At 34.7% G+C, this 70,726-nt stretch overlaps 5 protein-coding genes, 1 long non-coding RNA gene and 1 pseudogene across 16 annotated transcripts; 3 read left to right on the plus strand and 4 right to left on the minus strand.

Moving 5' to 3' along the window:
- Nucleotides 1-6,669: 6,669 nt before the first annotated feature.
- LOC148764002 (G-type lectin S-receptor-like serine/threonine-protein kinase At4g03230) lies at nucleotides 6,670-19,823 on the minus strand (annotated as a pseudogene). The gene is made up of 8 exons (XR_016024506.1): nucleotides 18,593-19,823; nucleotides 8,970-9,485; nucleotides 8,692-8,832; nucleotides 8,337-8,536; nucleotides 8,045-8,255; nucleotides 7,651-7,888; nucleotides 7,366-7,516; nucleotides 6,670-7,278 (listed from the first exon to the last, which is right to left on the minus strand). The product of XR_016024506.1 is annotated as a G-type lectin S-receptor-like serine/threonine-protein kinase At4g03230 (transcript).
- LOC18608572 (G-type lectin S-receptor-like serine/threonine-protein kinase At4g03230) lies at nucleotides 19,373-28,422 on the minus strand. Of its 6 annotated transcripts, none has more exons than XR_016024504.1 (14): nucleotides 26,865-28,399; nucleotides 25,877-26,395; nucleotides 25,306-25,443; nucleotides 25,029-25,219; nucleotides 24,712-24,922; nucleotides 24,364-24,601; nucleotides 24,123-24,273; nucleotides 23,639-24,037; nucleotides 23,468-23,535; nucleotides 23,010-23,316; nucleotides 21,378-21,449; nucleotides 21,052-21,118; nucleotides 19,804-20,021; nucleotides 19,373-19,510 (listed from the first exon to the last, which is right to left on the minus strand). XR_016024504.1 is itself a non-coding variant. In XM_018114883.2 (8 exons), exons 1-8 carry the CDS (start codon nucleotides 28,294-28,296, stop codon nucleotides 23,735-23,737), a joined length of 3,183 nt encoding a protein of 1,060 aa, XP_017970372.2. In that variant the 5' UTR covers nucleotides 28,297-28,381; the 3' UTR covers nucleotides 23,386-23,734. The 6 variants fall into 6 exon arrangements, 1 of the variants encoding a protein (XP_017970372.2); XR_016024503.1 differs by having other exon boundaries at nucleotides 23,010-23,331; XR_016024502.1 differs by having other exon boundaries at nucleotides 23,468-23,538; nucleotides 26,865-28,381.
- A 3,314-nt stretch (nucleotides 28,423-31,736) lies between these two features.
- Nucleotides 31,737-32,876, plus strand: LOC18608573 (uncharacterized). The gene is made up of 2 exons (XM_007043346.3): nucleotides 31,737-32,406; nucleotides 32,548-32,876. The coding sequence occupies exons 1-2, from the start codon at nucleotides 31,891-31,893 to the stop codon at nucleotides 32,770-32,772; spliced, it is 741 nt and encodes a 246-aa protein (XP_007043408.1). The 5' UTR covers nucleotides 31,737-31,890; the 3' UTR covers nucleotides 32,773-32,876.
- Nucleotides 32,877-35,616: 2,740 nt separating this feature from the next.
- On the minus strand, nucleotides 35,617-38,369 carry FH (frataxin-like protein). 2 transcript variants are annotated; one of them, XM_018116599.2, is made up of 6 exons: nucleotides 38,069-38,369; nucleotides 37,908-37,980; nucleotides 37,784-37,831; nucleotides 37,610-37,704; nucleotides 36,462-36,621; nucleotides 35,913-36,147 (listed from the first exon to the last, which is right to left on the minus strand). In XM_018116599.2, the coding sequence occupies exons 1-5, from the start codon at nucleotides 38,275-38,277 to the stop codon at nucleotides 36,462-36,464; spliced, it is 585 nt and encodes a 194-aa protein (XP_017972088.2). In that variant the 5' UTR covers nucleotides 38,278-38,369; the 3' UTR covers nucleotides 35,913-36,147. The 2 variants fall into 2 exon arrangements, with proteins under 2 accessions (XP_007043410.2, XP_017972088.2); XM_007043348.3 differs by lacking the exon at nucleotides 36,462-36,621 and having other exon boundaries at nucleotides 35,617-36,147; nucleotides 38,069-38,349.
- Nucleotides 38,370-40,331: 1,962 nt separating this feature from the next.
- LOC18608576 (Outer arm dynein light chain 1 protein) lies at nucleotides 40,332-44,780 on the plus strand. 3 transcript variants are annotated; one of them, XM_007043349.3, is made up of 6 exons: nucleotides 40,332-40,746; nucleotides 41,037-41,120; nucleotides 41,629-42,080; nucleotides 42,181-43,444; nucleotides 43,589-43,735; nucleotides 43,847-44,780. In XM_007043349.3, the coding sequence occupies exons 3-6, from the start codon at nucleotides 42,036-42,038 to the stop codon at nucleotides 44,470-44,472; spliced, it is 2,082 nt and encodes a 693-aa protein (XP_007043411.2). In that variant the 5' UTR covers nucleotides 40,332-40,746; nucleotides 41,037-41,120; nucleotides 41,629-42,035; the 3' UTR covers nucleotides 44,473-44,780. The 3 variants fall into 3 exon arrangements, with proteins under 3 accessions (XP_007043411.2, XP_007043413.2, XP_007043414.2); XM_007043351.3 differs by lacking the exon at nucleotides 41,037-41,120; XM_007043352.3 differs by lacking the exon at nucleotides 41,037-41,120 and having other exon boundaries at nucleotides 41,633-42,080.
- Nucleotides 44,781-45,603: 823 nt separating this feature from the next.
- Nucleotides 45,604-47,847, minus strand: LOC18608577 (universal stress protein PHOS34-like). Of its 2 annotated transcripts, XM_007043355.3 has the most exons (3): nucleotides 46,937-47,845; nucleotides 46,121-46,165; nucleotides 45,604-45,839 (listed from the first exon to the last, which is right to left on the minus strand). In XM_007043355.3, the coding sequence occupies exons 1-2, from the start codon at nucleotides 47,703-47,705 to the stop codon at nucleotides 46,158-46,160; spliced, it is 777 nt and encodes a 258-aa protein (XP_007043417.3). In that variant the 5' UTR covers nucleotides 47,706-47,845; the 3' UTR covers nucleotides 45,604-45,839; nucleotides 46,121-46,157. The 2 variants fall into 2 exon arrangements, with proteins under 2 accessions (XP_007043417.3, XP_007043419.3); XM_007043357.3 differs by lacking the exon at nucleotides 46,121-46,165 and having other exon boundaries at nucleotides 46,937-47,847.
- Nucleotides 47,848-65,611: 17,764 nt separating this feature from the next.
- On the plus strand, nucleotides 65,612-67,647 carry LOC148764003 (uncharacterized). Its single transcript, XR_016024825.1, has 3 exons — nucleotides 65,612-65,786; nucleotides 66,438-66,517; nucleotides 67,384-67,647. It is a non-coding gene; the product is annotated as an uncharacterized LOC148764003 (long non-coding RNA).
- Nucleotides 67,648-70,726: the final 3,079 nt, after the last annotated feature.

Raw genomic sequence — 70,726 nt, forward strand, 5'->3', positions numbered from 1 at the left:
ATAGAATTAAGTTGAAGGATGATAAATGGTAGGGATTGTCGGAATGTTTAGTGCAATTAAGGAATGGCATCCTAGATTCATTGTTAAGCACTAAAAATGTTGGATTATGTGCAGAGGTATCTCTGTTCATTCTTGGAACAAGTTGACGTTCCAAAATGTAGCTAGCTTCATTGGCACTCTAATTTGGGTTGGAGAAGAAATGAAAAAGCTTAAATCTTTTGAAAGAGTAATCCTCCAAGTGATGATCGAATCTCTCGTAATGAAACTGAAGAAAAGATGAAAGTAGCAAAGCAAAATATGTACTGCTTGTAAAAACAAACAGAGAAAGGAGAGAAAAACAATGTTTGTGTGAAAGATGGATATATTCATTATAAACCAAAAGCATTTATACAAGTTATACAAGGATAACACCTGTTAACATGAAGGACAAGTGTTATTAACTGAAACATGCATAAAGGCATCTCATAAACACTGGTATAACACTCTTAATAACCAGTACAATGAAACAAAATACATAGTAAAACAAAATGTTAAAGTCAATGCATGCTGAGTCAATGCATGCTTTAACTCTAACATCTGTCACACCCATCCAGACAACAGTGAATTAGAAGTTGGAGATGAGACTTTTGAAGTATGGATTGAGGATTTTCCTTCATGCAATATATTGGAATGTTCTGAATACTCCACATCACAAGAGTGGGGTCACAGACAAGTTCCATTGTTGAGTCCCCTATAGAAGGTGAAGCCGAAGAAAATGAATTTAAAGAGGAGGAAATTCGTTCAAGTATGCCACATAATGGAGTTGGTAATCAAATGGAGGACTGTCCGAATCTTATGACACACCAAGAAGGACTGGAGAAAGGATGGAAACAAGGCCGGTGGACAGCTTCAAGATAAGAGAAAAACTGGCATGAAGGAAAGAAGAAGAGAATGAACAGTAGACGAGTTACGGGTCAGAGTCAAGCGAGGAGCAGTTGGTCTCAAAACCGACCCATAAGCCACAGAGGAGCTGATAGTAGTTAGTGAGTATTGTTTTTTTAACACTTGACCTACACGTAAGTAGGTTTTGACCAATCTTATGAACCAAAAGCACATCTAAGACATACTTGATGCCTACTAGTATGTTCACTGCCATTATGCCTTTCCCTATTGCTTGCAGGTAGTTTCCATTCCTTATTTCAACTCTAGTATGTTGATAGTGATCTAAAATGGTGAATAAGGATGCATTGGATGTCACTGGTTTGTACAACAATGTCAATGAGCCATATCTTTGTCTTTCTAGCTTATGCACCTTCACCTAGAATACTACTATGAATAACTGTCCTTTTGATGAATCTGCCTTGTCTTACACTTGTGCATGTTGAGTTTACTGATTTTAAAAGACCCCATCCTCAATGACATTTGGGTTAAAGTGTAACAAATAGACCCATCATGTTATTTATTAATATTTTGGGCCTAAACCATTTTCTTATACTAGGGTTTAATAAAAAAATAACTAGGATTAGTATAAATAATTGATATAAATATATCAACCACTTTCTTGGTGGAGAAAATCGAAATCTAAGAGGGGAATTTTAGAAGCATACTTTTGTATAGGATTTACGGATTTTTAAGAGCAACTTAAAGAATAAGAATCAAAGGTTATTATTGGATTTATCATTACAAGGTGAGTAAAAACCCTCTTTTAAATTGAAGAAAAATATTTTATTGAGTTGGAAGAATTTGGATTCAATTTTAAGAGAAAAACCTAGATGTTTTGTAGTTTTCACATATTTTCATGATGTAGCATAGGTTGGATCATTTGATTTTGTTGATTTTCAATTATTTAAAATTTAAACATGATTATATGCTTGGTTTAGAGGTTGAATGGGGAGGAATCAAATTTTTATGAATTAAAATGCAAAATCTGCTTGCAAGAACCAAGTTTCATTTACAGTTTCAAACAAACCAAATGAAAATGGATTCCAAGTTTTCTACGTAAAGGTATGAATTTTTTTGTAAAAATTGTACAAATTGCCTAGCAGCAACGCCAAGACCAATTTTAGAAAATTTTGGCACTTTTCCTTGAGTGAGTTAGATACTGTTGAGCTTTATATGGATGGAAATCCTATTAACTATAGTTTTCTGCGCATTAAACAAATTTCGATTTTGAGTTTTATAGTTTAAGATATAGTCATTTTAGTGAATAATGTGCAAGTTGTCCAGAATTTTTATTTAGAAGAGTCTGGATTATTTTGTATAGTTTCAAGTGATAAATAGAGTTTAAAGAGTGAAATTTTTTCTAATATCTTTAAAGGGTTGTTATTAGGCATTTGATTATATTTAGGAGAAGGCAAGTTGTTAGAGCGAAAGAAGGTAAGTATATCCCGACACAACCTTACTTGTTTTGAATATAATTTTTGAACAAATTTAACATTTTATATCATTATTTTTAGTTGATAAAACTAAAAGAAATTCCACTCTAAAAGTAAGAATTTGTAAGAAAGTGTTCAGCGTTACATTATTCCCAATTTTGTAAACTGACTTCAATATATATACTATAAGTTTACAAGAACAACTAATTGGGGGCCAAATAAATCATATCAGTACAAGTAAATGGTAAAACTAAGTAACTAACTTCATATCAAATTAAAATCTAACATTAGTATATGAAAATTGGGTCAAGTATATAATTATTTTCTGTTTTAGTTTATTCATATGGAAAAGAATAATTTAAGAATGTTTTGGTTTTTTGTGACAAATAAGTAGTGCCTTTTTTTTTGTTGAAAAGCAAATTTTATTGAGATTTTACAAACTAGTATGCCATCGTAAGTCTTCAACCATTGAAAATTTCTAATGGCATAAAAAGATTAGCTTCGGAGTATTAGAGTCCTCCACAATTACAAAAATTGTCCGCAGCTCAATAAGCAGTAGGCACATCTACTCTCGACTATGTCCTCTGTACACATAAAGCCTAAACTTTCGTACTGCAAAAAAGCATACAGCAAATTCGTTGAAGAAACCAAGTAGATTTAAAAAACAGCATGCAGGCTTAAAAACTGAGTAGCCCAAGTAGGCTTTCCTAGTGCTTTGTTATGTCTAACAAAAAGCCAAAAGTGTTTGGAAATGGTGAAGTAAACGAGTGGCAAACAAAAATCATATTTGGATTATTCATAGAAACCATAACTAGGGAACTTGAAGTCAATTCACTAGCTACATTCAGTTAACAAACAGGTAAATCACTTCCACTTCTTGAATTTGCCTCCAGATGATCCATGCTTTCTACGCTTATGCTTCCCATGCTTAAATTTGCCATGCTTCCCATGCTTGAATTTGCCACCATGATGCTTAAAGTTTCCATAGTGTGCATAATGATCACCATGAACACCATAGCCCACGTGGTAAGCCCCAGTAGCACTCGCAACAGCTGTGCCACCACTACCAATAATTTCCCCAATGCCTCCGTGCCAAAAATGAGATGCACCCTGGTTTATTCATATGGTGATGATTGATTTATGAATGTTTTGATTTATTTATCTGACAAATATTGCTTTATGAATGAGATGAATCTTTCATTATCTTTTAACAAGTGTTTTGAAGCTACAAAATGATTCTTGTGAGATGGGATAATCAACACCAAAACTAATTTTTGGTTCTGCTAACGGGTTATAGTAGTTAGCATATGATTTTACTAACGGGTTACAATAATTAGCACATGAACTCGTTAATGAGTTAACACATGGTCCCATTAACAAGTTACAGTAATTAGCATACGACTCAACTAATGAGTTATAGTAGTTAGTATATGATCCTACTAACAAGTTATAATAGATAGTAATGATCATGAGAATAATTTGTCGATAAAGTCCTTGTCACGGATTAGAGTAGTGATCGTAGCTAAAAATGATGAAACTTTATGATTTCTAAAGATTGAATTTATGATTTGCTCAAACAATATTTGATGGTCAATGATTTATGAACTTATGAAATTAATTATTCATTTTGAATATAACGCATATTTGACTATTATGAAAGCATGATTTAATGAAATATGCTTAAATGATCTATATGATATATTGAAAATGATACTTGATCTAGTAAGGTATCCATGATTCTACTTGCTAAGCTATGGTATGACTAAAGATGAGAGCTTTAGAATTATGAAAATTAAGAGAACAATTTGAGAAGTCTACTTTAGTGTTAAGACATTATTAGCTTTATTGAAACTCTTATTAACACCAGGGCGTTGTGAAAACACCAATTATGACGAGATTAAAAACTCCATTAAGGTGAACATCAATCTCAACGAAGTTAGAAAACCCCATTAAGATGAAAAATAGTCAAATTCTCACTTTAGTTGGTCAAACCAAAGATACTATAATCTCTTGCTCTTTTGAAAAGAGTCTAGAGAAAATAAGCACTGTTGTTTATTAAAAAAAATATTTTTTATTAATTCTTAACTTTAATGTGTTTAATAATTAACCCAATAAGGCTTTATATAATTATTCCTAAGGAAGAAAGTATTCTTATTTTTTTTGTTTGAGATTATTACAATTTCTAAATAAACTGAAATAACCTTTGAATACAAATAAAGTAAAAGATAACTTAACCTAACCTAACTTAATGCACAAGTAACCCAAATAATCTTCTTTAACTTAATATGCAAGTAACCTAATAATATACTCTTGTATCATTCTTCCTAGATTGGAGAAGAATCGCCTTCATAGGTTCTCTCGTCTAAATCGAACCTCTTTCACATCTAATACATTTTTAATAACTTTAGCTTTAGCAATTAAACGATGTTGAACTTGAGCTTATGTAGGAAATCTTTCTTGTCACAAATACACAACTACTTAATCACCTTCCTCAAATTCTTGCTTATGACGATATTGATTAGCAACAAAAAAGTATGTTGCATTGCTAGCTTTTAAGGCAGCTTTTACCTTTACATAAATCTTTCGAATGTGTTAAGAAAATAACATCACCAACCATTCGAATAACCTATCCAGTGTTCTAAAGGTTGTTTCCATTCAACTCCACTCCTCATTATAATTTGATGATGTCCGTTCTTCAAATCGATCTTTAAAAACACCTTGGAAACAGCTAGTTGATCAAGCATCTCATCTAATTGAGGAATAGACAAACAATGTTTGACTATAATCTTATTTATGGTATGGCTGTCCACACACATCCTCCATGAACCATCTTTCTTTAACAAATTTGGGTAAACACAAAGACTTTTACTTTCACATACTAAACCTTTCTCCAACAACTCTTTGACTTGTTTTTGTACCACCAAGGACTCACCTTGTACATGATGAACATCAATTTCCTCTATCTATTCATCATAAACTGGTTTTAACTCTTCCCAATTCAAATAATCCTCCACATGTAACTTTTCTTAAAAATCAACTACTTCAATCTATACTCCATTAAAATCGAGGATGTGTAGTAACCGATCTTTCAATCTAACTTTTTTTGCTTGATTTGTGGGTTCATCTTCATTATTGGAGCAACTGTTGTTAATTTAAGCAACATCACGTCTTGCAAGTTACTTTTGTAATTCTTGAATTTGGCAACGTGATTCCTCAATCTCGATCTCATGATCAATTCTTTGGCCATTTTGGCATCTTGGTGGCATTTATTAGCTTAAATAAAGACGTCAATTATGGCAGTGGTGATATCGCAATGACATGGTGATGATGGTGTGGTAATGTAGGAAAAAAAATGATAATACAACTATAAAATAAAAGAGACAAAATTACCCCAACAAGGAGAGTCAAAACCTAACAACGAACTTGAACTACACAGTGAATAATGATTCTCTTGCTCTAATACCAAATTGACACCAGGGCGGTGTGAAAACATCGAGTATTGTGAAAACACCAATTTTGACGAGGTTAAAAACTCTATTAAGATAAACACCAACTTGACAAGATTAGAAAATCCATTAAGGTGAAAAATAATCAAACTCCCACTTCGGTTACACAAACTAAATATATTAAAATCTCTTACTCTTTTAAAAAGAGCCTAAAGACAATAAGTACTCCCGCTTACTAAAAATATATTATTTATTAATTTTCAACTTCAAGCGTTTAACAATTAACTTAATAAGGCTTTATATAACTATTCCTAAGAAAGAGAGCCTTTTTACTTTTCTTATGTGGGACTATTACATTTCCTAAATAAAAAAAAAATAACCTTGGAATACAAAAGATAATTTAACCTAACCTAAATTAATGCATAAGTAACTTAAATAATCTTCTTCAACTTAATGTGCAAATAACCTAATAACATACTCTATATCACTTATTATGTGTAATTGATATTTAAGTTTTAATTGTTTAATTTATTACCTTGGAGACTTTAGTTGGATTATAGTAGTTATATATCTGAATATGTTTGAACAAAATTGTTAATATGATTCAATTGTGAAATTTTATAAGAATAATAGATATAAAGGTTTCATATTACTTTAGAGCTTAGTCTCGAAGTAATATAACCATATCATATCTCAAGTTCGGGATGTATATCTTACTTCTAGACCCTTAAAACTAAAAAGGCTCAGATACCACGAAGAAACGCAATGAGAATAACAGCATTCAAGCTAAGCTTAATGTTTAATCAATGAGCTCAAAAAAAAAATTACAGTAAAACATTGAATATCAAAGCTGAAAAAACAAGAAGAACTGAGAAAAGGGCATAACTTCATTGATTGATATTTGCATGAATAGAAAAGCTTAAAACCATCTTACAACGTCGCTTTTGTTGCTGCATTAAACCGACCCAATGCAAGAGGTAAATATCAACTCTAAACATGCATTGTAGTATGTATGACATTAACAAAAACAGCAAAAAAACTGTCAAAATACTAAGCAACAAAAACATAACCACTTAACCATGTGATTGAAACTTGCCAGGGTCTTCAATGCAAGTCTCAATTCAAAAATCTCTAAAAACACAGATAATATACAAAACTCATATGATACTTCACAATTATGGACCTTCTTCGACAGTAGAAGTGATTTCAAAACCGGATTCAGCTTTACTAGAGGTAGAAGCTGTGGTAGGAAGGGTTCTCCTTGTCACAAACGCTGGCTGCTTAGGAATTGGAAGACTCACAGTTTCGCTACCAAGCAAGACGACAACATTCGACATGGTGGGGCGATCACTGGGATCTTCTTGCACGCATAACAGCCCAACATGTACCCACCTCAAAAACTCACTTGCATTGCAACTTGCCCGCATTGTCTCGTCCATTAAATCCAATGCCTTGCCTTCTTCCCACAATCTCCATGCCTGGAACAAAATTAAAAAAATTGCAGTTGGCATGGAAAACGGAAAGTTGAAATGGACTAAAGAGCAGAAAATTTTATCTCTACTTACATAACCGATTAGGCTTGGGGCATGTTCCACTTGGTAAAATCTCATGTTTTTTTTTCCGCTAACAATTTCAAGCATGACTACCCCAAAGCTGAAAACATCGGATTTTACTGAGAAAAGTCCATCTAACGCATATTCTGGTGCCATATATCCACTGCATTTTACAACAATCTCTATGATTAGAAGTGCATTACTTTCATTTTTCCTTTCATAAATTTCTTCGTTGAAAGCAGCTGGAAAATAGAAACTAATTTTGGGTTGCTCTAAAAAAGAATATTAGCAGCTCACTATGTTCCAACTACTCTAAGTGTGTTTGCTTCAGCTTGTTTGCCTTGGATCATCCTTGCAAGGCCAAAGTCTGATATTTTCGGATTCATCTCTGCATCTAGTAGTATGTTGCTAGTTTTCAGATCTCTGTGAATGATTCTCAGTCTAGAATCTTGGTGAAGATAAAGCAATCCTCTAGCAATTCCCAAAATGATATTGAAGCGTGTCTCCCAATCCAATTGCTGGCTAAATGATTCATCTTTAAAATTCGTCATCAAAACCATAACAAATATCAGTGACCCTATAACAAGCCTTCCTATGTTTCTTTTTTCTTTTCGGTTTCTCTATAGTAGTAAAATAAAAGAAAGTCAATCAGGATCACAAAAGATAACAGCTAAGGTTTCAAACGGCTAACCAAATATCCAGCTGTCCAAGCTTTTGTTGGGCATATATTCATAGAGTAGAATCTTCTCCTCTCTTCTTATGCAGTAGCCCAATAGTCTCACAAGATTCCGATGTTGAAGTTTAGCAATCAACACAACCTCATTTTTAAATTCCTCCAAGCCCTGTCCTGAAACACTTGAGAGCCTCTTTACAGCAATTTCTTGACCTCCTGGAAACTTACCCTGGGGTCATAGCCTGTGTAAGGATAATGGCACCATTAAGAATAAATGACTTAAAAGTTCTGAAAGTCCCGAAAAGAATACCTTGTAAACCGGTCCAAACCCTCCTTTTCCAAGTTTGTTTTCTTCTGAGAAATTGTCTGTTGCAGCTATTATGCTTTCAAAATCAAAGAAGGGTACGTCTATCCCCGTCTCATCTTGTTCTTTGAATTTGTTCGAGTCTATTAGCTCTTTAACACCTCTCTCAGTGTCATACCGATGAAGAGCTGCTTTTCTTTGTTTTGCTGAATTTAAAAGAAACAAAAAATTTTGTGGATACAACAACTGTCCTTTGTTAAAACTAACTGTATATAAATCTGATAAGTAATATTTTAACATTAATGCAGTCGTTGGAGGAAGAAACTCAATATAGACAGAGTAAAAGATGCACCATACTTACCTCGCCTTTTTACCACCTTTCTTCTCCATACGCAAATAGAAACAACGGCGCAGAAAAGGGCCATTGCAGTTGCCAGAGAAAGTCCAAGGATCAGAAGGAGTAGCTTGTTGCTATGAAAAGACTCTGCTGATTGTCCACCTTCTGCAACAAAAGATGCATAAAATAGATCAGAGAATATCATGTCAATGGTGCTTCTGGCGCAACACCCCAAAACTGACTTGCCATTTGCGAGAGGCAAGTGCTATCCCTTAATTTTATGCATCAAATTTAATCCTAACCTGGAGTACAGTTTAAAGCTAAGCCATCCCAACGGAAGTTAGCATTGCAAAGGCACCGTTTTGGTCCATTTCCTGTTTTATTGCAAGTTGAATGAGGCCAATCCTTGCATTCAGCAGATGATGTACAGGTTGGCTCTAGCGGCGGCTTCCAACTAATTCCTACTGCAACTGTATCATTTAGTGAAGAATCAGTAGTAAAGTTCCCTAGATCACCGCTGCACCAGCTGGTCACATTGAACTGCGATGATTCATTGAGCTGCAGAATTCTGCTTCCTGATGATTTCATAAAAAAACAATTATCTGGTTTTTCGGATTGCATTTGAATAACAAATATACGTGCCTCTGGATCGACACTGATGACATTATAGCTGCCACTAGGTGCATTGAAGCTTAGATGGTCTGTATCGTTATTGCAGTAGAATCTGGCGTACATGGGATCACCGCATTTTGGTCCAGTGCTTAGGGGATAAGGGACCAAGTTCGTGCCACACGTCTCACAATTTCTACCTGTTGCTCCTGTAAAGTAGTATAGATATAGTTAAATCAAGCTTTTACTTGAGAGTTGCTTTGCTAATTGTTCTTGAAAGAGGTAAAAACTAAAAAATTCTGAAGACTTGCTGTACGATACACTCTCTCTCGTGTGCCTTTTTTCTTTTTCCTTTTTTTGCTATGTACACCTTAGGGTACTCTTCAAATGCTTCTATTTGCAGCACAAGGTTGAAGACAAAGAGCAAAAGGCCATTTCGCTGCATTTGCTAGAACAGAAAAATTATTGAAGTGATTCTTTTTTGTCTTTTTCCTGTTGGAATTAGACTGACATTTTGATAAAATGTTGCTAGCCATAGTGTTAACAGGCAGATTTGTTCTGGTTGGGGTGTCATACATCAAGGTAGTATCTTGAGTAGTTTTTATGCTTATTTTTTCTGTTTTACTAGCTGGGTGCAGTTGCAGCCTTGGTAATTTGTTTATTGAATAATAAGTTGCTTAATCATTCAAAGAAGTTAAGAGCAGCACTATGCTGTTTCAAAAAAAGAGTACAGTATGCATTCCAAAGTTAGTTTTATGTGAGCATTTTTTAGGCTGATTTCAACCTCAGAGGAACATTGCTATAACATTCTTATTAATTTTCTAGAATATCCTTACTAAATTGGCCAAACATAACTATTGGTCTGTGCTATGTGAAGAGTAAAGTACCTGTAGATACTAGATTTTGGTTAATACTGTTACTCTAAAGAATTACGTTACAATATAATGTTGTATAGAGAACAACCAAAATAAGTGAAGTGCTACTTCACGCAAAATAAGTAAAACAAGTAGAACACTACTCCATATGGAACAATTAATGCAAGTAAAACAACTACTTCGAATAGAATAACCATTTCACTTGGATGACAGTGAAAGCAACTCGGAATAAATGGCAGGATTCATGGGTTACTTTCATCTTGGGATGTTCCAGAGAGTTTGGCTTGGTGGTTCAGATATGGAGGTAGTTAAGAGGTTTTCCTCTTAACCCTTTCTTGAAGTACAAGTGTTTCACCCTCTTACCTTGTTCTCGTATACTTATTCATGTACAGCTTATTCTCTTATACCTATTCTCGTACAGCTTATTCTCTTGTACCTATTCTTGTACACCTCTTTTCTATTACCTTTACTTGAGAACAAGTCTTATTACATCCAATTACAGTAACGGTTACTTACATTAATATTCTTCATAATAATGTCATTCATTAGGCGCATTAAAGCCTATTCTTATGTAACCGTCACTTTTAGCACTATATATAGAGCCTCACAATTCATTTGGGAGGACTCTTCTTGGCCCCTCCTAACACATTCTCAACTTGAGAGCTTCTCTCTCTAAATTCTCTCTCTAATTATCTTGTACTTTCTAAGTCTCTTTAAGTCTTTTCTTATTGTCTTCCACCTGCCACAGCACTTAGTACTTCAGGAACTGCTTCAATCTTCCTCTCTGCCTCCTCTGGCACATCCTTTTACTTGTTTGCAACACTTCCTCTCCCTATCACAAGAACCCCCTTTACATTTTGGCGACTCCACTGGGGAGGAGTGATTGCATTAAGTAAAAGCTTACTAGAAAAAAAACTTTACGTTATTGGAAGTAATAGACAGTTCCTTTAGTAACCAAGATACATCTATTCCAAACCTACATCCAAAAGCTGATGAAAATGATTGAGGCTTCTTAAGAGAGAATGCAAATGTTGGAAGACAACAATAAGCGGATGTTGGAGACCATATCTCAACTTGCATCCTTCACTTCCACCATTTTTCAAGCTCAATATGTACACTTTAATGAGAGTGCCCCTGACGAAGTAATTCCTCTAGTTACAAACACTAAGGGGAATGAAGGAAATGGAGAAACTGCAATTGATGTGGATGTTCAAAGAATAGTTCTTCTTCTCTACTCAAGAGAAGGTTAATCTCCTTGATTTGGGAACAAAATATCAAAAGTCCAGAGAAGACTTCATGGAATACATCTAACACTTTAGAGAAAGTGTGTTGGATATACAAGAGTCTTATGATGAGAAGGAGTTAGTGACGATTTGCATTCAAAAAAAAAATGTTTGATGAGTATAGGCTACATCAGCAGAATTTACCTCTTCTAACTTTTGCTACCTTAATGGAAATGGCATGAAAAACCAATAATACGGTTCTCAAACAAAAGGGAGCTACTCACTTCAATAGAAAGAATACTCCAACAATGAATGCAATTTCAGGAAGAGGTAGAGAAAGAAAAGATCCTTTTCAGAACGAAATATTCCATAAGAAAATGCATGCAGAAGAGTTGTTGATTGAGAACAACAGGGTCCAGAACAACCCGCTCCCTACTCATGTATGATATTTCTATGACTTTAACTCTTCATCGCTTTATGAATTGCAATTTGACATTAAAAAAAAAAATTCATATTCAGCCGCTAGCTTTATCGCTTATATTTTGGCTGTAATTATATTATACTATTGGTCGTAAGCTTTATCGCTTATTCTTTGACCATAGTTCATCATTCTTACTTCAGCCGCAAGCTTTACCGCTCATATTTTGGCTGCAATGATATTCTTCTTTTGGTCGCAAGCTTTATCACTTATTCTTTGACCATAATTTATTATTCACATTCCAGCCGCTAGCTTTATCGCTCATAATTTGGCTGTAATGATGTTATGCTATTGGCCGCTAGCTTTATCGCTCATTTCTTGGCCTTAGCTTATTACTCACAAATTGACCGCAGCTCTTACGCTTACTTATTTTAAGGGTTGAATTAATCTCCTTCATATCAAGTTAGAGTTAATCTCCTTGATGTAAAGTTGAGAGTTCCCTTTTGGCCACGTACAATAATATGAAATGTCAACACAAACACAACAAGCATATAGCATTATTATTATTGCAAAAGAAAAAAAAAAGTATGATATATCAATAGCGAAGTACTAACTCAAATGAGCTTTCAAAAAGAGTAAAGGAAAAGCAAAAGACTAGTCAATTACATACTCCATAGAGAAGAGTTATTATTGATAAATACAGCTAATTGTTCTTGTACTTCAGCTTCACGTTTTTTCAGTGAAGCTATCTTCGCTGCAATGTCTTCTAACTCATTCTCCAAGGAAGACTTGTTGAGAAAAATCTTGGCTTTAGATCTACAATCACTAAGGCACTCAAGCTTGAATCCAAAGTTACAAGCATCATCAAAATCCTGTAACATCTGTTGCAATTCCTCTGGTGAAGTACTCATTAGTGGAGCATGGGAAATGGCTAAAGCTCTACCCAACACTTCCATCATTAAGCAAATGACGTCTACGTTCTTTACAAAGGAGGTACTCCAAAACTCTCTCTCTATATTGAAAACATGCGCCAAGTATGACACATACTCCAATGAAACTTGAAAGCCATGGAAGTCAACTTTCTTACCACTTTGTTTAGTATGTGCTACTTGAGTGCCAGAAGCACTACTTGCATCTCTGCGTTCTAGCACTAGGGAGGAAGAAGCACGAGAATAAATCGAAGTAGCTCTAGCATCATTAGTAACAACTCCAACATCATGAACAACCTCAATATTGGAAGTTGCTTCGACATTATTGATGGCAACATCAAGAATAGCTCCAGCATCAACTCTAACATCAGGTACAATCTTAACAGCAGAAATAACCTCAGTGTTAGGAACAACCTCGGTATTAAGAATAGCCTCATCTTGAATAACCTGGGGAATAAAGCTCTGAACATGATTTGGAAATAGAACATCCAAATCAAGGACATCATCAAAAGGGGCTAGCTCACCTTCACTTTCAACTTCATCAACATCAACAGACTTATCATCAAATTCATCACTACGTTCAGAGTCACATGATTCTTCCTCAGTCTCAGCTTCAAAAGTTTCTTCCTGTTCAATTGAGTTAAGTTCTACTCTCACAGTTGTTTCTCTCTACAAAAAAAAAAAAGTATGATGAGGGAATGAATTTAAAAAAAAAAAAGTAAAAGAAGAAGTAAAAGATGAACTTACTTTTCGATGCACATGTTCTGTTTGATGAGTAAGAGCGCGAGGAGCATCATCTTCTTCTTCATTTACATTTCTTTTCTTTTTAAGAAAAATCAAGCGTAAGGATACATCGGAGTTACTTATAAAATGAGTGTAAAGACAAGCTCTGGGATTAGTCAAAGGAACAATAAAATATCTCCATTCTTCAACACACTCCATCCAATAAGCAAACCATCCAGAAGTGTGGATACCAACTCTATCAAAAGCTGGGACAGTACAACTTTTCAGTTTATCTGAACGGAGTGAAAGTCCTGTCATGAGAAATGAAGAAACGCAAGAAGAAAAGCTGATAGGCGAAGAGGAGTCAGGTGGAGCTGGTTGGTCAAATCCAAATTGACGTGCCACTCTATAAGGAGAATACACTTCAACAGAACGAAAGTTTCTATCTCCACCAGAACTAAAACTCTCAATCATAGAAGGCAAATGGGAACTATGAACCCATATACAAAAGTTAATACCTCGTGAGCTCATTCTTCCAGACTGTAGAGGATGAAGGTCATAATAAATTGCAAGATCACCAAATCCATTTATAGGCTGCACATAAGGTCTGGGATTGAATTCTTTTGTAACATCCATCACTTCAAGAACATTACCCCTTTGTAGTCGATCATGCCATGCCTAAGCTCTATAGTTGTTTCTGGATAAAGGGTTATTCATAGAAAAAGATGCAAAAGGATATGCATTAGGCATGGGAGCACAAGTACCAAACCTTTCCCATAAGCACATCTGAATGAAGGAAACATCCACATAAGTCAAAACCTTGTAACGCCCAGCTAACTCGATAGTTTTAAGTTGGTATAAGTCTAATCTCTTATATAGGGATCCTAAATACAGTGGAGCAAGAGGAAAGCATATTCCCTTAACAATTTTTATTGCTAAAGGAACAACTGCTGAGGAGATACCATCATCTGGACACCCTGGGAGTACGTGTCGTGCCAACCAAAAAATTATTAAAGCTACTAGCTCATACTTATGGTCTGGGTACTCAGGAGAATCAATCTCAATTCCTTTAGCATTAAACTTTTTATAAAAAACCCCTATCCAATTGGAAAATCGTGCAACCTTCGAAGTTTTACTCAAACTCTTAAGTAGATCAAAGAAAAAGTCTCGAGTACATACCTCTTCTTCAGAAAGTTTAATAGAGTGAAAATCATCCTTTCCTATACAAGGAAGTTCCAAGAGAACAAGTACATTTTCTAGAGTGAAGGTAAATTCCCCCCATGCAGTAATCATAGTATGAGAAAACGTGCTCCACCTCGCAAGAATAGCACGCCACACATCTATCCTTTTTTCTCTATGAATATTGAGCTTGGAAGTGATACGTATAGCATCAAGTATCCCAGCAGAAGAGAGAAGTTTAACATAAGAAGGATTCTTCAACACCTTAGTTACCCATTCATCCCAACCATGAACAAATTGAGAATTGGAGCCTAACTTAGTAGCAGAAAGGGGAAACTCACCACGTTCAAACCTGAATTTCAGAATAGATGGTCCTGGAATACCACTTCTTCTATGAGGCGGTGCTTCTGAGCATAAACGATTCCAATCATATCCAACAGACTCAGAGGGATGTTCGTCAACCTGTCTGGCACGAACTTCTTCCCAAAAACGATCTTCTCCTTTTTCTCTAATAATTTCATCTTCCCAATTTTCAGGAACAGGAGGAACTTCACCACTCTTTCCTACTCTAATTTTCTTGGGAGCAACTAATTTGGAATCACTATTCTTCCTTTTATGTGCAGTGGTTTTCTCCCTTGTTGCAACTCTTCCAGGCTCACCATAATTGATCTTCGGAGGGACACGCGTCCTAGGCATAGAGGATGATGAAAAAGCTGCCTACAAACATGATCATGAAAAAAAGAGATAAGTATACATACGTAATAATTTTTTATTTTTACTTATTTATTATGCATAAAAAAAATCACAACCATAAAGTAAAACAATAAAACTTATCAAAATTATAGATTTTGATATTATTATTATTTTTATATGCAATATAAATAAATATATGTAATAAATAAGTAAAACTTAAAAAATTTTTTTACAGCTTTAAATAATAATAATAATAACGAATAAATAAAACTCAATATATATATATATAGATAATATTTAAAATATATATAATAATTACAAACTTGAAAGCTCGCAGCACATGCCGCGAGCTTCACTTAAAAAAGCTCGCGGCCTTAAAAGAGCTCACGACTTGCGCTAGCTCTCAAGTACAAAGGAGCTCTCAAACACTACAAAACACTAAAATAAAAGACACTACAAATGTCAAAGTTAAAGTCAAATTATATTAAAAAAAAAAAAAAAAAAAAAAACAAGAAAGAGCATGCAGCTTTAAGACAAACTAGCTTTTATGTGTTTATTTATTAGTTGTTTCATTATTCTAGTGTTTTTCTCTATCAAAAGCTGACATGAGGCTTCCTTCACTCTAGCTTGTTCTTGTTTTCTTTATTGTAATATTTTTATTAAACATTATTCATAAAAAATAAAATAATAAATTATACTTAAAAAATATTAAATCAAGAAGCTTATGATTAAAAGCTGTACGATCCAAAAACAAACAAAAACATTCAAGATAAAATATAAAAATAATATTAAATTAAAAAAAAAAAAAAACCTCACTTAAAAGGGCTCGCGGTTTATGCCGCGAGCTCCACTTAAAAGAGCTCGCGGTTTATGCCGCGAGCTCTACTTAAAAGAGTTCGCGGCACATACCGCGAGCTCTACTTAAAAAAGCTCGCGGCATGAACCGCGAGCTCCAATTGAAAAAGCTCGCGGCACATACTGCGAGCTACAAAGCAAAAACTTTCTAAAATAAAAAGGTGAAGTGTAGCATGTTTCAAAAACAATATTATAAAAAAAAAAAAGGATACTGCAGCTTTGCGCCTTTCAATGTTAGAAAAGCCTTTCTCTACATATATATATATATATATATATATATAAAACCTGCAACTTTCAGCCTTTGGTGTCGATAAATTACTCCAAGGTACAAAGCCCTCTTCTCTACATATAAAAAAAAAAAAAAAACTACAACTTGTAGTTTTTTGCTGCCAACAAATCAAAGACAAAAAAAAAAAAAAAACAAAAAGTTTTGACAAGTTAATCGATTTTTATTTATTCTTTTAACTTTAGCCTTTATTTACTCTTTTTATTCACTTTTCTAAGGCTGCATATCAAAATAAAATAAAAAAAAAAAACTTCAAAGTTCTCTTTTACATTTTTTCTTGTGCTGTGAGCTACAAATCAAACTTTAATTTAATATATATATAAAGAAAAACCGTGGCTTGTGTTATGAGCAATTAAAAAGCTAAAGACAAAATAGTTTTCAAGAAGAATACAAAGATAAAATAAGCTTAAAATATCAAAGGCACTAAAGACAAAGTCAAAGAAGAATGAAATTCATGCATTACTCTCCATAGAAAAAATATATATATATATATATATATATATATATATAATAACTATTATTATTGACATTTAAAAAAAATTATTTATGTACTTGAATATATATCTATAATTCTTTCAATAAAAAAAAAAATTCAGCTCATGCATGAAAAAAATTTCTTGTTTCATATATAAAAAAAAAAATTTCATGCAGGGGGCAACAAATAAGAGAAATTCAACTAGAAAAAATTCAACTGATTGAAAACAAAATTAAAAAAAAATTACAAGAAGAAGAAAAAATTTACTTACTTAAAAAGATTCGCAAAAGAATCGACTTTACTCTAAAATTTATTTTGCTTTACTTTGAATATGAATGAAGAAAATTGTTCATAGTAACTTGATATTTATAAGCCATGTAGAATCAAGATTTTTATGAAAAAGATATTAAATATTATTGCATAATCAATAAAATATTACAAATGGAATCAAGGTTTTTTATGAAAAAGATATTAAATATTATTGCATAATCAATAAAATATTACAAAAGATATTGAAAATAAAAAAAAATGCAATCAAATATTACGAAAGACATTAAATATTATTACATAATCACTCAAATATTACAAAAAGATATTGACATTACAAAAAAAAAAAATAGTATTACACCTTACATAAGATAGTAACATGTTACTACCTAAAGTATTACTGGCTAAGGTGTTACTGTCTAAAACAATACTGTCCAAAGCATTACTGCTCAAAATGATACAGTATAATACGTTATAGTACAAAAAAAAAATTTACTTTAAATTAATACATAAGAATTATTTTTAACAATAAATTCTTATGCAGGGGGCAAAATGTAGATACTAGATTTTGGTTAATACTGTTACTCTAAAGAATTACGTTACAATATAATGTTGTATAGAGAACAACTAAAATAAGTGAAGTGCTACTTCACGCAAAATAAGTAAAACAAGTAGAACACTACTCCATATAGAACAATTAATGCAAGTAAAACAACTACTTCGAATAGAATAACCATTTCACTTGGATGACAGTGAAAGCAACTCGGAATAAATGGCAGGATTCATGGGTTACTTTCATCTTGGGATGTTCCAGAGAGTTTGGCTTGGTGGTTCAGATATGGAGGTAGTTAAGAGGTTTTCCTCTTAACCCTTTCTTGAAGTACAAGTGTTTCACCCTCTTACCTTGTTCTCGTATACTTATTCATGTACAGCTTATTCTCTTATACCTATTCTCGTACAGCTTATTCTCTTGTACCTATTCTTGTACACCTCTTTTCTATTACCTTTACTTGAGAACAAGTCTTATTACATCCAATTACAGTAACGGTTACTTACATTAATATTCTTCATAATAATGTCATTCATTAGGCGCATTAAAGCCTATTCTTATGTAACCGTCACTTTTAGCACTATATATAGAGCCTCACAATTCATTTGGGAGGACTCGCCCCTCCTAACACATTCTCAACTTGAGAGCTTCTCTCTCTAAATTCTCTCTCTAATTATCTTGTACTTTCTAAGTCTCTTTAAGTCTTTTCTTATTGTCTTCCACCTGCCACAGCACTTAGTACTTCAGGAACTGCTTCAATCTTCCTCTCTGCCTCCTCTGGCACATCCTTTTACTTGTTTGCAACACTTCCTCTCCCTATCACAAGAACCCCCTTTACAGTACCTATATCTGACAGCACCACACGGACATTAACATCATAGCCACCATCTTGGTCATCCTGAAGATCTTTGAGATCCTCTGTCCAAGTCAAGCATAAAACAGTGTCCCTCTGGCGGACATATGAATATGCCTGGCACTGGCAATTACTAAGGCACGTCTCTCTGCATTCTTTTTCATCCTTCGCCTCAAACGAGTCTGGATTTCTCACTTTCATCCTTTTGAAGCTCAAGAAATCATTGTCACATGATGTATTCTTTCTGGAGCAACCATCTGAAAAAATTCCGGCCTTCCATTTCTCTGGGAGTTTAGGTTTGAAACCTGGCAAACATTTGCATGGTAACTTATTCTTGCTATTACAGATGCCAAAGTTCCCACAAAAATTGAACACACCGCATATATCTTTCGGAAACCACAACATTAAGGACCAGTTTTTCGTGTCTATATCCAACTGCCAATACTGTAAATCTCCGGTAAAACTCATCACCAATCTTTTATCACTGTAAACTTCTGGTCTATTATTGCTTAAATCGAAAAAATTGAGTATTGTAGAAGGCATTACATCCGATTCAAAGATTTTGCCTGTCTCTGGCTCCATTGATCTCCAGTGAGTGATAATTTTTTCCATGACAACAAACTGACTCTCTTCTGCCGGATCTTTCTTGAAAGTGAAGTTTCCCGGTGCTGGATCTTCTTTACTGGTCCATGAAGTTAATTTAAAATTTTCATCCATCTTCATTCCATAAAGAAATGTATCCGTTGGTTGGTCAAAGCTTTGCCATAAAATTTTCCCCTTTGACCGATCCTCAAGCAGAACAAAGTTACCAGTATCCTCGAGCTTTGCCACAAGGTTCAAACGTTTGAGCCCAAGATCTGTATGCCAATAAACGATCCCTTTGTCATCGGATACTTTGAGGTCGCCACCTGCAATAGATAAAACTCCACTATTGTCTGAAAGTGGTTTTCCTCTATTAGCAACCCAAACAACTGTTTGTGGATTGGTGGTGTACCATATGCCTACATACCTCTTCACATTAGAGCTTCTGGATGGGTCAAAGAACCCCAATTCAAATCTATTTCCAGCTGAAACAAGAGTTTGTGCATAACCTAGCCTACTTTTTATTGTTATATTATCTCTAGCAGAGCAGCAATGAGGAGAAGATAATATCAAAATTGTATAGCAAAATAAGATGACAGAGAGAATGTGAACTACTGACCATCTAGAAGTTCTTTTCATCTTCTTGGAACATGAATTTTCTTCGTACTGTCACCCGAAAGAGTAGGAAGAGACCGAATTTTCTTCTGTTTTTCACTTGAGGCTTGTAGTATAGGGAATCATCCGTGGACTTAAACGTTAAGAGAGTCAACAGCTAAAATCCAAGTCATTGCGGCAAGGTCACGGGCCCTGCTTTTTAGTGCTCACTCACAGCTGCTACTAAAAACGCAAGTGATGAATAAAGTTTGCATGATTAGTTACTTTTTTTCTAATGGCCAAACACTTCACACCAACATTTACTAAGCCATGCCCACTATCTTATTTTTCAAATTACATAAACTAGATTTTACCCCGTGCTTTGCACTCGGATTAAAAAAAAATTATTATAAGAAATGTTCATGAAACAAAAAATTTACAATTTTTCGTACAAAAGGAAAGAGTATACATTCATTTGCTTCTATTCAAGTGAAATTGAATAGTCGAAATGAAAATTAAGATCATTATTGACTCTTCAATTTGTTATGCTTGCTTTAAAAGAAAATATAAAACAATGTTTATAAATTTATACATTTATTTGCACCTACTTAACAAAAGGAGTGTGACCATGAACGAAATTTACATTATACTTTGATGTTGTGTTTTTACAGTTACTTTTGTGCATACAAAAATTAACGTTATAGTGTTTTACGGTGTAAACTCGAGAAATAGTTTTTTAGCTACTTGGTTGCTAACTGGTGATGGTAAAATTTGTTCTTCTGGTTCTATTATTGTTGGAAGTGTCATTGATCTTGAAGCAGCAACAGAACTTGGAGTGTAGCATTCTTAGTTTTCCAGCTCATTACAATCAAACATGTTGTAGTTGGCTATTCCTGATTTTATTACTTTGGTGCTTAAGCTTATGATGAAAACCCTTCCTTGACTGGTCAATGCTTTTGGCAGAAGGTGCAGCAAAAAAGTGTGAAGAGCCAGTTTCAAAAGAGCAGAACAAACTACTTACACTTGAAAAACTGAAGGCAACAAAAATAATCATGCAAAACATACCCTTTTTTGAGTCCTATAAAAAGAAAGATTAGCTTGATAAATGTGCGTGGAACCACTGGAGTCTTGATTGATATTATCTCTTGTTAATTTTCAAAATAGTAAAGACAGGCAGTGATAAATAAGGAAAAAAATATAAAATCATAACAAAAAAAGTAGTGCTTTGCTAAATAGCCAAAAAGAAGAGATGATTTTATAATTTCAGAAATACCTTTGTTTTCTACATCTTCTCCTTCATCGATTTTCTCTTCAGGCTGCATCGCCAAGGTGGACTCCGGCTGAATTGCATTTCATATGTCAAAGCAATTTCAATTAATTGAACAAACTAAGGGAACAAAAAATAGAAAGCAAGACCTAAAAGAAAAGAAATGAAATTATATGATAGTTCAAAAGTTTTTATTTTTGGGGTCATAGTTCCAAAATAATTACAGATAGGTGGTGATAAAAAAATGAAAAATCAAATAAAATCATAACAAAAAAAATAGTGCTTTGCTAAATAGCCAAAAAGAAGAGATGATTTTATAATTTAAAGAATACCTTTGTTTTCTACATCTTCTCCTTCATCGATTTTCTCTTCAGATTGCATCATCAAGGTGGACTCCGACTCAACTGTATTTCATATGTCAAAGAAAGTTCAATTCATTGAACATACTAAAACAACAAAATAAAAAACAAAACAAAAAAGAAATGAAACAAAATTATATGACAGCTCAAAGGTTTTATTTCTAGGGAATCAGTTTTAAAATTAGCTTCCAAAATTATATTAAATTTATGCACACATTAAATTCCAAAATTGTTAAGTCAGCCAGTGATTAATAAGTTGAAAAAAAAAAGTAAAATCAAATAGAAATTCAAGCCGAAGAAAAACTACTTCCTAATCCATTCCCACTTTTTTAGTTCATCTTATTCTTACTAAATAGCAAAAGCAAAAGATGATTATATAATTTAAGGAATACTTTTGTTTTTAACATATTCTCCTTCACCAATTTTTTCTTTAAGTTGCATCATCAAGGTAGACTCCTACTCAACTGTATTTCATATGGCAAAGAAATTTAAAATAATTGAACAAACTAAAACAACAAAACAAAAAAAATGATATTTTATGACAGTTTGAAGGTTTTTATTTGGAGAGAAAAAGTGGGGAAAATTAGTTTTGGTTGGGAAGCGTAAGCTCCATTCAAGGCAAAAGGAGAAAGCTTTTTTGTTTGTAGGATGAAGATCAAAAAGGGGATGAGTGGGAAAGTGTGTGCTGCCTACATTTTCCATTTCCTTAAATAAATCATAAATAATTGTAATTTCTAACCGAGCAAGTGACAAAAAGTCTAATAATGCGGCCATGGGTCATTGCCCACTTCAAAAGGCAAAGGCAAAGCTGATTGGGGATAACTTCATAAGCATTGCTTCACTGTGCTCCGTCCATATTTCATAAACATTAAAAAAGAAAAAAAAACAGTACAGTATTCCATGGATGATTGAAAAGGCACGATGGACATCGAAAAGATTGACCCGAAGAACCAAAACACGAAAACAAATCCAGGCCAGCCACATCGCCCAGTCGTACAAATCACAATGGCTAGTACAAATCCCCATAAACCAAAACCTTTGACGTGAGTCTGAAAAGAGAGAAGAGCAAGGTAGAAAGAAAGGACTGAGGCCAAAAAAAAAAACCGAACGCCAGAGTAAAAGGATGTGGGCATGCGGCCGGCCCCAGTTGACCCTTCACCTAAAGCAAGATCAAAAGCCTAAAAATCTTCTTGAAAGGCCATTGAATAGGTAACGTGTCAACCTCTGAAACCCCAACGTGACAAATTGTGAGAGCTACGTTGAGTTTTTTTTTATATTAAATCATAACTTTTGATATGACAGTTTATGAAAATAAAAATGTGACTAAAAATAAAGTCAGTTTTAAATCTTCAAATTATATAAGTTGTAGATGTCATAATCTCATATGCCATGTCTTTGTTGATGACAAAATCTTACTTTCAATCTGTAAATTGATTCCACCTTAGTAGAGAGATATGTGTAGAACTTTGAAATCTTGGGTTGTGTCAATAGTAGAGTTGTGTAAAAAAGGAGAAATAAGATAACAATGTGTTATTTAACGCCTTGGAAGTTTCTTAAAGAGTAAACTAAATTGTTAAAAAGGCACTGATATTTTGGCTAACTTACAAAAATCACGCGGTCAAGATTGTTCCGTTCAAATGGTCCCAACATTTGATCATTTCCTTTGCTCTCTTTCCGGAAAACAATAAGATCGAGATAGCTCAGACATCCAGTTGCCTAAACGGGTTGCGCACAACTTTGGCCACCAAGGACTCTTGATTTAACGTCTCCTCTGCTCTTAATTTTCTTCTTCACTTTGTGTGTATATAACCATATATGAAAGAACTCGGTCAGGACTTAAAACGGCCCTGCTTTACATGTTGTTCTATAGCTCAACTTGATTAAAAAGAAACTGCCACTCCCCTGACAAACTCTGCATAAAGTTATCCTATTCAAGAAACAGAGTAATCAATGATAACAGAAAATTATGTATCTCCACCACTTGAAAATTAATATAACCCATTAGTCAGGAATGATTGAATATATGCATTTATATGTCTTATGGAGATGAATCACTTTCTTACATTCAACCCCTTTTCTCCTCGGCAAATGTGACACCTCAACCTCATAGGGAGCTAGAAAAAAGAAAACACTTCTGCAGCAATAATAGTCAAAACAGTGATTCAAATTCGAGAAAGAAATTTACTGAATACTAAAGTGTCAAACAGAGTAATGCACTTCAAGTAAATTCTTACACTACAAAAGAATCACTTTGATAATAGGACATAAGAATCAGGTTTTGATGAACTCGAGACATAGCAACAACTACTGGGAGAAGAAAGCATTCACAATCATCGGCCCTCTTCCAAACTGGCCGTAAGCTCTGAATTCCATTGCTGCTTATTGGTAGAAGAAGCTGAGCTGCAAAGAGCCCTTCTCACAACATATGCTGGCTGTTCGGGAATGGGAAGACTTGCAGTTTCACTTCCAAGCATGAAAAGCACATCTGACATGGTGGGACGGACACAGGGGTCTTCTTGTACACATAAGAGTCCAACATTAACACACCTAAGAAATTCATTTGCATTGCAAGTTTTACGCAAAGCCGGCTCAGCTAAATCCAGAGCCTTGTCATCTTCCCACAATCTCCATGCCTGGCATAGTTTCAAACTATAAATATATTGGAATCAAATAGGGAGGGGATAGTTATCGCCAAACATAAATAATCAAGATACTTACAAAACCTAGGAGGCTTAGGGGCTGTTCTGCTTGATAAAATCCAGTGTTCCTTTTTCCACTGATAGTCTCAAGGAGAACCACACCAAAACTGAAAACATCTGATTTGATTGAGAAAAATCCATCAAGTGCATACTCGGGAGACATGTAACCACTGTATAACAACGTTTAGTTTTACAATTAGTTGATTCGGGATCACTGCTGGGAGATTGAAATGTTTTACTATTTGATTTAAAAGACTTACTAGGTACCAACCACTTTCTCTGTGCTCGCCTCTGTTTGTTCGCCTTCAAAAATTCTTGCCAAACCAAAGTCAGAAATTTTTGGGTTCATCTCCTCATCTAATAGAATATTGCTTGTTTTCAAATCCCTGTGAATAATCCTCAGCCTAGAATCTTGGTGAAGATAAAGCATCCCTCGAGCAATCCCCAAAATAATGTCAATGCGCTTCTCCCAGTTCAACAGCACGCTTCGTGTTCGATCTTGCAAGATTATTGACATTGTCATTTGAAAGTATTACTTTGATGACCAACTTAAGAAATTATGCATTAATTGATTCCAAAATTTTTAAAATTCAGGTCTAGAGGCTAACCGAATATAAAGGAGTCCAAACTTTTGTTGGGCATATATTCGTAGATTAACATTTTCTCATATCCTTTAACACAATAGCCCAGAAGCCTGACAAGATTACGATGTTGAAGCTTGGCAATCAAAACAACCTCATTCTTGAATTCCTCTAAGCCTTGACCTGAACCTCTCGATAGCCTCTTTACAGCAATTTCTTGTCCTCGTGGAAGCTTACCCTGAGAAGACAAGTCCGGATAATGCACCAATCGTCAATATGAAATGACATTACCTGGCAGAGAAAAGAAATTGAACACAGATGAATGGAGAGGGTAGAGCCGTTACCTTGTAAACAGGCCCAAACCCCCCTTGTCCAAGCTTGTTTGCTTCGGCGAAGTTATCTGTAGCTACTAATATGCTTTCCAGATCGAAATATGGTACATCTATGTCTGTTTTATCATCGTCCCTGAAGTCGCCTGAATTTATGAAATCTATGACACGTCTCTCACTGTTGTACAAGCTGAATTCCAGATTTCCTTCATCGTAAAACCCAAAATTAAACTCCTTTAGAATAAAACATTTGACAAAGAAACCTGCTGTGAGAGTTATAAGCATTGACTACCTTGTCTACTGATCATTCTTCTTCTCCTCTTATGGTACAAAGCAAAAGCAGTGCACAGGATGAACAGCATGGCTGCAGTGACCCCAAGGAAGATCAAATATTTCTCCGGACGTCCTCGGCGTCGATTCCAGTGAGAATCTAGAAAAGTGGAGAACACTATATAAGGTAACTAGAGCGTATTAACATGAAAAGCACCTTCCGATTAACAGGATAACTACGATACTCAATTTCATCAACTATTTCTCTAATTCAATTCATAAGGACTTCCTACTTCCCATTTGAAACTACTCTTTCAAGGTAAAATTGTTGAAGAGGTCCAAGCAAAGATCATAATGTCCAATCAACTTATCCTCCGTTGGAAAGCCATAATAAGTGCAGAAATCAGGCTTCCATAAGCCTGAGGAGTATAAGCCCACAAACTGTCATGAGACGGTTATCTCATATATTTTTTTTTTTTGAAGGTTGGTTATCTCATATATTAGTTTGTAATCTACCGAATTTGACTAATTATTTTCACCATTAAAGAAAATCTATATAATTAAAAGCAAGTTATAGCTTTCTCAGTCCTCACTTGGAGTGCATCTCCATCTTGATGGATCCCATTGAAAGGATCCATTGCAGGAGCACCTATTTTTCCCATCGGCTGCTACATTGCAAGATGAATTTGGCAAATCTTCGCAGTCTTCAGATGAACCACATATTGGCTCTAAGGGCGGCTTCCACCCAATTTCTACTTCATAAAACAATTTAGCTTCACTTAAAGAATCCGTACTAAAATTATCCCTGGTAGCATTGCACGCACTGCTCACAAAAAATGGAGAGGACCCAGGAAGCTGTAGAAGCTTTTCCATTGAATCTCTTCCCCTACAATTTTCCGCATTTTGAACTTGGATGGAAAACCTTTGTGTCTTCAGATTGATGCTAGTAACTCGGTAGTGTTGACCACTTGCATTGAGGCTAATCTCACCAGTGTCTGTTTCAGTTTGGCAGTTGAAACTGAAGTACATTGGATCACCACAACTCAATCCAGTGCTAAGAGGGTAGGGAATGATGTTAGTGCCACAAGTCTCACAAGTTCTGCTTCCTGATTCTGTAAAGGTGCAACGTGTGAGTGTCAGAAATAATACAGTTACGATTTACAGACATTGATAATAGTTATTTTGCTGTGTCTTATTGATTATAATCATAAGGTGAAAAAAGAATCTGTGGACCATCACTTCTCTTTATATTGATTCTCAAAGTTTTATTAAATTGATCAGAACACTTAGCCCCCTGCCTGCACAATTACAAGTTATGACTGCTCGGGCTTTTGACAATTAAAGATACAGTAATCAGAATGGGTTTTAAGACTAAATCGGAACCACTGAACAAAACACTGTAGCAATAGAGCCAGAGTTGAGCAATTGATCATCAGAAGAGGTGATCGTGGCAACAGTCAAATGTTCATTTTCCATAGATATTTGAAAGAGTTAAGTACTGGTTCAAATTAAGTTTGTTGCATGAAAGCAAAACTACTTAAATAACGAAAAACCACTAGTAAAAAGCTAGAATAAGCGTACCTATTTCAGAACGCTGTACACGGAGATAGAGGTCAAGACCCCCATCTGTATATGACTCCTGAATGTTTTTTAAATCATCTATCCATATCCCGCAAGTAAAATTACTTACACGACTCCTTAGGTAGGTTTCAACTTCGGTATATGAATAAGCGTGACAAGCGCAGTATTTAAGGCACCTACTCCGGCATTGATTTTTATCATTAACTGAAAATATTGAAGTTGGCTTTTGCACTTTCATCTTGCTTAATTTCAAGAATTCCTCAACCTTGTGTTGGCCGCATACCGGAGATTTTCTTGTGCACCCTTCTGAAAAATCTCCTTTGTTCCAATTATCCGGTGATTGTGGTTGAAACCCAGGTAAACACTTGCAGGGCACCTTGTTCTCCTTATTGCAACTACCAAAATTACCACAAGCATCAAACACGCTACATCTGTTAATTGGCTCCCACCAGTTCGACGACCATGCATCCGTCTGATTATGCCGTTCAAAAAACCGCAACTTTCCAGCGAAATCCATGACTAATCTGGTGTTGTTGTAGTCGTAGCTTTGTGGTAGCGTACCACTACAATTGCTCGAAATATTTATAGGATTTTGCTTCTGAAGTGGACAATATTGCGGTGTACCATTCTGTAGGAAAAGGGAAATAAAATTCGGAATTTCATCATTGGTAATGAATTTTCCTGATAATCCACTTTTCCAGTACGGCATCAAATCGTTGTTAGTGATGATATATTCGTTTCCTCGTTCTGTTTCATCTTGCCGGAAAACGTAGGGTCCTGAGGCAGGGTCATGTTGACTTTTCCATGAAGTCAACTTGAGGTCTTCAGTAAACTTCATACCAGGAAGAAATGTATCAGTCGGGTGAAGAAAACTTTGCCAAACCACTCTCGCCGAGCCATTATCTGGACCTTCACTTAAAACCAGGTTTCCAGAATCCATGAGCTTCAACGTCATCTTGGAAGGAGCTGAGATGCCTTCAGGACTGGTCAATGTGTAAGAAGGGCTACTTCCATCAGAAAGCATGAGGTTACCTTCATTACTAATGCCAAAAACCCAGGCCGTGGAATTAGACACTGATTTATCTCTGTTGGCGACCCATACGATTGTCCGTGGTTCCATGCGGTAATACCAGATGCCAACGAATCGTCCCCCGTGGGAGCTTCCATTAGGTGTGAAAAACCCAAGTTCGAATTTCTCACTGGCAGATATAAGTGACTCTCCCGAGCTATTAATGGGATTGTAAAACGTTATGGTGTCTCTTGCAAAGCAGCAGGTAAAGCCAAAGCATAAGAACAAGGCATACAGAGAGAAGCTAGGGAAAAACATGTGATTTGCAGAGCTTGAAATGAAGAATGTGCTTAAGATCCTACCCCTTAGAGACGCCATTGCATAAGAAACCATACTCAGATAATAATCTTTCTTCAGTAACATGGTAGTTAAGAATCGTACAATTAATTGTAGCACGTTGACTAATACGTACTCTTGTAGTCAAGCACCTACCATGTTTAAACCTTTTCTTACTAATTAATCTCTAGCTTGGAAATGAGTAAAATACCAAATGCGTTAAGAAAATTACTGATCAAAATTCAAGTTAGAAAGTTTGTTTTGCTCCAAAAAAAATTGAGAGGATTATATTACTTTAGAGGTGTCTCAAAATGTTTATAAAAAGAAAAATAAAACCACCTACACCTACTTGCATAGGTAATAAAACTTCAATTCTCCAAACTCGATCGTATTCACAAGAAGTCCCAACAAGTCCACTTATAAAGTGATTAACAATTTCTGGGTAGAGACAAATTAGACTCTTAAGTGAATCAAAAGTTTTTCCGACGAAGAAGACATTGTATTATTATGAATAATCGCTAAAGGTTGAATTGGCGAGGAGCATGGGCATGGCTACACGCAATGGAAGCAGGCTCCTGATGTCCCAATTTCTCAACTTCAACTGAGACTTTGTCACTTGAGACTCGCGAGGGCAGGGGTCCTTTGATTGATACTGCCATCCAAATGGCAGTACTTTACTGGTTTAAATTGAAGCATTATTGAGGGCAAGGGCAAGTTCAAGGTCTTCCACGATAGTCCAGTTCACATTTCATTTATGGTCATGGCAGGTTTTCTCTTCGCCAGCCCTTTCTGACAAGGAATCTTCCATGTCCCACGCGGCTTTGCTATCTGTTTGCCTTAAAAAAGTATGCGCCCCTATCTTCTCTCTGATTTTTCTTTGATAATAAACAGCCATACTTTTGTTAGTCAAGAAAAGTCACAACGTAGCATTTATTTTGTAGAACAATTAATTCGTGGCTAAGGAGACAGACTTGAAATCTGTTGGACTCGCCCCCGCAGGTTCGAACCCTGACGTTGTTTTTATTTTGCAAACAAAATCATCGATCAAGGCCTATTTAGATGATTCGTGGTCACCAATATTTTTTCTTTATTATTTTTTTTATTTACTTTGGTTCTGCCCCTCCTTCCCTCAATAGACTTGCTCAAATTTCATCTATCATATATGGATTCATGCAACAGGCAACCACCAGCAACAGTATTCTAAGGTACATTTGACAAAGGGTGGCCCATTCTCCATGGCCGATGTGGTCTTAGTTGAGGGGCGCATATCATATGATGTGGATGGGACCACTTTTGGAGATTGGACCAGACCAAACTGACAGGCCCGCCCAATACCGTTACCCACCTTGTACTTGGGAGTTGGGACAGTATAGGCCTATTGGGCTTTAAAAATCTTTGTCTTATCAGCCGCTCCTGCAGGAGGTTTGCCTATGGAAAACAGAGAGGAGATCCATGTGGGGTGGTGCTGAGTCTGCCATCATTTTCAGATCTGAGTTTTTGTTTAAAGCAAACTGTATGGTTGGACTGCTCTTCACTCCTTGCATTTTCCTACCTTTTCAAACAAATGGAGAAATACTTTTTTTTACAAAAATGCTAAAAAAGCTCTTTAAATTAGTTAAAAAATTTTAAGTAAATTTTTATTTTTTTATTATATTCATTCAAATTTTTATATTTTTATTTTAAGTCAAATAATTTTTATAATTAATAATTGACTAATTATCATTAATTAAAATATTATTTATTATTTTATATTCATATAATACTGACATAATGTTAATGTATAAGGTAAAAAATGACACATGACTATGTTATCATACCACATTAGTATATTATGTCATCATTAATTATGATATATCAATATATTACGTCATCATCAATTATGACATGTTAAAATGATACGTAAGTACCACATTGCACAGAATGACAAATAATATTTAATTAAGTTAATAATTAGTTATAAAAATTTATTTAATTCAAAATAAAAATCTAAAAACTTATTTGATTCAAAATAAAAATATAAAAATTTTATTAAACGTAATAAAATTATAAAAAATTTTTAAAATTTTTTAAAATTTTTTAAAATTTTTTTAAAATATTATGCCTACATTCTTTTAAGATCTAGAATAATTTTTTAAAGAATAACAAGCTAATAACTTTTCTTATTCTCTACACACATGTGTGTGTGTATATATATATATATATATTGTAGTGGTAGAAAGAAGAGAGAATGAGAAACCAATTTTTGATTAATAAATTTGAAAAGTGAGAAATTCAAAATACATTTTTTTAGCAGAGAACACATTATACATGTACTTACCACCATTAAGTAAAATATTTATATACATTAAAAAAAAGTCAAATATATATTATTGAAATTTAGAGAATTCAAACAGAAATTGTTAAATAAATGAGATATATTATACATGTAATTCAATAATGAACTAAATATATTTTTATTTAGGAGTTGAACCAAATATTTAGATGAAGAAACTGATTTGCTATTAAAGATTTTTTTTTTAATTTCAAATTGAAATATAATTTAGGCTTAAATTAAAAGACGAGATAAATGAGACAAATGGATTTGGATGAATTAATCCATATATGTTCTAATCTCATGTGGATTTGGAATTATATTCTGTTTTTTGTGATGATGAAATTTAACAAAAAAACACTCGGATCACATTAAATGTTATAAATATCGCATCAACTGTCTTAATTGGTGATATTAAGCTCGGTTAACGTAATTGATGTTACCGTCCAAAGTGTGTCAAGTCCAACAGCGATATCAGCGCGTGGGCACCGAAACAATAAAATCTTATCCTCTATCAACGAGGATTAATCTGAAGCTGTAATTAAGGAAAAAATCGCCAAAATTGCGGGTCCCTACCCTACACGTCATGGATACCAAGATCAAGTGAAGCCACGTGGTTAAGTCTGGGCGTCCATCCGGATTAAGACAGGAAAGCGAATCGGAATCTCTACGGCCAACGGACGCCACGTGTCCAACACGTCACCGTCGATCAAAAAGACTAAAAAAATACTAGTAGTAATAAAAATATCTTCAACTAACCGAGGAAACAGAGCCAAAGCCCGAAGCTGGAGGGGCTGCTGGGATTTGCCATATATAAGCCACAGAAGCCCTTGTTCCCTTGTGTTCCAACACCTGGCAGTACGGTGCGCCACACCCTTTGTCTTTTTAGTCCTCTTCACACAAACCCTAGACCTCCCACTATACTTTCTGAAATGACAAGTTTACCCTTTCTTTCCCATTTTTTAATTTTCATCTTCACAACATTATTCGGTATTTCAAAACAAATCTATTTCTTTTATCTTCTTCCTAGTATCAATTAAGGAAATAATTGAGTCATTTTGTTTTATAAGCACTGTATCATTATGCGAGTGGTGGTGGTTTAGTTGGTTAATAGCTGATATGAGAGGATTCTAGAGGTAATTTCGTAATTTCATGCAAAAGCACGGCTGTTCCTATAAGCCACCGCAAGTTGCTCCCTTCTCTCCTCTTCCTTCTCAATCGCCATCCTCTGCGTACACAAGAAAGAGAAAATTCTCCATAAAATAAGAAAGAGAAAAAAAATTCTCCGAGAAAACGAAAGAAGAAGGATCTCGCAGATAGGTTAATCCAAAACACCTCTCTCTCTTTTTCTTGGTTGAAAGAGGAAGGAAATGAAGAGCTGTGAGCTCTGCAAGTTGGCGGCAAGAACGTATTGTGAATCGGACCAGGCGAGCTTGTGCTGGAACTGCGACGCTAAAGTTCACGGAGCCAACTTCCTCGTGGCGAGACACGTGAGGTGTCTTCTCTGTCACACGTGCCAGTCTGTTACTCCGTGGAGGGCCGCTGGTGCCAAGCTTGGTCACACGGTCTCCGTCTGCGAGAGGTGCGTCAACGGCGGTGATCGAGAAGAGAGCGAAGCAGAAAATGACGACGAAGACGACGATGACGATGATGATGAAGAAGAAGAAGAAGTTGATTCTGACGATGACGTGTCAGTTGATGATGATGTGGAGGAGGACGGGGATAATCAGGTGGTGCCGTGGTCCACAGTAGTAATTACGCCTCCACCGAGTTCCAGTTCATCTAGTAGCGATGATTCTTCTGGTGGTGAAAGAGAGGTCTCTGAATCAACAAATTTGTTTTCGTTGAAAAGATTGAGAGAAAATGCTTCAGATCTTCTCTCTCAGGTTGGTTTTTTCTTATGATCTCTTGTCAATTCTTGTTTTCTCTTTGTTTTTCACTTTAAATTCTTTTTTCATTTCTTCATTCTCGTTTGGATTATATCATCTTTTTTATGAAATTAAATTGTTTGTCATTGATGTTTGCAGGACGATCCGGATCCTTCACCTTCTAAACGAAAGTACAGTTATCGTACTGTTTGGGGGACTCTGTGCAGACCAGATGACGACGCCGTTTCTGTTGACTCTGTGAGGCTGTTGAAAGACCAACCGATCCAACCGGATGGTTCACTTCAGTTTCAGGCCGATTCGAGTCCGAGAGGCGCGGCGAGTACGGAGTCTTTAGGAAAATTAGGGCCTGATAAAATCCAGTAAAAATGCTAAGTATGTTTGTGATTATAATCCCTTGGGCTAAGTGTAGCCGTCCGATTTGAGTTAGTTTCCCCTGATATTTATGATGATTTAACCTATTCTTACAATAGTCTTTGATTAATCTTTGACGGAATGTTGACCCGTGTAGTTAATGTACGCTAGTACTACTACTAGTTTGATGGCTCGTCCGATTTTATAACTCTGAATTTTTTGAGCGTTATGCTGTGGATTATCATCGTGGACCGACGTCGTTTTACGCTTTGTTGCCATTTTATACTTAGTAGGGCTTATTTGACACTTCATTGTTGTAAACGAAAAGGATGGTAAATATGTGAAGAGTTGGTGGCGATCCTCCGGGGCAGCAGCCTTAAGGATATGTGTACAGAGTGTGAATCTTAAAAGCAAGTGGTGGTGAAGAGAAAGTGAGTGTGTCCCTTAAATCTTTGAACGACATCCACTCGAAGAACGCTGCCCACCGTTTTCATCAGTCCTATGGATGTCAGAGTTTGTCAAGGAAATGCCATGGACAATCTCAAGGCACGTATGCCTATGAGCAAAGGCCGTCTTCGTATCTGATATATGATATTATCCCCTTGGGGGGGGACCGCTGCGCCCTGTCCCTCTGTCAAGGTTATATGTGGCTGCTCCTTGAAATTGGAAAATTCTGAATATAGCTAACTAGCTAGCTAGCTAGCCTCGTACGTGTGATGCACTTCCAGCCTCACATCCCCAAAAATGATTAACCCAGCAAGAAAGCCGTAACCCTGGTGGTGCATGGACTTGTATATTTGCCTACAATGCTCATTTCGTGTGCCCACACGTTTTATGTTGGAGTGTTCTCATTGCGCAAGATGAGCAAGTGTGTGTCATTTTATGAGAGAACTTTGGGGATGGTGGTTGCAACCAGAGGAGAGCTGTTTTTTATGGGATGTAGCGTTGTTTCTGGGGTACTCTGTTTTCAATTTCTTGGTTTTCTTATTGGGATGGGGTTTTTGTTGAAGTTACTTCATTCAACACCGCGTTAGGAAGATATTTTGGTTTTTTTTTTAATAATTTCTAGCCAAATATCTGGGAGCTTATGACTCCCACCACCACCAATGCGCTCAACAAAGGATTTCTATCTTTCTTTCACGTATAGAGTATGGCCGGCCATCACATCAGGTGGGGGAAGCTCTTAAGGGTAAAGATGGCAATTTAAAAATGATTAATGTATATATTTAAAATTATTTTATATTTTAATAATTTTAAATTAAAATAAAAATTATGTGTTAATTTATAAAGTAAGCAGTGAATATATATATATATATATATATATTTTTTTTTTTTTCTAACAGAAAGAGAATCTCTTTTCCGACTTTAATAAGGTAGGAATGCAACTTTATTTAAATTAGGAACAGACTCCGTAATATCCATTAAAAAATTAATCACAATCAACCCACGTACAATATGGTCAAAAATTTGCTATCCTAAACAGAAATTGTGGTAGAAGGAGCCTCTTAGCTCTAATCAACCAATTAGATCAGCAAGACATTTCTAATCAAGCTTGGCGGGTGTGATTAAAGATTAAAGAATCACTTGGATGAAAAGAAAAGGATCAAGTGGGCTTGGGTATTTGTGGTGGAGATTTGTTTGAATGGGGTGGAAGGTGTGGCAGTGGTTGCGTGCCACTCGAAAATCTTCCCAACAACCGTCGATATATTGTGGGGTCTGTGATTGATCTAAGGATTCTGCTGACCATGACCTCACCATCTTAGACAATGACTCAAGAATATATATATATATATATATATATATATATATATATATATATATATATATATATTTGTTTCAGGCTGACTACCCTTGAATGGGGAAAGAGGTTCCTCTTGTATCTCACGTTTCGATTTTAGGCCGTTCACTTGTGGTGTGGGTGAAGCCGAGGGCAGCTGTAAATAAATAAATAAATATTCTAATCAGCTGTTCAACATCAATTCCAACAAAATTAGATTGAAGCAAGCAAGTAATCATCCCGCCACAACTCACCATCGTCACTGTCTGTGGGTAGAGTGTCCGGTTTCTCTGTTTTTCCAATTTCTTTCTTACCCTCTACTTTAGAAAATATACATATCCTTTTATTGCAAAAACTGACAATAAGTATTTAATTAGACTTGGTGGGGGACGAAATTCTATATGTTGGTCAACTAAGTTTGGCGCCTTATCTCTTACGGACAAGTAGATACATGTTTTATTATATTAGGATAAATTTTATTAACATTTATAGGATAAATTACTATTGTCACAAGAGGTTAGATCCTTGATCAAAATCAGGAATTCACGGTGGCCTTTATTACCAGCGTTAAGGCATTGTAAACATCGAGCTACACCGGCCTTTTTGGCGGCCATGCACCGTCGTTTCCTGAAAAAATGAGGTTTATCCACTACAATTGTTTTATGAATCCAAATTTGGCAATAACCCCCCTTAATTAAACCATCTCCTATACTTGCAAGGCTAAATGCGCCTGTGGGAGAGAAATCAGTTTCCTAGAGTGCATCCATAATGTCCCACTCTTGGCAGCTAGCCACGTTCAACCAAGATGCCATTAAGTCTTACCTCTTTGTTCAAATGATGTCAGTGCTCTTGATGCGACTAGCCTCAAATACCTCAATGCCGGGCCTCCTTACACTTCGCTAAAATCTATATGCCTTTTTTTCTTAGGTTGTCCCCTCTTCTACTACTTGATAAAGTTTGCTTGGCCTACTTTATTTGGCCACCTACTGCAAAAATGACATCCACGTTCTCAACAAAACTACCAACATCCGGATGCAATGTGATAACAAGAAGTAAGCAACCACCAAAAGGCACATCTGTAAATCAGGATCCAACCACCATGACAATGGCGTTTATTTTGCATCTATTATTTGTTATTTTCTTCAGACCATTTCTAAACAGAGCAGCAGCTAAAACCAAAATTATGGTCTCTATACCAATCATCAAGCTTCTGCCGCAACCGCAGACGTTTCCACAACATAAGCAGGGAAGCTGAGGTATAGTGACTCAAGGTCCTAAAAACAGGCTGTTGGACCAGAATTTATCTGGAACCAATTCCACACGACACATTTTAAAATTACATCCAAAAGGGGGATTTAAGAATCTAGAAACATAATTTTGTTGAAAAACCTCAAAGCAACCTACTTAAGCGGTGAAATAAGCTTCCAATATCCAGGATCCAAGATCAGAATAATGTGACAATCATAGGATGCACAACAGTTTACGAAATATTGACTGGCTCACCACACAATTTCTCCAACTCGCTTTCCAAAAGTTTCAATAAATTTGCTTTAGTTCGTCGATAAACCCACGCTTGAGCATTAAAATCCCAATCAAATCTGGACGGACCACTGCAAAGAAAACATTACCTTAAGAAAGAAAAATGATAATTTGTGAAAATGCTATAATGAAAACTGACAAAAACTTGGCATCATTTATGCTTCAAGAAACAAAATGGTCACAACAGGAATTGGGTAAAAAACACACAAGCAGTCTTACAATGAAGTGTTGTTAGTTAAACATTGCTGTCAGCTACAGTCCAAAACACGAAATCATATGCATATAAACCAATAATCCTCCACATCTAAGTGATCCCACTAAATAGTAAAAAGTCAATCTTTGTAGAAAAGAATTAGATACAGGGTTCAAAGCAGTTGGAATTTACCTATGTAAGTTTAATGGAAGAGGCAATGCTGATGATGGTAACACATTTCTCTTTTTCTTCAAATAGGGGGAACGTGATTCCCTCGTATTCGTACCCTAATTTTTTATTTAGAGAAACGATGGACGTGTGAAGGTTCAAACTTTTTCCTGCCTTGTGGCCACTAAAAAGGGCAGAAGAGAAGAAAGGAAACCGCAACTGAAGTTGTAAAATAAGTTGTTGACATTACAAAATGCATAGATCATACCATGATGCCAACATTTAACCAGTCAATCTTTTAAGGACTAAGAGCAGCATAACTTTAAATTCAAAATGACATGTTATTTTTAGGATGTTTACAACTTATACGGATGTTGGTGCCTATGCTGATTTAGATCACTAAAATTGTCCTGAATCTCTGCTTGTTTTCTTGAAAAGAGTACAAAGTTTTAGTTTGAAAATTTTGAGCTAACACCATTAAAAAAATAACTAATGAAGGCCTCTTCAGAAGGCATCACATCCAATGTTCAAGTTTTAGTAGTATATCTGATTTTTGGAACAAATATATACCCATTAATCATCTAGGACCAACTACTTCATCACTTTTACTCATACAAGGACCGTTGAAAACACAAGCAGGTCCAAAACCATCTAATTTTCATTCTATCTTAGAAAATAATCACCAGCTGAAATCTAAATGAAAAGTTTCAACCAATGAAAAAATCTTCTGGCAACTGACCCACCTTTCTCTGAATACATCAAAAGCCTTCGACCGAAAAAATAAATAGCTCAGTGAAAATTACATCCCAAATATTTGATTCACCTTGTCTTCTATCACTGAAAACTATTTAAGCAAAAACAAACACAACTTCAGTAATACCAGCATTCAGTTAACTCAAGTTTACTTAGGAGTTGAGATCAAAATAGTAAACTTTGTTTATGTACTGAAATTTTCTTGCATGCAACTTTACTACATTGGAGAAAAAGAGGTGACTAGAAAGTAATGTGCAAATGACGACACAAGAACCATACCCAGTTCAAGGAGACGCAAATGTAAACAACACAACATCCTCAATTCCAAAGACCACGATGCCAAATCCAAGATTCTCAAAACCAAATAATGATGATAATAATAATAAAAAAAAAAATAATAAAGAGGGAACAATTGATACCTTACTGGTGACGATAACCAAATTTGTCGATTAGGGGTCTGTTTATTCAACACATAGGTGCCCAAAGCCCCAAGTTTTAGTGTCAATACCTCATTCTACCAAATGCAAGCAATGTGTTAACCTCCAATCCAAACAAAGTAACTTCCAAACGGACCAAAGACGTTTTAACCTTACCCCGTAGTCCACATCGAAACCATCAATTTGAACAATATCACCATATTCCTGCCACACACCCAAAACTAAATTTAGCAAAAGAAAGAAAAAAGTTAATTCAATCGAAAAAAAAGGGGTTGCTTACCTCCAATTTTTCCTGGAGGTCATGGATCGTCGAATTAGCTATTCTATGAAATTCATCCTCCTGCAGAACCGAACTGTATCCACATTAATCATTAGAAAAAATCCAACTTGAACCTTTTCTGAGCAAATATTTAACGGGTAATTAGAAAGATGGATATTTACCGGTAATCAATGGCGGCGGCTCCCTGAGAATCATGGGGGAGATTGAGAGGGTCAGAGCAGAAGCGTCGAGATGAGGCGAAGGACCAAGGAGAGTGGCTAGGTCTCGAAGACCCTAGAAGAAGCAGAGCACGAGAGGAGCGGACAGGCGAGGAAGGCAGAGGTCTGAGAAGTTTAGAGATTCTTCTGAGAAGGGGCAACCTGGAAGCCATTGGCGATGAACTCTGCTAACCGGTAGCCCAAAAGTGGAAAGACGAGGCCGGGTTTAACCTTGAAAAAAGGGTTGTTGGGCGGATAAAAGAATGAGTTTCTGGGCTTTCTTGTAGTAGAATTGTGGGTCATACAATAATTACATGGATCAAAAGTTTGAGCCCCCAATCAACTACATCAGCTCTTCTTTGTTGTTTTTTGGCCCAAACATTTCCCACCTTAAACTCTCCACTCTTATTTGCATTTTGATATTAGATTTTTTTTTTTGTAAAATCAAATTGTGGATTTACATTATTTATTTTTATATTTTATCACAATCAGATGAAGTTAATTTGGTCTTGAAGAAGAGACAATATTTACAATGCATGACATGATTTAATAAAATAGGTTAGATTTCAATATTATGTATGCATTTAAAGGTGTAGATATGTGTAGCAATGTCACTAAGAATTCACTATATAAAGTTAAGGTTACATCCCCTCTTTCTCTCTACAACAACATTAAAGTCTCACTTATTGAAGAGCTGCATAGAAAATGATGATTCTAATGCACTGAATCCTAGCAATTAATTTAATTTGTATTATTTTTGTTATAAAATCACGTATCAAAAGTCAAGTACGTCTTTGTATTATACATAAAGTCTAGCATTTGATCATACTCATTCAATTTCACTTAAACTTAATATTGAACAAGATGAAATTTGAATAAAAAAAATCTCTGTTATGTTATTATTTTTTTATAGTGAAATTAGGTTCCTGCTTATTACCTTTCATCACAATTTTTATTACAATTAAAACATTAATCAAGATATATCTGAACATTTGAATCATTAGTTGGTATATGATTTTACTTAAAAAATAAGATTTAAATTTTAGATTTGTTATAAAGTTGAGGTTAAAAAAAAAAAAGGTCACGTGTTTTCTAAGGAATCTTTGGGATAGAGATGGGAAATGAAAATCCTAAAAATGGTCAACATTCCCATGGGCAAAGTATTCTTTGAAACATACGTATTTATGGGACTTGAACAAGTCATATATTTACAAGGTACGTTTATTCCAAAGCAATGACTGAATGACCTTTAAACTATTTTGCATCGTAAAGCCTGGATTTGGTTATTTAGCAAGCAATGGCCTACAATTAAAGAGCAATTAAAAACAAAAAGTTCAAGTGTAGAGGAACCGTCCCTCCTCATTTCATTTCTATGGTCACCATTCAACCTTGTGCAATCAATGCTATTTGGCTATCCATAGACTCTGTTCCCCCTACAACAATAACTTCCCCCTTTTCTCAATTAAATTAGTAATAAATATTTGCAACAAATACGATTACGAAAAAGCACGAAGATAATCATTAACAAAAAATCATTGGTACAAAGCAAGTATCCAGATACCAACCACCAATCCTAGTAGTAGCGAGTGCACTACGCTAAACCCTAATTCCTAAATAAACTCTCGAAATTTATTGCACAAAAACTATTATTTGTACTGATCTTCGATTTTAACCAAGTCATAAAAAAGGAAAGAAAACCAAATCAAATAAAATAAAAAACTTAGATTTCAAACACGTTGTTGTGATTTAAAATATAATAGGAATACTGCAAAACTCATGAAAATAGGATCTTGTGATTACTATTTTGAAAGTCATGAATTTAGTGAATAAGAAAATTTAAACATGTAAGTGTATTTTTGTGATAATCTTCACATCCAATAGAAAAAGTAGAAAAGTCATATGGGAAACATGAGCAAGGTTTAAATCAAGGACGAGGGTGTGGCTGCTTTCACGTCAGGAGCAGGAGGACGGTGCTTGTTTTATGTTTGCTTAAGAGTCAAAATCATAGTACTAAATAACCTAATACTAGTGCTAAACCCTAATTATAGCTAAGCGAAGGTACATAATTTTGTTTTGTTTATTTGTTTATTGGTATGGGATTTTACGCTTTCTCACATTCTTCACCAATCAAATAAACTTGGTTGCCTTTGGATGTTGCAATTTCCTTTGTTATTTTTGTCGGGCAAAGAAAAGAGAGAGACAATTCCTTATAAGACGCCTATCTTTGGGGTGCGTAAAAGACAAAGATCCGCTCTTTCCTTGCAACTCTCTCTCCTCCTCCTCCTCCTCTCGTCTCTGATTTCTGGCTGCCTCTTAAAACAAACCCCAACTTCCCTAACATCACCTAAACATTCACGTTGCTAGTTACTCTCACAATTACCTTTTTAAAAAAAAAAAAACTTTTAAATAGCAAAAAAATCAGGGCCGTTCATTTGGGTTATAAGATCACAGCCAAAGCTTAGGGTTTGCACTTACGCCGTTCATTCAAAGGGGTTAAAAAATAAAATGTAGTTACGTAGTTTACGAAGATACAATAACAGGACAGGAACGTGTTAGTTTTTATTCTACTTTTTCTTGTTCAAGCAGCCTCCCTCCCCAGACAACCAAAGGTCCTTGCTTTGAATCAATCTGGCTGTAGAGAGGTAAGATTTTTTCCTTCTTTCTTTTCTTTCAACCTAAATAAAAACTGGGTCTTTCTTGTTTCATGCGTTTTGAGTGGTTTTCTTTCTTGGGTGTTTTATGAATGGTTAGTTTTCTATCTTCTTTGTTTCCTGCCGTGACGCTTTTGTTTTTTTTTTTTTTTTTTTTTTATGGTTATTTGTTATTCTAAATCTCCTGCCTTTTTTATTATTTTTTTATTCATGTTTGCTTAGAATGAAGGCTGAATTTCTTTTGACTCGTTTTTATTGGCATTTTCCTTTTAAATGTGAAGGTAATTTGTTGGGCTTGGATTAATGTTCCATATGAAATCTCAGCATCTCTTGTTGACCATTGGTTGTCTTTGATGAACAATCTGGTTGGTGGTCTTCTCTTTCATGGCTTGATTCTTATTTGTTCATTATCTGAGATTTTGTTCTCGATCAATATTCAGAATTTATCTAGATGATTGGTTTCGTTGAATGAATTTATTGAATGAAAGGAAAGTCTAATCTTGTTAGAGTAGTAAGAATACAATATGGAGTCTCATTAGATATTTATTTACAACTTGCCCTCGTAATGAGGATTTAAAGTTTCCTTCTTCTCTCCTTTTTTTCCTTAATCTTCCAATCCTTTTTGACTAAGAAGTCTGCTATGTTAAATTAGTTGGTTTCACATATCCAAAAGACATTGAAAAAAGAAACATTAGGCATTGCAATCTAATTGTCTATCCTGTTTTTGCTTGTTAAAAATTTTCTGCTGCATTCTTTCAATGTAGAGATTATCCTGAAATTTTTAAATTTTCTACATTACTCTGCCTACACTATTCTCACTTCAGCATCTACTTGTAGATGATGTGATCCTTTTCTCTTTCTCTTTCATTATAGTCAGGCAGGCGTCTCTTATGCTCATTAGGGATTCGGCTATCCTAGTTGGAAAAGATTCTTTTTCACTCTGGCCGCTGCAACGAAACTAAACTTTTCTCGCACCTCAAAGTGGGTGTGGGGGGACAACGAAGGGGTGATTCTGCTTTGTGTTTTAAGGAGATCGAGATCATCACATATCTGGAGATTGCTGCGTGTTTCAGAGGGTTTTTCGCTTGATTATGGCTAATGTCAGTGTTTGTTAGGTCCCCAGAAGTTTGATTGTAGCTTGTCATTTTTTATGGTAGCAGAATTAGGAGTTTTTCTCAGGATTTTGAACCTTAATGATTAGAGTAGTTTCATGCTCATAGCTTTTATGTAAACACAACAGTAGGTCGTGTGTGGATGTAGCGTAAGTCTGTATCACCACAATGGTTAGGTTTTCATGCTTCAATGCTCACATCCAGAAACCAAAGGTAAGTCTGAGATTTGCTTCAGGTTTTTGACAGCTTACTTCAGTAAAATTTGGGTTATATTCTGTAGTGTTTCCTGACTCAAGGATTCATTTGTCATCAGAAAACAGTCCAGTCATCTGTTGAAGCAATGCATAAGACTTTAGAAGATTCTTCGAGAGTTCAAGCCCCTAAGGATTTCAATAAAGCTACAGTCATGGACTCATTCTTGCCCACGGCAGAACCAATTGCTGAGATTCATGAAAGTGTCAAACCTATCATGAATTCTTCTTCTGTTTGCCATAGGTGGAAATCGGAGGAAATAAAACACGAAATTGATCTTGATACTGATACCAGGGTCCATCAGAAATGGCACCATCTTAAGAAGAGTCGGTCCCTAGGAAGTAGACTGTGCCTGGAAGGAAGGGTTCCTGGAAAAATTGATACAGACGATGAGACTGATCAAGGATTTTCTTCTGATTCCCATGACCATGGGTTGGTTGAAGCAGATGGCAGCAAACATACAGTAGTGAGCCAAAAAGCTCTGTGCTCAGAATCTGCTCAAGTAAGTTCTAACCATGTCAATAATGAACTGGTTTTCTCTATGGGAGGCCCTCAGCATTCAGAAAAGGACGGCCATGATAATTCTGATTTACGTTTGTCTGGTGAGGGTGCGAATGGCTCTGGTGACCGTATGCCTAATAATGCACCTGTGATTGTAAAATCATGTTCTATGCCAAACATTGTTGCATCTGTACTCACTCCTGGAGGACATTCTCCTTTTAAATATCTAACACGCCGTCCAAGATCTTTTGAGGATGTACATGTTCTCAACATGGGAAGGAAGGAGATTACAATTTATGAGGTTGATTCAGAGGTGATGCGAGAACAAGGAAGAGATGCTATCACAGATAAAAATCAGAAAAATAACTTTGAAAATTCTTACTATGATGGATATGATTCTTATAGTTATTCTGCTTCAGCAAAGGACTGGATACTGCCAGTTTCAGATGAGGTAAACCCGGTGAAAATCTTGCAAGAAGATTTGCCAGTTTCGGATTGGAATGAATTGACTGGTAAGGATTTTAAGATTAAGCGAATTGAGGAATGGGTTAATGATCTTGAACACTGCAGCCCGTTGGAAGAAACATATGAATTATACCATCCGAATGATCATGTGAAGGAGGAACCTGTTGTCCCAAATGGTTCTACTGCTGCAAAGGCGGATGTTAAGGTGACTCCTGGCATGGAAACTGCAAAAAGATATATATCTTCTTTGAGTGCCTCAGCAGCCACAGCTCAGCTGGCAAACCATGGTTTGGTTGTTATACCATTTCTCAGTGCATTTGTGAGCTTGAAGGTGCTTAATCTGTCAGGAAATGCAATAAGTGGGTATCTTCAACTGCAACAATATTAGTTTTCTTCTGCATTTGTCTTCAAATCTTGACATGCTTTAAAGCTTATGATTTGAAGTTTATGGAAACGTTCTTTTGTATAGATCTGCTTTCTCATTATCTATATGTGTGCTGCAGCAAGGATCACTGCCGGTGCTCTTCCTCGAGGTCTTCACATGTTGAATCTGTCAAAGAATAATATATCCACCATTGAGGGTTTACGTGAACTTACTCGACTTCGCGTGCTGGACCTGAGCTACAACCGAATATTTAGAATTGGTCATGGTATGTGACACACTACTGCAAGTGATTAGCTGTCCTATTTTTCTTGCTATACTCCTTACCTACCAGTACTTTAATCCTCTAATCTGCTTTACCTCACATAATTCATTGTAGGTTTGGCTTCTTGTTCCTCTCTTAAGGAGTTATACTTGGCTGGAAACAAGATAAGTGAGGTAGAAGGCCTTCATCGCCTCTTAAAATTGACTGTGTTGGATCTGCGTTTCAACAAAATCTCTACTGCCAAATGTCTAGGCCAACTTGCAGCAAACTATAACTCTTTGCAAGCCATCAGCTTGGAAGGTAACCCAGCACAGAAGAACGTTGGAGATGAACATCTGAAGAAACATTTGCAAGGCCTTCTTCCACATTTGGTTTACTTTAATCGGCAGGCTATTAAAGTCAGCACATTGAAGGATGCTGCAGAACGTTCAGTTCGGCTAGGCATCAGCGCCCATCAATTTGATCGTGGACTTAGATCAGAGCACAAAGCTACAAGGAAGAGTAACCATGGCAGTGCTACCCATCGGCCATCCTCTTCATCAACTCATGGTCATAAAAGTCAAGCCACAGTTTCCCCAAGACAGTCCAGAGGCAGGCATGGTCACCTGCCTGCTAGCGGAACAAAAGCAACAAATAATCATCGAAATCACTATTTCGACCTCAGTAGCAAACTTCTGAATTTTAGATCGGAGCTTTCCATGCGAAGGACCCGAAGTGAGGGAACTCTGGGGCCTCTGTGAAGTCAGTGCCCTGCTTTATGCCGTCTGGTTGTTATACTATTCAGTTTCGAGTTATTTTGTTTGTGGTTATCGCAATAATTCGTCACTCCAGATATTTGGTGTGACCAGGCAAACAGTTGGATTTGCAAAAATTGGAGTTGTCGGTATTCTTCTGGTTTTAAGTTGCTTATTTTTGTCCAAGAAGATGAGTGAGAAACAGGTTGTGTTGCGTCAGTAATGGGATTTTTGTGTGTTTAAATTCATAAATTGTGCTTTTTCTCATTGGGGAAGCAAAGAGAGTAATGCAATCGAGAGAGATTGAAGCTGAAGCCTGTTGCATGTTTTTGGCCACTTTTGAATAGGAGTGCTCCAATGTAATGGAAACGATTTACCTTTCAACTACGGCGCTCTAGTAGAAGCAAAACATTACAAAAGCGGTGGAATCCTATCTTTTACCGGATTTGCCGTAAATGGTGATGGCGAGCCTGCCTGCCGCCGTTCCTTACCATTTGCTTGACAAGCAAAAGCCACTGACTGAATAAGCCAACATCTTACCCAACCGTATTGCTTAAGAAATAATCGTCAGTCATTGTGGGCGGTAGTGGTACCACTGGGCGCATGGGGAAAACCGGTACGGTAACAGAGATCAAACTTTTATTTTCCTATTGTCAGCACCTTTTAATTCCTTATTTATGCACCATAAGTTGAGTAATATCACTTTTGCTTGGATTGGAGATGTACATGAAATAGGTGATAACTAGGTCATTTATCAAATAGTTTCATAGAATAGGCTAAACAAATATATATAAGATTAAAGCATAACCAATTGATTCTATAATTGCCGTTGTCATAACAAGGTCATGGTAATTACCTTATTGGTTAGCCATGGCCTAAAAAGCAGATGACTAAAGGCCTGCAAACCCCGTTGAGAGACGGTCACTCATTCCAAAATAACATACTAAGTTACCAAAGATGCCAAAACTATGTTGAAATATTTTATGCCCCAAACTGAGTCTAAAACTCCCGCACAGATTCAAGTGATATGACCCTAATGGCAAAAGCTTAGATACAAATCCAGTAACACATATGTGCAGTTTTAAAGTACTAAAAATTTGGTATTCCTATGATATCAGGAACATGCAGTGAAAAGGCTTATAACAAAGTAACAAAGAAATTCAACACTGCACACCATATCCACAGGCATTGTTGCATCAACATTCAATTATCGAAAACAAGCAATTAACTGAAGGGTACACACGTAAGAGAAAAACCAAGAGTCCTATTACTATCCATATATACAAAGCATTCGAATCCATCACCACACAATATTCTCAAGCTTCTTTGCCACCAACAAGTCTTCATATTTTTGGATTGCCTTTCATCCCTTGCTGCAATATTAAGTGCAGGGGCATATGAGTAATCAATCATCCCTATCCAGTAAACCAACACAACAATCTACACTAAATTTGCAAAAGAGTTCTCTACAGAAGATTATATAAGGGGGTAAAGCAAAGCTTTAGATTTGAAAACTGCAAATACTGCATTAAAACCACTGACTAATAGAGGTTTCACAATCAGAACCATGAGTGACTTCTCTGCTCTCATGAAAAAGCAATAGAAGGGGGGAAGGAAGGGAAATAAACCACAAATGGGTCTCAAACAGCGTCACCTGAATTAGTAGGCTCTAGTCATTGCCCGGACACTCGTTATGCATCTGCTAACAAGATATGTGAACAAATGAGAGAGATGTAATTTTAATAGTTATACTTTATCGTTTAACTATAAGATTAAACCTCCTATAGATTCAAAACACATCAGATTATAGGCTGTCCATATTTCTGCACCTAGGAAACAAATATAACACTAAACACCTCACATGCATCCACCAGATCACGACCAATTGATGCTCCTATAATGAGATAAAATCTAACTTGGTTCTGAATTCTAAAATCCTTTCTAAGAACCCTACATAGATCAAGTTCATATACTTTATTTTACACCAGAAGCATGAAAAGGGCACAAGTTCAACCATACATTCACTTCAACTAACTTATTTAGCACAAAGATCTGCTCCAAGTTGCGAGATAGACAAACTTTTGACAACTCATCTCTAAGTCCATACTTCATTTAATCACGCCACAAGCTAGTATGTTTATTCTCAAGGTCTATATCTATGCCTTTCTTGCCTGCTACTCTACACCAGGCTAATCAATGATTTAGTAACCTTACTATTGCCTTCATCTTTTCCCAGCCAATAGCCGAGTAACAAGCAAAATCTCAAATTTTTCTGCTACTTCTTACTTCCCATAACTACATCCATTTCTCATTTTAGCTATAGTGTTCAAACTTTTAACAAGCATTCAACATGTGCAAGAAGCCAAAAGATAGTCCACAAATATAACTGTACAAAGTTTTACGAAACCTAATTAGACCACTTAATTATCATCAAACATAAACAAAAATCAATTAATTCAAAAACCCAAACCTCTGTGCTCCTCTTCCGCATCATGATACTCAAGTTCCTCTTCCGGTACCGGCTGCAGCTCCACATCTTCTCCAACCATCTTCTTTTTCATCACCTTCTCGGCGCCGCCTATTTCGCTCTCGTCGTCTTCCGGAAATCGGACCACCACCACCGGACAAATGCAGTGGTGGACGCAATAATCACTGACACTTCCAAGCCTTCCTTTGCTAGTCCTTCTAGCCGCACCAAATCCTCTGCTCCCCATGATGACCGCACTCAGCCCTAACCTCTCCACTTCCAAACACAATCTTTCTTTCATGTCATGGTCTTTCACTATGTGGATTTTAAACGGAATCTGAGCATCCACTAACGGCTGCGCCAGCGTGTTCGCTTTCGTTGTCGTGAAAATGTCGAAATCGTTCTCGAGCTTCTGCTGCGACTCTTCATCGGGGTGGCCGGAGGTGATGGCGGTGGCATTTTCGTGATTAGTAGTGGCGTTAGGGGTGATTTGGAGTTGGATAGAGCCCCAGTCGGCTCCGTAAAGGACGGAGGTTGGACGAACGTGGAGGAGTATGACGGCGTCTCCGGGACGAAGGTAGTTCTGAACGGCCCACCGAACGGCGTAAGCACTCTCGTCGCTTAAGTCGACGGCGATGGCGATGCGACGCTGGGAACCGGCAGTTGGGGTGGCGTTCGACGGGACACGTGGGGATGTCGGTTGGATACGGAGTGAAGCCAGATGTGGAAGCGGAAGGTCCGGTTCCGATTGGTGAAGTTGTGTGGGATTCATGAGAAGAGAGGATGTTGGGAAACGGAAGAACTGGTTAAGTCTTGGGCCAGGGGAAAATCAGAGAAATTGCGGTGACACGGGGTGCTAATTGCGCCACTCACTAATCATCAACACCATAGTCATTCGCCAACCTTTTTCTTACCGGTATCATTATGTAATATCCTTTCCCATGCGTTTGACTTTTCACGGAGGCAGGCCCAAGCCCAGCAAAATATCAATTTAGAAGCAAAACTAATATTATATTATATTATATTATATATATTAATTAATTAATTGAGCCCTAAACAGCAAGTTGAAGCAAGTGACAATACTTTAAGCAGCATTATGTTGTTTCTTGTGTTATGAATTTTATCAGGCGAAAATTAATGAGTTGACCAACCTAACTTATGATGGAGATAATGTATCCCACAACTCACCAATCCCCATCCTCACTAGCTTGAACTTGTACTAATAAAGATACTCGTCTTTCCGTCCACTCGTACTTCCTAGCATCATCTTAATCCAGCAATGTATTAAAACCATCTTTTAAACAAATTTTAACAAAAATAAAAATAAACTCACAAAAACGAGGAGAATAATTGGAAAAGTAACTGAACGCAACCCTCATCTTCAAAAGTCTTTGAATATGCTATGACATCCTAGTGTTTTCAATGAAGTCAACATCGAGTGCTTGACATGCAACAACACAAATGCACGCCCAAATCAAGCACAGACAGATCCCAAGTCTTGCAATAATTGTGCTGTCTTTTTTCCGTTGTGGAAAAATTAAGGTGCTCTGGCTTGCTAGCTTTCGACCCAAACCATTCAAGAAAAGGACCGAAAGAGAAGGGGACTCCATAATAAAGAGCCAAAACTGTCCAGGGTCTGTTTGAAGACCGGGACATGAGCGGCTTTTGTTGGATCCGGCTGATAATCATATGCTGGAAACAGCTGTACTATACCTCTGTCCATTTCCGAGAGCATACCTTTTCCAATTTTATTACTACTAATTGCTTTTGGTGACCGTCCACGCTGCCTAAACACACATCCGAAATTTGTTTCCAATATGGTTGATACCACACTAGTCACTTGTGGTTTCATCAAAAGACTAAATTAAATGAACGGACGACATTTTGTGGGAAGCTGTGAGTCCGCGAGGATAGGTGTTTATTCGCCAAGAGGTTGCTTGCTTTTGAGGTTATGTTGGCTTTTAGGCTTGGCTTCTCCATTGTTGACAAGTCAAAGTTACAGCCTAATGCAGCTTTGAAAAAGGTCATTTTGGCGAATTTCAAAATTTTTTACAGACTAAATAAATTTTTAAAATTTTTTTAATGATCTTCTCAAAATATTATTTTATTTAATAACTAATACAAATAAAAAATAACAAAATAATTTCATATGCTTGACTCAATTTTAAATTTTTTTTTATTTTTTTAATTTATATTATTATTTTATATATATTTATTTATTTATTTTTATTATATTTACTCATATATTTTAAATTTTTATAAATTTTCTTTCACAAATTTATAAGAACCATCAATCATATCCTTTTTCTTTTTTTTTATTATGTCATATGTAGATTCTATGTTCTACTTGTTATGTTTTTTTTTTCTGTTATGTTGATTTTATTTTCTATAATTTTAATTTTTAAAAATAAATAAATTATTATGTAATTTTCAAATATAAGTTGTAGTGTTGCACTGCTACTTAAAATTTCGTCAATATATTATTTTTTATTCAGAATAATCAATGTATCTTAACATGTATGTTTCAAACTTTAAGTAATAAGGATATACATAAAAATTGATAAAATGAAATAATTGTATTTCTTTTAATACAATATTATTTATTATATTTATTTTTAATGACTTGCAAAATAATTTTTTATTTAATAATTAATTTTATTCTTCAAATTGTTTGATAAAATTAAAGTCATTATGGTTAGCATATTGCCAGTTAAGCCCAACAAGTAACTTCTAAGCTAATATGTTAAGTCTATCAAATTTACAAAAAAATAAAAGTGAGTCTACTAATCCAAACCCATTAAATTTTAATATAAATCTAAGCCTATCATAACATATTATATCTTAACAGCCTAGCTTAATATCCTATCATAACATATTATATCTCAATAATTCAATTCAATAACCCAATATGTTAATTAGTAATTTAAGAGGCAAATAAAAGATAAGAGGAGAGTTAGGACATACAAAGTAAAGAGGCAATTCATTTAAGTTTAAAAATTGTTTTCTCTTCCATTATTGCATGCAAAGAGTGAGAGAGACTTATTTATAGTTTCATTCAGTCATATATATAAATGACACCATCATTACTATTAATGTGCATTTTTTTTTATGTTCAATGTCTTTTAAATTTTATATAATCTTTTAGATGAGTGATATTTGAATTATATATAAAATTCTCTTTAACTGTTTAATATCTCTTTTTGTTTAGCGCTCCTTTGAAAATGTTATAGCTCCACCACTGGCTGTTCGATAGATTTGCAGAATGCTAATGCGACAATTAATCGGCATTTTTTATGCCCCAAAATGAATACCATTTCTTTTGTTTCTAGATTATGTGAGATATGTATATATATAGGGGATACCTTAATGTTGAATTTAGTACTTTATTACTATAACATTTCAATTAAACGTGATTGTTGTGAAAAAGATTATATATTTAAAAAGTTATTGTTGAATAGATAACATTACAACATTTGATATATATATAAAAGTGTAATATCAAATCTTGAAAATTGTATTTATAAAATTATTTTTGTGTTTGAAAATATAAAGTTTAATATATTTACATTCTTTTAATGCAAATTTTGAAAATTTCAAACTTTATCTCTTTAAATAATAAATAATAAAATAATATTAAAATCATAATTATTTGAAATTTGAAATATGTGAAGTTACTAAATTTTTATTTTTCTAAAGTAATGTCTAAAACTATTAAAATTAATTATGTTTTATACTAATTAAAATTTTGTCTTCTTTAACATGTTAGGGGAATGTGCATTAAGCTATAGGAGGCCCATCTTTGAAGGATGTTGTTACAATGTGCGTAAAGCTATGGGATACTTAATGTTGTTTGTGTTGAAATGGAATACTTCCTATGTTTCACGTCGATGGACCTTGTTACAAATTTATTGATTTTTTGCTATTGTATATGTAGTTTTATGGACTTTTGAATACTTTATGTTTGTTTGCATCAAGTTGATACATATATTCAATTTATCTTGATTAGAATGAAGATGAATAGTTTTACTTATCTTTTTTTTTTTTAAATGTTGTTAAAAATTGTTGAAAAACTGTTGAAAAATAGGAAAATAAATAAAATTGACCAAACATTAAACTATTTTGATTTATGCAATTATTATAATGTATTTCAATTGGTTCGGTTATTTTTTAGGGGAGTTGAGTTAATTTGATTTTCAATCTTTTCATATTAAACAAGCCGAACAGACCAAATGCTCACCTTACCTCCAGTTACAATAGTTTTATATGCAGCTGGAATTGTTGACCAACCTTGGTCCTTTTGTTTTTCCCCTTTTTCTCATAAGATATTTTACTTTCCTTTTATTTAACATTTTTCTTTATAATATTTTTGCTTTTTCCTTTTGATATTTTAATTTTATTTAATTTCATATTTTTCTTTTAATGTAATAAATAAACAACAACAAAATAAATTAATCTATAAGTATAAAAAATATAAATAAATACATAAATAAGTTAGTAATTAATTAAAAATAACTATAAGATACATAATCAATTTATTTAGTACATAGATAAATATGTGAATAGAAAACATATACATAATTAATTATGTAAAATAAAAATAAATAATATTTATTTTTTAATTTTGAATATGTATAAACCTATTATTAAATTTTAACGATAACTATTATGCTGATATAAAGATAAAAATAACCTTAATTGATTTTAACAACTTTGTAAATGTCTCTAATCTACTATAATTAAAAGATGTCTTGAAAAGGGGATAATTGAGAGTCAATTGTTTGACATGTGCCATGCAATTAGATTGCTTAAGATTGTTTTTGGGCCGGCTCCCCAAAGATCTTCAATTGGGTGATGCATGGCTTTGCTAATTGGAGTTTCATTGACATAAGGTAGGGCTTTGTTTTGTAGGTGGGGTTTTTGCTCGATTTTTCATCTTTTTTTGTTCTTTCTCTTCAGTATCCTTATTCCCTTTACTTTCTTTGCCTTCTTTGTTTATACAATTGGATGATGCGTCGCTTGCTATTTGGGGTTACATTGATGTTGATTTCAAGTTGGGATTTGTTTTGTAGGTGGGGGTTTTGTCAAATTTTTTATCCTCTTTAGTCTTTTCCTCTTCAATTTCATCTTTCTCTTTGATTTCTCCGCCCTCTTTGTTTATAGCCTTTACAACCTTCTCTCTGTTCTTTACGTTTCTTTCTTTTTGCTGTTTTCTTTCTTTTTTCTACTATTTTCTTCAGGTTTTCTCTCATTTTTCTTTTTCTTTGGTGGTTTTGCTTATCTCATTTTAATCCATTCTTTTCTTTTTCTTTATGGGTTTTGTTTCTGTCATTTGTATTTTTTTCTAAGTTGTGGTCAATTTGCTTCTGTAGGAGTAAGATCTTAGTGGATTGATGTAATTATGTAAAGTATGGATTTTAAAAAATTTCTTTTATAAAGAAAGCAAGCAAGCAAGCAATCCAATTATACAAGTGAAAACACACATCATTCTTGTCGTAACGTGCGGGTCTGGGAACCCGACCGTCAGACGCGAGTGAAAACTCTAAAACCAGGAGTTGCCACCAATCTTTTTTACTAAGTGCGATTGGCCACCTATTGACTCGATTCTAATCGATGAAGCCTTAAATTAATTTTAAGTCCGTCGAAGAGAACCTTAAACTGGTCTACGATTTTCTAGATCTAGACTCGGGAGTACGGTTACGCCCGGGGAAGGATTAGCACCCCCGGGACGCCTGTTCCATGAACGGTACCATTTTTTAGATTATCCTATTAGGCTTTGATTTTTTAAGTTCACTATATTTCCTTAGATATTATTCTCTTAGTTTATCTCATATTTAATCTAAAATGGAATGCAAATGTAAGGCAAGATGAAATGCATGGTATGAGATGAAAAATGTCGGACGAATAACCTTTTATCGAGGACGTTCTCTCGGATCCGCCCATCATACTGGTGGGATCCGGGGTGTTCTCTCACCTAAGGAATTATCCGAGAAATTCACCTTCGCAAATTCGACGAATAAATCCCATCATCGGGGTTATTGTACGTTTTTCTTTAAAAAATAATGTTTTCGTGAATGATGAACCTAATACGAGCGAAAACCTTTTATTATAGATGTTTCTCCGAGCCCTCCCATCATACTGGTGGGATCCGGGGATATCTTTTCACTTCAGGTACTTTTCGAGAAATACTCGCCTTCGCAAGATCATCGAAAAATCCCATCATCGTGGCTTAACTCGTAAACAAAAATACTTATATGCAATGGTATGCATGTTGCAATAAAAATATATGTTATGTTTGTGAAATTAATTATTATTTTTATTTTTTATTATTTATATATTTTTTATTCTTGACTAATTTTTTTATATAATAAAATTTTATTTATTTAAAATAAAAATCTCGAAAACTCAGAATCGAGGCCCTCCCATCGTACTGGTGGAGCCTTAATTCGGATTCTGAACCTAGGAAAAATTAGCCCGAGATTGCGACTTCTCGCGTCCCGACCAATCATCCCATCATAGGTATAATTTAATGTTATCTTTAATACTTATATTATATATATATGTTATTTCCTACTCTAATTTTAATAACCAAAAATTTTCTTATTTCTTTATACTTATTATATTATTATACCTTATTTACATAAATATACCCCTTTTTTTAAAAAAAAAACACATAAGAAATTCCTAGGTTCATGTTCCATGAAATTTTTGAACCACAACGAATTATTCCAATTTAACTCTAGACCCTTCACTATTCTTTTCAACAGACTTTAGGAACAAGTCTCCAATGACACTCAGCAACTAATATATGCCACTCTAGCCATAAAGTTATGAATTTATTATACTAAAAGTTAATAAACTGGAAAGTAATCCACCTTTCTTATGCTTCCTAGAAACAACCAGAGGACAATAGACTTCTTTAAAAACAGTAAATGTTTTATATTCACAAACACAATGAAGTTAACTTCTTTGTAATGCCGTTGACATAAAAGTATCAATACTAAAAATATATATATATTTCTACAGCTTTCTATTCATTTTTATTTTTTTATTTTTATCCCTTTGTTCTTAATATCCATACTATATATATATATATACACGTATAATAAATCTTTCTATGTTTTCAATTTATTTTATTTCTATAAAAATCTTATTTTTATTTCTTTATTTTCCTAACTTTGCTAGACTCAAACATATATAAATCACATAAATAAACTCAAAATCTCAAACTCACAGATTAACCAAAAGGAAAAGAATTAAAACTTACCTAGAAATAGCTTGAGACTACTAGGCTTTAAAGACTTTCAGGCCTCTTTTTGTGTGCTACACGGATCTAGCCTTTTTCCTTTAATACACTTCCCAAGCCTCCAGCTCTCCCTCTATTCTCTAAACAGCACTCTTTTACTCCATTTTTGCTTCTAAAACCAAAACAACGCCGTTTGATAGAGAAACCTTAGTCAACAAACCCATTTTCCCATCTTCCTTTCTCTCTTCTTTTTCTCACTTTTTCTTTTTTTTTCTCTCTCTAACCACCGATTCCCCTATTTCTCTCTAAGCTTTTCCTTCCTCACCTTTCTTTCACCGTCGACAAAGTCTAGATCAGTCCAAATAACTCCAATCTTCCCTCCTTTTGCTAGCTGTGCAGTCACCAAACCCCCACAATATTACTTTGCCAGCCTTCTACCACCGAAATCCCTCACTAAAACCAAAAATAAAATAAAATAAAAAAATCCCTAAAAACTTAAACTAATAAAGATATTTCAACCAAGCTACTCTGTTTCTCTACTTTATCATTGTGTATTTTTTTATGGGTTTTTTGCTTGTTTTTGGGGTTGATTTCGGCTGCTAAACTAAGGTTTTTTTTTTTTGTGTTTGCTGTTGTTGTTCTTTGATTTTTTGCTCCCGAATGCCCCCCTTTTGTTGTGCTACAATGGGGTTTTTATACCCCATTCTTCATGCTTCATTCTGCAGTCTCCATTCCACTACACTGCTAGACGAGAATTTTTTGCGTTTGGCACTGTAGTGGTGCCTGGTACTGGCAAGGCGTCCGCGCCCTGCTAGTACTTTTTTTTCTTTTCTTTTTTTAATTTTTTTGTTTTGTTTCTAATTATTTAATTAATTAATTTTTAATTTTTTTTGTTTATTTAAGCAAAATTACAGTGTCTATAGCTGCCCCTCTTTGCACATTTCGATAAATCGAAACAGTGCAAAGACGTAGACACTGTACTTGATCTAATTCATTAATTCTCTTATCAAAGCTCCTTTTTTGTGTGTTTTTGTTTTGTTTTTTTTTTGTGTTTTTGTTTTTCTTTTTTTCTTTTTTTTGTGTTTGTTTGTGTTTTTTTTTGTTTTTTTGTTTTGTTTTTTTTTTGTCGTTTAAATGAGGTTCCTCAAAGCTGAGGCAACGTAACTTTAAAAATCTTGAAACTGATTACTCAGAGGTTTTGAGGAAAAAATATGCCCGGAGGTTTTGAAAATGTACCCGGAGACTTTATAGAATGTACTCGAAGGTTTTGAAAATGTACTCGGAGGTTTTGAAAATATACTTGGAGGTTTTAAGGGAAAAATGTAGCTCCTCGAAAACTGAGGTAACGTAACTTAAAAAAACCTTTAAACTAATTACTTGGAGGTTTTGGAAATGTACCAGGAGGTTGTAAGAGAATAATGTGCCCGAAGGTCTTCAGAATGTTCCCAGAGAATTTAAGAAATGTGGCTCCTCGAAAACTGAGGCAACGTAACTTTAAAAAATCTTGACACTAATTACTCGGAGGTTTTAGAAGATGCACCCGAAGGATTTAAGAGAATAATGTGTCCGAAGGTCTTCAGAATGTACCCAGAGGTTTTAAAAGAATAATGTGCCCGGAGGTCTTCAGAATGTACCTAGAGGATTTAGGAAATGTGGCTTCTCGAAAATTGAGGCAACGTAACTTTAAAAAATCTTGATACTAATTATCCGGAGGTTTTAAAACATGCACCTGGAGGATTTAAGAGAATAATGTGCCCCAAGGTCTTCAGAATGTACCCAGAGGATTTAAAAAATGTGGCTCCTCGAAAACTGAGACAACGTAACTTTAAAAATCTTGACATTAATTATCTGAAATGTTTCAAAGTGGTTCTCAAATTAATCAAAACTTGATGTTTTTGCATAGTTTTTTGTGGTGCATGGATTTTCTCCTTTCCCAATGCATAGAAATATGTTTGAATATTGACTATTGCACAGAAAATTTTCAACCTCACTGTTGCATGGTCATGTGCATGCGTGCATGATTGCATGACAGGAGGAAAAGTTACCTTTATCTCATCATTTCATTTCAGTGTCTTCCTCTATTGAAAACCTTTCTTCCTATCTTTGCACACTCTTCTATGATCTTTTTATGCAAATGCCAATCACTTTATCACAAAAGAACTTTCTTGCTAGTCTTGTCATATCATTCCCAATTCTTAAAGTTACTTCCCGAAGATGGATACCCCCATGAGATCGTGTTCTAATTCAAATTTGATTTCAATGGTTCCATGCCTCTTAATCCTTGAGAAAAGATTCACAAAAATGCTTGTCTCATCATTTAAAACTTTTGATCTTCATATTACAATAATAGAAGTTACTTTACAAAGATGAAGAACTCTCCATTACTTTCAAAGCATCTTGAATTTTAATAAAATTACCCTACAAAATCAATTTTTTTTATGACTAAAGGTACTTCAAGTTTGGAACAAAACTGAGTCATTTTGACATTTTTCCAACAAGTGATACTTGAATCTCTTAAAAATTGATGATTACTGTTTGAAATGATTTTGGATGAGCCAAATGACAATCTGGTCTTTCATATGGATTGGATGGTTTAACACATCAAGGTCTTGGTAAACAATAAAGATTTTCACCATTTCATGAGGAAAAGAAAAAAAAGTTGAAGTTTCTTTGTCTGAGCTCACAAAGGTATATTGATTTTTTTTTTGCAAAAAGATTCCTTTCAAATCACAATCAAATTTGACACTCTCTAAGCCTCATGATGTGTGGCAAGATGATAAATGTCAAGACTAGCTATTGCAGGCTTAAAATTGTAGAAGGTTATTTTGACAGAGATAGACTCAAAATTCAGTATGGATTTTTTTCAAATGATCTTGAATCTTTAAGGGTGCTTGAGAGTCTTAAACCTTTAGGAAGGTGTCCAACGCATTCAACTACCTTGAAATGGTCCATCTCTAGCGCTTCTTGTTATCACCTTAGTTGGAATCATGAGTGGCTTCATAAATTCCCATCTTCACTTTAGACTACCCTTTTGGGTTTTCACCCTAGAGCTTCATCTATTTCACTCACTTTTTTTCTCTTTTTTTTTTGTCTTTATCTTCACTCTAGACTGCCCTTTCGGGTTTTCGCCCTAAAGCTTCATCTTTCTCACTTGCTTTTTTCTTTTTATTTTTTTTATTGATTATTCCATCATGCACTTGAAAAACTCAAACTTAGTCCAAAATGACTAAAGGGATTCAAGAATGTAATTTTAACAAAGAAAAAAAGTCAAAGTTTCATCTTTCATGTGATGGTCTCTTTCTCTAAGATAGCTCTTCAATTTAAGTATCCACACTTGATCAAAATGGAATTCTTTAAGCACGTAATGTAGACTATGGTTAAAGATTCTTAAAGAAATGGATACACAGGCCCAAAACATGTATTTAAGGTGATTAAACCAAGGATCATTCATTATTGCTCTAAGGACTCTTTTTAAGACATTTGTCCTTTCTCAAAGCATGCTTTTTCCACCATTTCTCTTCTATGCTTTTTTTCTTCATTTCTTTTTTCAATTTTCATTTTCATTTTTTCTTCTTCATTCATTTTTTCAATCTTCATGTTGATGGATTGAGTTTGAAACTTTCAAGAACTCAACTTCGCATCTAATTCCCATAATATAACAGATGTTCGTTTTTCCTTCAAAATGAATCTTCTATCATCCATGCTTTTGACAAAAAAATTTCTTCAATATTGCCCCCAATGTGGGAGGTGATCCTTGGTTGAGGTGTATTTTAGAGACAATTTAATAGGCTTAAAAGGGTAGCAAGTGGATAATTTCTCATTTATGAAGGGGAAATGAAACATGGTCATTTATCCTCTCAACTATGGTTACTTATATTGAAGAGCAAATCCCTAGAAAAGAACAATTTAAGATCAAAGGATTATTTTCCTTCATTTTTCCACTTTTGACACCATTTGAGTATTTCAAGTGCATAATGTCACTATCAACTTTCCTCGCCATTCACTCACTTTCTTTTTTTCTTTTTTTCACTTCACAACTGAAGATTGAATCAACCTTTCTAAAGTGAAAGGATTTATCAAGAATGTTTTCTTTCTTAATCAACCACTCAAATGAAGGCTCAGGAGACAACTCTTAACGATAAATGTTCCTTAGAAGCCTTCAAAGATCTAATATCAGAACACTTTCTCATGATCAACTTTTTTAAGAAACACTTTTGCTAAATGAGAGGGGAAAAAGGGCTATTTTTAAAGCCAATGTGTCTTGGAGGTATTGGGTAATCTTGTTTTTGGTCATCATGCCCCAGAATAAGATCAATGATGGTTTTGAAAGGTTTACATTTGGTATACAGTTGAAAAAAATTTGAGAGGTTTTGGCATATTTGAGACTTTAGCATAGTCTTGACATTTATTAACTTACCACATTCAGAGTTTTTATAAGAGTGCCTGATTTGCTTGATTTTTAAAGAAAAATTTTGCAAAACAATCAATTATAACATTGGTCATTGCCTAAACAAAGATCATTATCTTTTGGTATCACATGATAAGGTTAATAAACCTTCAAAACTTTGTTTTCTTTTGGACTCAAGTTCTTGAATATCCTTATTTGAATGGTCTTGGGCTCCAAAGTGTTTGAAGAAATGGTTAGAAAATGTTTGCAAGGACAAGTTTGTTCTAAACAGTAACCATCAATTCTTTCGAGATCATGTGCACATTTTATTGCCTAAAACCTTTTTTCGTTTATGACCCTTTTTTCTTTCTTTCTTTCTCTTTTTTTTGTTCTTTTTTTAGTATATATTTTTTTGATTTTTTTTTATGATCTTGAAAACATGTTATAAAACCTTTATTGAATCAATTGTATCACATCATAAAACTTCAAAAATTTTCATTCAACAAAAACATTAATGCTTCAATTACAACTCTTAACAAAATCGTACTCATGCCATGCATCTAACTACAAAATAAGAACTCCGAATCATCCATTTTTCCTACAAGTAATTTGCTTGAGACATGAGGCTTTTTCAACTTCTGAACACCACTCTATGGCACAACCGATTTTCAACGTTCTATAAGCTCAAGAGTCAAACTGCCATCTTTGATGAGATTTTCAATTTTCTCTTTCAATTGCCTACATTTCTCTGTTGAGTGTCCAATTACCCCCAATGTGATAGTCACATTTAGGATTAGGGTCATAATTCCTTGCCGATGGGTTTAGAACTATCTTCATTGACACCAGACTAAGGTATTGATTCTCAATTAGTATAGGCAAAAGTTTTGAGATTGGCATGGGCAAATGGTGAAGGTTGGGTTTTGGTAATGATTGAGGCATAAGTGGAGGTGTGGGTGCTCTTAGATGAAAAATTGGTTGTGGAATTGGTTGATAGGGACATAGGCTATGGGAAATATGATTCCGAGCGGGGTAGGAAGGTTGGTATGCAGAATGAAGATGGTATGGATTGATGGCCCATGGTTGCTCTTCACATGGGATAACTCGTGCCTCCCCTCTCCTTTTCTTTGAGGCATTACAATTTTCCATGCTACTGACAATATTCTCTTTGATTTTACCCTTCTTAATTGCATTCTCAATCATCTCTCCTGAAATCACTATGTCAGTGAAGTTCCTGGTAACATTTTCGATTAGCCTATCATGGTATGGTGGGGGTAGAGTACCAATAAAAAACATTGTTGTTTCTTTTTCAGTGAGAGGTGGTTGAACCTGTGCAGCAACATTTTTCCATCTTTGAGCGTATTCCTTAAAACTCTCAGTGTCTCTCTTCTCCATGTTCAGCAAAGAAAGCCTATCCGGGACCATGTCCAAAACATGTTTATATTGAGCTACAAACGCCCAAGCCAAGTCCTTCCATGTGTGGATTCGATTGCGATCCAGTTGGACGTACCACTTTGCTGTAGCACCAGTGAGGCTGTCTTGGAAGCAATGTATCAGGAGCTTGTCATCATGTGCATGTGCAGCCATCTTCTAACAATACATAGCGATATGAGCTTTTGGGCATTTAGTTCCATCATATTTCTCAAAATCTAGTATTTTGAACTTAGGTGGGATGATCACATTAGGTACCAAACACCAATCTATTGCATCAATAGAACCATAGATGTCCATCCCTTCAATAGCTTTAAGACGCTCACCTAAAAGGTTATGCTTTTGTTGCATTTGCAATTCTTTATTTAGCTCAGAAGATTCTCCTTTCAATTTTTCTTGCTTTCCAGGATTATTAAGTCAGGAGTAGGAGTTGGGTCAGAGAAATTTACCCCCGGAAGAGACACAATTTGCCTTGTCAAGGGCAATTGGCTTTGTCTTTGCAAACCTGATGATCTTTCGAAAGACCTTTCCTCTTTACTAGTAATCATCTCCATTAACCTTTCTAACTGTTCCTTTATCTCATCCTGACGTTTCTCGATCTTGTCCATTCGTCTTGACTGCTCATCTCTCATGATTCTAATTTGAGTCCACGTATCACACAAACAGCCAAAGGGTTTTCTCGAGCTTTTATCTTTGCACAAAATGGAAACAAATTAGATTGAGTGATAAGTTCTTCCTTACTAGAGATCTTCCTAAATGTACTCCTTCTTTATACGAAACTTGGAAAAAGATCTTTTATTCCATGAAACCAATGACATTGTTGCCTCTCCTTTTATTGTATGTAGCGAAGTTAAATGACAGTACTTACAAAAAAAGTGGATGAATGATAAATGCATGGGTGTCAAAATCAATGGATGCTTAAATGCATGACAAGATGACTTATGAGTCAATAGATGATGAATGATTCGGGGCACTTTTTTTTTTATGCATGATGAGATTACAATAAAATCTAAGTCGTGTAAAACATTTATTTTTCCATTAATCATCATTTTTTGTTTTATCTTTTTTTATATATATATATTTTTTGTTGTTGTTTTCTTTTTTTTAGAAATCCTTCCTATTATTATGAAACAAAATTTGATCCAAATTGTGATAATTTTCTTGCATCATTCAAGGAACAAATTCATTTTCTAATAATTGTTCACTAACATAAATCCAAATTTTAAAAGAAATTAAGCACAACTATGTCTAAACATTAATTATCCTAAAACCTTAAAACTTTTACTCAAAAAGAAAAAGTCCTAACAAAGTCCACTTTTGCCACCTAGATGCCTATTTGGATACCTTATCACCCTGTCCGACCATCTTTGCTGGATCAAACCACTTTACATCTATCAATGCTTGTACTTTATGCTTGAATGCAGTATAATCTTCAATGGAATGTCCCATGATTCCACCATGATAATCGCATCTTGCATTTGGATTGTACCACTTTGGATATGGAGGTTTCAAGGGTTCTATAGGCATAGCAGCAACAAGGTGATCTTGAACCAATTGGCGAAAAAGTTCTCCATAAGAAATGGGAATGGGATCCAATTGTTTAGGTTGTTTCTTTTTAGATTGCTTTTGGATAACACATAGGCTAGGAGCAAGGGTGATAGATGATTGTGTGAACAGTTGGGCTCGAGGAGCCTGTTGAGAAGGTGATTGAAAGGTGCTTGGGCAAGGGTGAAAACTTGGACGTAGACCAATGTTCATGGGTTGAAAAGTTGGTCGAAAAGTGGTAGGTTGGAAGTATGTGCTCGGTGGCAAACCACTGTTTAAAGGTGGTGCAGGGCTTAGAGGTCCCATCTTGGATATTGAGCTCTTCAATTCAATCATCTGCATATTGAACTCATCCATCCCTTTCATAACTTTTTTCAAACCTTGATCTTTACTTGGGTCACTAAGCGAAATATTGGTCCTATCAAGGACAAATTGGCCTTCCTTCAATGGTTGCTTGAGGCGTGGTTCAGTTTGAAGCGATTGGAATTCTTGAGGGTGAATCCCATTGGTTCTGTTGAGACATTCAACCATTTCCATCAATTTGGCAATCTGTCCTTTCATCTCTCGAAGATCATGTCTGAACTCCTCTTGATTGCGCTCTAGTGCGCTTATCCTTGCTTCCAATTGATGTTCCATATCCTTCAACCCTTTTTACTCATATAAATTAGAAAAGGAATTTTGAAATTTGACTGAAACCTTTCTAGATGTTTTCCATAAATGTGGATTTATTCTATATCCTTCAAACCTAATAAAACTGTGTGGTTCTTTATTATGGGAATAAATATGGCTAGAAATAAAGAAAAGATGAATACATGGATATGGATGCAAATATGTCATGTGTATGAATGCATGAAATGCAATAATGCTTTGATGAATGGATAAAATGATATGCAATGGAGTACCCTCAAAATGTAAGAAAATTTAAACACTGTACATGCAATGCGAGTACAATAAAAACCATTTTTTAAAAAAAATCATATAGAAATGAAAAGTGGAAGATCTATTTAAAATTAAAATCCTTTTTCCTTTTTTTTTTAATTTTTTGATGAAAAACCCTTTTTATTTCTCTTTTCATTCTTATTTAAATGGAAGACCTTTGTTTTTTTCCTTTCTTTACATTTTTTTCTTTTTTTTTATTTCCATAATGTTATGCAAGAAATCAAAATAGAGAGACTGAGAAGTAATCCTTCATGTGTTCCTATTTAAGGGTACCTCCTTCACAGTATGTTGAAATGGCTTTACCTAAAGGAAGACTACTCACAATTTTCTATATGCTGAGTTTAGGTTACAAACGAAGCTAAAGGTTCCCAAATCGTTCCTCACTGTCATCCATGCGGACTAGTAAAGCACCCAAGTCCTCACCCATTACAAGCTTCAAATGGACTAGGTTCGATTTGAGTGGGAGTCTTCACTAGTCGTGCGAAGGTTATCACCTCACGAGAGCATAGCTACTAAACTCCCTCCTAAAAATGGACATGACCCGGGTAGAAGGTTTATGCATGAATGCAAAATGTGTTGTGTGTTTGAAGGAAAACATCAATTTTGGACCAACAATCTCACATCCCTCTATCCTAAATCCCCACAATTATTGAAAGTAATAAAGTAATAAATATGAGATAAAAAAATGCATCAAACAAAATATGTAGAGCAAATCATTAATACTAAGGAAACATTGAATTATTTAAAGCCTTGGATAACCTATTATTATTTAATGGTTCGACTCTCGACAGTCTCTAGTGGAGTTGCCAATTGTTGTAACATGTGGGTCTGGGAACCCGACTGCCAGACGCGTGTGAAAACTCTAAAACTAGGAGTCGCCACCAATCTTTTTTATTAGGTGCGATTAGCCACCTATTGACTTGATTCTAATCGACGAAGCCTTAAATTAATTTTAAGTTCGCCGAAGAGAACTTTAAACTGGTTTACGGTTTTCTTGATCTAGGCTCGGGAGTACAGTTACGCCCGAGGAAGGATTAGCACCCCCGGGATGCCCGTTCCATGAACGGTACCATTTTTTAGATTATCCTATTAGGCTTTAATTTTTTAAGTTCACTATATTTCTTTAGTTATAATTCTCTTATTTTATCTCATATTTAACCTAAAATAGAATACAAATGTGAGGCAAGATGAAATGCATGGTTTGAGATGAAAAATATCGGACGAATAACCTTTGATCGATGACGTTCTCTCGGATTCGCCCATCATACTGGTGGGATCCGGGGTGTTCTCTCACCTAAGGAATTATCCGAGAAATTCGCCTTCGCAAATTCAACGAATAAATCCTATCATCGGGGTTATCGTATGTTTTTCTTTAAAAAATAATGTTTTGTGAATAATGAACCTAATACGAGCGGAAGCCTTTTATTAGAGATGTTTCCCCGAGCCCTCCCATCATACTGGTGGGATCCGGGGACATCTTTCACATAAGGTACTTTTCAAGAAATACTCGCCTTCGCAAGATCCTTGGAAAATTTCATCATCGGGACTTAACTCATAAACAAAAATACTTATATGCAATGGTATGCATGTTGTAATAAAAATATATGTTATGTTTGTGAAATTAATTATTTTTTTTATTATTTATATATTTTTTATTCTTGACTAATTTTTTATATATAATAAAATTTTATTTATTTAAAATAAAAATATCGAAAACTCAGAATCGAGACCCTCCCATTGTACTGGTGGAGCCTTAATTCGGATTCCGAACCTAGAAAAAATTAGCTCGGGATTGTGACTTCTCGCATCCCGACCAATCATCCCATCATCGGTATAATTTAATGTTATCTTCAATACTTATATTATATATATATATATATATATGTTATTTCCTACTCTATTTTTAATAACCAAAACTTTCTTATTTCTTTATACTTATTATATTAATATACTTTATTTACATAAATATACCCCTTGTTTTTGAAAAAAAAAACACAAGAAATTCCTAGGTTCATGTTCCATGAAATTTTTGAACCACAACGAATTATTCCAATTTAACTCCAGACCTTTCACTTTTCCTTTCAACAGACTTTAGAAACAAGTCTCTAATGACACTCAGCAACTAATATATGCCACTCTAGCCATAAAGTAATGAATTTATTATACTAAAAGTTAATAAACTGGAAAGTAATCCACCTTTCTTATGTTTTCTAGAAACAACCAGAGGACAATAGACTTCTTGAAAAACATTAAATGTTTTATATTCACAAACACAATGAAGTTAACTTCTTTGTAATGCCGTTGACATAAAAGTATCAATACTAAAAATATATATATATATATATATATATATATATTTCTACAGTTTTTCTATTCATTTTTATTTTTATCTCTTTGTTCTTAATATCCATACTATATATATATATATACACGTATAATAAATCTTTGTATGTTTTCAATTTATTTTATTTCTATAAAAATCTTATTTTTATTTCTTTATATTCCTAACTTTGCTAGACTCAAACATATATAAATCACATAAATAAACTCAAAATCTCAATGTCAAACCCTGCTTTGTAAAATAATTATAATATCATTCACATGCTCGATAGAATGTTTGTATATTTAGGAAGTTCGAGAAATCGTTAAAAGACGATATTGCTCCTAATGGTATCATTAAGTCGATTAAGCCTCGAACTAGTTCAAATAGAAATTTTAAGGTGAAATTAAGAGTTTCACAGTTCAGGGATGACTCAAAATGGTAATTAGGAGTTCGAGGATCAATTCGGAGTCAAATTAAAATTTTCACTATATAGGGGTAAAATTGTAATTTTTCCATCTGCGGACAAAATTTGAGATTTTGAGAGAATTTAGATCACATTTGACAAATTGGGGAATGATATGAGTATAAGGGATAAAAAATATGTCTATGGGTAATTTTTCAGTTTTTGGGGCAAAAATGTAATTTTTGATTTTTACGGGGGCAAAAGTGTAAATATCAAAAATTACTTCACCAAGACTTTGGATAAGTTTGAGAATTTTATCTAAGTTATGGATATTTTAAGGAATAATGTGTGGTGGAGATTTAAAGCTTAAAAGATAAGAATTTAAAAAAATAGACCAATAATGTAGTGACATGTGGCAAGTTTAGATTATTATATTATTTAACTATAAAAATCAGCCCACACCACCATTTTCTCTTCATTATGGCCGGCCATAGCAAGAAAACAAAGGGGAAAAGAAAAACAAAAACCTAGGGGGAGAAATTCAAGGAAAAATTGGTGAAAATTCAAGGAAACAAGTGACCAAAGGTAAAATTTCTTGATTTTGACTTGTGCTTTACCTTTCCCATGCATTTCCCATCATTTTTCATGGTTGAATCATGTGATTTGAGGATGAATTCAATTCTGGAAAAATGGGTTAGGAGAGAGAAACTTGTTAGATTAATTTGATTTTAAGTTATGTTAGTGTTTTAAGTTAGTTTAGCATATTGAGGAACAAAACAACAAGAAAAGTATTTATTTTCCTCCATTACCATTATTGGCTGAATTTTTTAGGGGAATATTGGCTGATGATCTTGATGTTTATTTGAGGAATTATGATGAATAATGATGAATTATGAGTCTAGAAAAATAATGGAAATTTTTGGAGCAAAAATATGAATTTTTACCCATTAGGGGTATTTTCATAATTTGCTATCAAGACTGATAATTTGCACCACACCTAGGGACATTAATTCAATTTGGGTGCAATTGAGGTATAGAAACTGAAAAAAATTAATTTGAGATTAAATTAGACACGTTAGTAATTTAATCGGGTAATAGGCCAAATTAGGTCAGCACCGCATTTAAGCGGTAGTCGGATAAGTTGCATGTCATATCATGCATATATACCGAGCCTGAATTGATTTTATAATGGTCAAGCATTGATGTGGTGAATTATGTATTGTACATTGTGGATAGGTGGTGAGCAAATTACACTGGTAAAAGTACCAAAATTGTGCTTGAAGACTGGGATTAGGAGTACATCGACTCCTAGAACTGTGAGTGGATAATTTATCGTCTTAAATATCTAGAGTAATTATACTTGTTTGATGCTTTTATTGAATGGTGAATTTAAATTATAAAATATTATGTTTTCCAATTAAAATATTTTTTAATAAAAATGAGATTTATACTGGTTTTGAAATCAAATATTGTTTTGGGAAAATTGAGTATATGGAGATTGTGTTGAAATTTATGATTTTATATGTTATTTAAATTGGGGCTTATGACACTATGGTAGCATGATGGCTAAATTTTTGGGGTTGGCATGAAATATATGAACAACTTTGGATTGGTCTCGATAGACTGGATTACATTTTATTCGTCATATTATGCTACTGAAATTTTTATGGGTCTGGTGGTATATTAAACGGTCACTGCAGTGGTGGGGGTTTCCGTGGACTGCCTATGAGAGGGGCACGGTAACTCAATTATATACTTACCTCCGGGGGGAGATGTTGGGTGAAGTATCTCCTGAGGTATGATTTGAGTGCACCTCACGTTCAGGCCACCACGTGAGAGTGAGACTCAGCCAACGCCAAGGAACGGCTGTGTGTCAGATGTGAAAACATGTTTATGGGTATGGGTCATTGAACAGCCTTGGCGGTCTCAGTGGGATACCTTGACGAAGGTACCCGCGAGAATGATATTGGCAGGGGCCAAGTTTAAAAAAATTCATAAGTCGGGGAAATTTTGATGAAAAGAAATTATTTGGTATAGATTGAAACGAATTTTGTGTTATGAACATTATTGAGATATAACGTTTTTATATTGTCTCCATCTACTCGACTTTAGATGCTTTTGATGGTAATTGTTTACTCACTGAGATTATTTAATCTCACCTCTCTTCCTATCCATTTTTCAGGCTCAGGACAGTTTGTTGATAGTTGATTAAGACGAGAATTAATCTCGGAGTTGCATCATAGGAAGTAAGGGTTCGTAGCTCTACACCTTCTTGGTTAGTTGGGGGCCCACGTGTCACTGTAAACGAAATTTCATACTTTAATTATCTTTATTACTATATGAATAAATTTATTTTACTCTTACGCTACAAAAGTTATTTTAGGAAGACTTTGAAAATATTGTGTTTTAAGAAAATAGAATATTTTATTTAATATTTTTATTATATTCAAATAGCTATAATTTTACTTTAAACCAATGTTTTAGACTTCAAAATTTAATTTAAATCATGAAATATGTGTTTCCACTTACATATTACATTTTTTCGGATTTCGAAATTTCAAAAAAAAAAATGACGAAAATGCCCCAGTGAGCTAGAAAATAATATTTTTATTGTTTTGAGTTGGAAACAACTTATGATTTCTTGAAATGCGAGATTTAATAACTGTCGCTCACCGGGGAGATGCAGAAGTTGATGCTAAGCCTTGCGGGGTTTCGATCGGCATTCGGGGTAATGAGTGCTTATCGGGACGTCGCGACGGTTGTCACGGGCCCGATGGGAGTTCCGGGTCGTGACACTCAAACTCACAGATTAACCAAAAGGAAAACAATTAAAACTTACCTAGAAATAGCTTGAGACTACTAGGCTTTAAAGACTTTCAAGCCTCTTTCTGTGTGCTACACGATCTAGACTTTTTCTTTTAATACACTTCCCAAGCCTCCAGCTCTCCCTTTATTCTCTAAACAGCACTCTTTACTCCACTTTTGCTTCTAAAACCAAAATGACGTCGTTTGATAGAGAAACCTTAGTCAACAAACCCATTTTCCCATCTTCCTTTCTCTCTTCTTTTTCTCACTTTCTCTTTTTGTTTCTCTCTCTAACCTCCGATTCCCCTACTTCTCTCTAAGCTTTTCCTTCCTCACCCTCATTTCACCATCGGCAAAGTCTAGATCGGTCCAAATAACTCCGATCTTCCCTCATTTCGCTAGCTGTGCAGTCACCAAACACCCACAATATTACTTTGCCAACCTTCTACCACCGAAATCCCTCACTAAAACCAAAAATAAAATAAAATAAAAAAATCCCTAAAAACTCAAACTAAAAAAGATCCTTCAACCAAGCTACTATGTTTCTCTACTTTATCATTGTGTATTTTTATGGGTTTTTTTCTTGTTTTTGGGGTTGATTCTAGCTGCTAAACTAAGGTTTTTTTTTTTTGTATTTGCTGCTGTTGTTTTTTGATTTTTTGCTCCGAATGCCCCCATTTTGTTGTGCTACAATGGGGTTTTTATACCCCATTCTTCATGCTTCATTCTGCAGGCTCCATTCCACTACACTGTCAGACGCGAATTTTTTGCGTCTGGCACTGTAGTGGTGCCTGGTACTGGCAAGGCGTCCCGCCTTACTAATACTTTTTTTTTCTTTTTTTAATTTTTTTGTTTTGTTTCTAATTATTTAATTAATTAATTTTTAAATTTTTTGTTTATCTAAGCAAAATTACAGTGTCTACAATTCTTATTGCAAGTAATATAATCACATTCTAAAAAAAAATAAGAATCTATTAAGTAAGAAAAAATATACCTTTTATTTTGAGATTTTTATTTTTGGACACCATCACACCAATGAATAATTTCTTGACCCACAAGTTTACCACTTATTCTTCAAGAATGCTTTCAACTTGAACCTTGAGTGGACAAGGTATGGAATGCTAAATTACAAGATGACAGTCGATTTTGTCTCTCTTTTCTTCCTAAAAATTAATGGTTATTTTCTTTCAAAAAATTTAGCCAAAAAATAATTCAAGCTTATTAACAATGAAATCACTCCACCATAGATTCATGGTTGCTCTCTTGGATTAACTATAATTATAAGAAATAATTCACTGCTTGATATTAATTATTAGTTGTCCAATTACAAACCTTATATTGTGAACCCTTATAAACATCGAATGATAAAAAGTGAAATTACCGTTTTACCTTTTATATCAATTTTGTCCCTTAGTCTCAAATTTCATCCAATTAGTGATTCAATATTTAAGATCTAATTTTTTGAGTATCTAGATGTGATGAGTAGGTAATTCATCAATCCATTGAGCCCAGATTAATCACCAATTTTTTGAAATTATTAAAAATGATGTTAATGCTATGAACTCCATTATTTGGATATATGTTCCCAGATGTTAGTCTCGATTATAATCCCAAAATACGGAGTCTAGATCAACACTTTATGATGATCATGCTCATGGTAAATCAAAGATTATAAGGAAATTAAACATGAGTCCATTATCCATCAGGATTTCGGTTCTACTATAAGCAAATGCATAAGTGTGAGATTAAGATTTAAGTCACGGTTAAACTTAAATTTAATTCTCACATGATTCTAGTTCATGTTATAGTGTCATTACTCGAAATCAACCATTTCGATGATTTGAAACTCATCATTCCCTCGAAGTAAATCATATTCATTTTGTTGGAAGTAATTTGGACACTACTGCCTTAACACAATAAAGTGACCAGTTTTATTATATGGTTGTGAATAATTTTTAGATTCAATTAAAATATATGTTTTTTATGTATGACTCTTCATACAAATGTATTTTAATATCCCAATAGAATCATGGTACCTTAATAACTTGATAATGAATGCTTACTTAAAACAAACTCTTCGTCTTATTATCAAAATGTACTTTCATTACAAATTTAATGAAATTAAGTATGAGAATATACTTGCTTTCCGAGGCACCATATTCTCAAAATTCCTAACAACTTCACCATTTGGTATTTGGATATTTATTTGTTATTTACTCTTTATTTTTTTTATTTCATTTCTTTTGTTTCTCTCTGTGGGCTTTTAGTTTTTTTTCCCATCGACATGTTTTTCTCCTAATATTGAGTTTATTTTTTACTTTGCATTTTCATTTATTGTTCGGTTTTTCTTTGTCTGATGTTGGCTTTATTTTGATCTCTATATATAAAATAGTCCAAGATTTGCATTGTGAAGTGCAAGGTTAAGAGTTAAGATTTCTCACTTTCCACTATTATGTTTTTTATCATTAAACATTAGTTACTGTGCCAAAGTGCCTTATGTTTGGTTTTTGGTTGATTCAAGTTTCTAGCCATGCAAAACTCTTTTATTTTTTAATATTTTAATGTTAAATGGATATGAAGTTTTGAAACTTTTATTTTTAGCTTTACCAATATGTCTCCAAGATCCATGGTTTTAAGGCATTGTTCTCTGTTAAATTACTTTTCTTCTACAAAACTCATCTATCTTCTCTTATTTTTATATTTTTAGTAAAATTTCATTA

Source organism: Theobroma cacao, chromosome 2 (genome assembly GCF_053813885.1).
Source record: "Theobroma cacao isolate CCN51 chromosome 2, ASM5381388v1, whole genome shotgun sequence".
Classification (NCBI taxonomy): domain Eukaryota; kingdom Viridiplantae; phylum Streptophyta; class Magnoliopsida; order Malvales; family Malvaceae; genus Theobroma; species Theobroma cacao.

Coding starts and splice junctions, on each gene's coding strand:
- LOC18608576 (XM_007043349.3), top strand. CDS start 42,036: ATGGTTAGGTTTTCATGCTTCAATGCTCACATCCAGAAACCAAAG. Junction 42,081..42,180: donor CTCACATCCAGAAACCAAAG/GTAAGTCTGAGA, acceptor ATTTGTCATCAG/AAAACAGTCCAGTCATCTGT. Junction 43,736..43,846: donor AATATTTAGAATTGGTCATG/GTATGTGACACA, acceptor AATTCATTGTAG/GTTTGGCTTCTTGTTCCTCT.
- LOC18608573 (XM_007043346.3), top strand. CDS start 31,891: ATGAAGAGCTGTGAGCTCTGCAAGTTGGCGGCAAGAACGTATTGTGAA. Junction 32,407..32,547: donor CTTCAGATCTTCTCTCTCAG/GTTGGTTTTTTC, acceptor TGATGTTTGCAG/GACGATCCGGATCCTTCACC.
- FH (XM_018116599.2), bottom strand. CDS start 38,277: ATGGCTTCCAGGTTGCCCCTTCTCAGAAGAATCTCTAAACTTCTCAGA. Junction 37,981..38,068: donor GCCGCCGCCATTGATTACCG/GTAAATATCCAT, acceptor ATGTGGATACAG/TTCGGTTCTGCAGGAGGATG. Junction 37,832..37,907: donor ACCTCCAGGAAAAATTGGAG/GTAAGCAACCCC, acceptor GGTGTGTGGCAG/GAATATGGTGATATTGTTCA.
- LOC18608572 (XM_018114883.2), bottom strand. CDS start 28,296: ATGTTACTGAAGAAAGATTATTATCTGAGTATGGTTTCTTATGCAATG. Junction 25,220..25,305: donor AAGAATGATCAGTAGACAAG/GTAGTCAATGCT, acceptor TTTACGATGAAG/GAAATCTGGAATTCAGCTTG. Junction 24,602..24,711: donor TTTGGACTCCTTTATATTCG/GTTAGCCTCTAG, acceptor TAATCTTGCAAG/ATCGAACACGAAGCGTGCTG.
- LOC18608577 (XM_007043357.3), bottom strand. CDS start 47,705: ATGAATCCCACACAACTTCACCAATCGGAACCGGACCTTCCGCTTCCA. Junction 45,840..46,936: donor TGCGGAAGAGGAGCACAGAG/GTTTGGGTTTTT, acceptor TTAATATTGCAG/CAAGGGATGAAAGGCAATCC.